The 60,075-nt window shown below is 36.0% G+C and overlaps 2 protein-coding genes across 6 annotated transcripts; both read right to left on the reverse strand.

Annotated features, from left to right (window-relative positions):
• Nucleotides 1-6,151: 6,151 nt before the first annotated feature.
• Nucleotides 6,152-43,425, reverse strand: snx19b (sorting nexin 19b). 4 transcript variants are annotated; one of them, XM_051129563.1, is made up of 13 exons: nucleotides 43,272-43,424; nucleotides 42,678-42,741; nucleotides 40,998-42,594; nucleotides 38,278-38,416; nucleotides 38,095-38,195; nucleotides 37,863-37,982; nucleotides 37,660-37,781; nucleotides 37,484-37,577; nucleotides 37,130-37,313; nucleotides 34,513-34,642; nucleotides 14,951-15,135; nucleotides 10,209-10,296; nucleotides 6,152-7,969 (listed from the first exon to the last, which is right to left on the reverse strand). In XM_051129563.1, the coding sequence occupies exons 3-13, from the start codon at nucleotides 42,573-42,575 to the stop codon at nucleotides 7,846-7,848; spliced, it is 2,865 nt and encodes a 954-aa protein (XP_050985520.1). In that variant the 5' UTR covers nucleotides 42,576-42,594; nucleotides 42,678-42,741; nucleotides 43,272-43,424; the 3' UTR covers nucleotides 6,152-7,845. The 4 variants fall into 4 exon arrangements, with proteins under 4 accessions (XP_050985520.1, XP_050985519.1, XP_050985518.1 ...); XM_051129562.1 differs by lacking the exon at nucleotides 42,678-42,741 and having other exon boundaries at nucleotides 43,272-43,425; XM_051129561.1 differs by having other exon boundaries at nucleotides 40,998-42,741.
• Nucleotides 43,426-47,792: 4,367 nt separating this feature from the next.
• Nucleotides 47,793-57,915, reverse strand: rps6kb1b (ribosomal protein S6 kinase b, polypeptide 1b). Of its 2 annotated transcripts, XM_051129872.1 has the most exons (15): nucleotides 57,741-57,915; nucleotides 57,007-57,050; nucleotides 56,727-56,847; nucleotides 54,613-54,681; nucleotides 54,383-54,530; nucleotides 54,017-54,074; nucleotides 53,691-53,791; nucleotides 53,503-53,593; nucleotides 53,263-53,353; nucleotides 51,967-52,074; nucleotides 51,794-51,856; nucleotides 49,146-49,223; nucleotides 48,946-49,053; nucleotides 48,761-48,873; nucleotides 47,793-48,682 (listed from the first exon to the last, which is right to left on the reverse strand). In XM_051129872.1, exons 1-15 carry the CDS (start codon nucleotides 57,807-57,809, stop codon nucleotides 48,436-48,438), a joined length of 1,509 nt encoding a protein of 502 aa, XP_050985829.1. In that variant the 5' UTR covers nucleotides 57,810-57,915; the 3' UTR covers nucleotides 47,793-48,435. The 2 variants fall into 2 exon arrangements, 1 of the variants encoding a protein (XP_050985829.1); XR_007829240.1 differs by lacking the exons at nucleotides 47,793-48,682; nucleotides 48,761-48,873; nucleotides 48,946-49,053; ... (2 more) ...; nucleotides 51,967-52,074; nucleotides 53,263-53,353 and having other exon boundaries at nucleotides 53,691-53,885.
• Between the last annotated feature and the right edge of the window lie 2,160 nt (nucleotides 57,916-60,075).

Consider the following 60,075-nt stretch of genomic DNA (forward strand, 5'->3'; position numbering starts at 1 on the left):
AAATCATTCATGATCCAGCTTCACTTACAGCAGAAGTGTGTATAAGCGATTTTTTATGAATCTTTGCAATCGCCTTTCCTTATAATGTGGTAGTTAGGAAGTTTAGCGGCTAAATGCGGCTAAAGTAAACAAGATCGTCTTTCCACAGAGAGAAGAGAGGGGTGGGGTGAGCAGAGCTTATCTGCATTTAAAGGAACAACCCCTTAGAATGAGATGATTTTTGCAGAGCTGATTTTGGCAAGGTAAAAAGGGTGTTGTTTTACAAAACCATTGAGAATTTTTAATCAAAGTATATTAGAGACTTTTCATTAAGACCCTAAAGAATCATATCAACTTGTGGAAAATGGGCGTCCGATGACCCCTTTAAATTGATTCACAATATTAAATTCACAATATTACAGTATTTTTGATCAAATAAAAGCAGCATTGATGAGCATTGTGCCAGCTTTGGTCACCACTGACTTTAATTGCATAAAAAAGAACAGCTTATTTAGTTTTGCACCTTGCTGGGCTTGAACCTACAATCATTTAGCTACCAAACTCAGATTTTTAAAGGGGTCATCGGATGCCCATTTTCCACAAGTTGATATGATTCTTTATGGTCTTAATGAAAAGTCTATAATGTACTTTTGTTAAAAATTTCCAGTGGTAGTGTAAAACAACATCCTTTTTACCTTGCCAAAATCAGCTCTGCAAAAATCTGGTTCGAGGCTGCTTTAAATGCAAATGAGCTCTCCTCGCCCCGCCCCTCTCTTCTCTCTGTTGAGTGAGCCTGTTTACTTTAGCCACATTTAGCCATGTTTAGCCACGTTTAGCCACTAAACTTGCTAACTAGCATATTTTTAGGAAAGGTGATAGCAAAGATTCTTAAAAAAAAACCTTATACTCACTTCTGCTGTAAGTGAAGCTGGATCACGAATGATTCACGTGAACATAGACAGATATATGTAGATCGGGAGGCGCATTCCCTTCACAAACAAGCGTAATCCACTGCATCTTCAGCGGCTCAGATGTCGGGAGTAAATGATGACCACTTTCACATTTATTATTACATCCAGCAACACAAAACCTCAGTCGCTCAATTCTTGTCTAACTTACATCCCTGCTCCAGCATCAAAACATGGAGGTTGGACTGTTACAGCTGATCTGAGGTAAGACGCTCATGTCAATCAACTGTCGTGGGAGTGGCCTCTGTGGGTGTGATGCCAGAACGACAGGCATCTGAGAATGGCTCGATTTGGAAAAGGGAATACTATTTTTACAGATTAATTAAAAACCACTGCATTTTTATCGTTATAGGGTAGATTTGTACATTGCCAACACACATTAATGTTCAAACAACATGTAAAAGTGAACTTAGCATCCGATGACCCCTTTAATGACTGGGCCACATTACTTTACTATAAATTCCATGAGAAATTAGTTCATAACTGCTTTATTTTTCAAACATGCTGTGGAGATTGGATATTGACAGTAGGCCTGCTTCTTCCACTGAGCAAGATGTCACAGATGACTAAGTCTGAAGTGAACAGTTCCAGGTCTGTAGCACCTCAGGAAACATTCCTGTGCTCTGCGGTTTAGCATCATGGTATTACTACTCTGCTGAGTGTTTCCCAATATTTGTAGAAAACGCTTGTGGGGATGTACTGGCATATAAACACATTTCACAGTGCACAAACCAAAAGAACATGGTTCAAGGCTTTTGTAAGCAAAATAATTAAGATACTATTGAAACTGTTAGTTTGTATTTACACGTCACATATGTTTACCATAAATACTTTAAATAAACACATCTAAAACTAATATAAAAACAGGCGCTTGACCTGCTCACTTGATATGCTCATATTCAAGCATTGGGAATTTTTTTTTTCTACTAGAAACATCACTAGTTCCTGAATAGAACACAGAAGGATTTTAAGGATCATTAATCTTTTAAAATTCCACTTTGTCTGAGATCAGATTTTATTTCTATTATTTCTAGCTAAGTGCCAATGTACCTCTAAGAGCACTTGACCTGTTTATATGTTAGTGAGCCAGTAGCACTCAGACAGTTAAAGACATTTTGGATACTTACGCAAATATAAGAGAGGGCTAGATAATGCATAATGATATTTGGTGCCTTTACACCAAATGATGTCATGCATGTTAACAGCTTAAAGAGATTCCTGCTGATCTCATGTAATAAAGTGGAAGTTTGCATTCAAAGACGTAACATACAACATATTTAAGAGTTACACGTTAATACACAGTTTAACACGTTAAAACAAATAAATAAAACTAGACAGTTTTCTGAAAAAAGTGTGGAGTGTTGTTACACTGTGAAGGGGCTGTGGGTGAACAACAGAATTATTTAGAACAGATAGATATTTAGAACGACAGACAGGGAGAGACTGTTAACATGGACTTGGATACCCTGTGCTTATTCTTTAAAAAAAAAAAAAAAAAAAAACCTTGTGTTGGAACATTTTGAGTTTTCTTCATCTTTTGAACCTTGAGTGTGACAGAACTAACCAACCACAAAATGGATTTTGCAGCACAGTTAACTGCTTTGGCCTGGAGTGCCCAGAGCTTTATTGACTACACACTGCAGTTTTTGGCTCACTATTGGATAACGAGATATTAAAATTGCTGTTTTGGATCAAGGCGAATGAGTGAGCAACCTATTAGGACAGCAACAACCATCACTTGTTGGACCATGGTTGGACACGGAGGACTGGTTAATTGATTGGGAAATTGAGGTAGACTTCTCTGCATCTGGATTCTTCTTGCACTTTGTCTTTGCTGCAGTCACTGATCTTACCCAGTTCAGATTCATCATCACTAGTCCCGTCTATCACTGAGTCTTCATGACCTCTTGTCCCAACCATCACTGTGAGTTTAGTGTCACCACCTGCCCTGTCTCTCACTAGGCCTGCTTCTTCACCTAGTTCTCCTGTCCTGCATGATCCACCAGAGGCCACCATTCCCTCAGCCCTGGAGAGACGACCTGTGGGCTCCACCTCGATCCAAGCCTGTCACTTCACCTTGGTTCGTGGACCAATCAGCTCCCCCTTGACTTCTCACCCCCTTAGCTCCACCTAGGATTATCTTCCATACAGCTCCTCTTGTCCTGCCGGCATTGCTTTGCCATCACCATGGACTTCTGGGCCTTCAGCTACGGCTCATCCCTCCGCCCCTCCTTTCTTTAGGCTCCGCCTCTGTCCTCACTCGCACTGTCATCACCAGTCCTTCAGCACCCAGACTCCACCTCTTCTGTTTATCACGGCGGGTCCACCTCATCCCTCCCTTGGCTCTACCTGGGACCATCATCCTTATGGCTCCTCCAGACTCTCTTGACCACCTTGGTCAGTCATTGCTCTGCCCTCACCATGTACTTCTGGGCCTTTGGCTGCACCTCATCCCTCCACCCATATGGCTTTGTTGGTTTCCTCCTTCCCTCTGGCTCTGCTTCTGTCCTCACTTGAACTGCTGTCCCCACAGTCCTCCACCACCCAGGCTCCACCTCTGCCGCTCGTCGCTGTGACTTCACCTCGATCTGTGGTCCAGTCAGCTCCGCTTTGGCTTCTACCCCTTCTGGGACTGTTGTCTTTACGGCTCCTCCAGACTCCATCGTCCTGCTGGCTCCACCTCAGTCAGTCGTCACTCTGCCATCACCATGGTCTTCCGGGCTTTTGGCTACACCTCATCCCTCCACTTCTACAGCTCTGTCAGTCTCCTCCTTCCCTGAGGCTTGGCTTCTCTCCACACTCGCACCACTGTCCCCGCAGTCCTCTAGCACCCAGGCTCCACCTCGGTCCTTGGACCAGTCAGCTCCGCTTTGGCTTCTCACCTCCTCTGCTCCATCTGTAAACATCATCTTTACGGTCCCTCCAGACCTGCCGACGCTCTGCCATCATCTTGTTCTTTTGGGCCATAGTCTGCGTCCCTCCACCTATGGCTTTGTCGGTCTCCTCCTTCCATCTGGCTCTGCTTCTGTCCTCACTCGCACCGCTGTCCCCGCAGTCCTCCAGCACCAAGGCTCCACCTCCGCTGCTCATTACTGTGGCTCCAACTCAGTCCGTGGACAAGTCAGCTCCACTTTGGCTTCTTGTCCCCTCAGCTCCACCTGGGACCATCATCTTTACAGCTCCCCCAGACTCCCTCATCCTACTGGCTCCACCTCAATCAGTCATCACCCTGCCATCACCATGGACTTCCGGGCCTTTGGCTACACCTTGTCCCTCCACCTCTATGTCAGTTTCCTTCTTCCCTGAGGCTTTGCTTCTCTTTTCACTTGCACCACTGTCCCCGCAGTCCTCTAGCACCCAGGCTCCACCTCAGTCTGTGGACCAGTCAGCTCTACTTTGACTTCTCACCCCCTCAGCTCCACCTGGGACCATCATCTTTACAGCTCCCCCAGACTCCCTCATCCTACTGGCTCCACCTCAATCAGTCATCACCCTGCCATCACCATGGACTTCCGGGCCTTTGGCTACACCTTGTCCCTCCACCTCTATGTCAGTTTCCTTCTTCCCTGAGGCTTTGCTTCTCTTTTCACTTGCACCACTGTCCCCGCAGTCCTCTAGCACCCAGGCTCCACCTCAGTCTGTGGACCAGTCAGCTCTACTTTGACTTCTCACCCCCTCGGCTCCACCTGCAACTGTCATCATTACAGTCCCTGCAGACTTCCTTGTCCTGCCCGCTCCACCTCAGTCAGTCATTGCTCCACCATAAACACAGACTTCCATCAACAAGGCTTTGGCTACGCCTTGTCTTTCCACCCCTACGGCTCTGTCAGGCCCCTCCTTCTCTCCAGCTCCGTCTCTGCAGCTCGTCACCGTGGCTCCACCTTGGTCTCCCTGGTTCTACAGCTCCACCTGAGTCTCCACCTCCTTCACCTCTGGGTCTACTCTACCTGGCCACTCCAACCATCACTCACTTTTTGTCCGTCGTTCATCTGCCTGCCTTTCTCACGGCACAAGACTGCATCTTTTTGGGGGGGTTTATGGTCATGGACTTTTAGTTTGTTTCTCATCACTTTCCTGTTTTCTTTGTTTTAGGTTCCCGCCACTCATCAGTTTCCATAGACACTCAGTCTTCACAGCTGTTTGTCATTTTGATTCAACATCTGTGTATTTAGGTTCCTCTTGGTTTCCTGTTCATTGGCGGTTGTTGTCTGTGTTTAGTGCACACTGTTACATGGACTTGCGTACCTTGTGCTTGTTCTTTTATTAAAAAATCTTCGTGATGGAAACTTCTTTATCTTTGGAAACCTTAAGAGTGTAGACAGATAGACTACAGATGTTTCTCTGTTCATCAGTGACTGGTGTAGTGATGAATCAGTAGGATTTATTGGGTCGTATTTTGTTGTGACAGGGATCAGTTATGTTTAAGGTACAGGGTCATGACTACTTGCTCTTAAGACTCGCCAACTTGCCAAACAATTTTGTCGATCTCCAAAATTAGTCCCAGATACTTGATCTGATTTCAATAATCCAATGTCTCTTTGTTAATCCATTTCTGTTGATTTTGGAGATAGACCTTTTTTTCCAAGGGCAAAAACTTTGAAGAAAGGTTTAGAGATGTTTTCCACCAAATTCTAGGAAATATGGATGTTTAGCTCCAAGATTTCTGTGCTTCTAATCTTATATGATGGAACACCAGTGCAGTATTATTTAGCATGAGGAGGACGTAACGTAAATTGTTTTGGCAAATGCTTTCCCTTGTTTTCAACTGACCATGTGAATTAACATAACACGCTGATGTTTTCACTTTATTAATGGAAAAAACATTAACTGGATAAAATAAAGCAAACTGAGGGGTACATTAAGGTAACAGCTGTTCAAAGCAGTAGGGTTTCCTTGTTAAGTGCTACCAAATTCTGTTCATTCAAAATGCTTCTATTATTTTTATGTAATTTTATTAAATCATTTTAATTGAGAAGTTCTGTTTCAAATTATAGTTCACTCAACTTCAGCTTTTTGACAAAACGTGGTAATCTTTATCATGAGGCATGCGAGGATGTAGCTCATATTGCTGAAAAACAATTTTGTAATCCAAATATTTGACCAAAGCTTAATTTCCTTAAACTAAACATGACTAAGAGAAGCAGAAACAGTTTCTGTTCACATTTTGGTAGATTTGTTTGCATCATTTAATATATATCTTGGTATGTTTTTTTTTTTTTTTTTTTTTTGGTACCAGCTTTTCCTGTTTTAAATGCAAACTGAATCACAATTAAGTTTGAATAAGTTAATACAAACAAGAGTAACATGCTAACCGAAAATAAGCAACAATTTAAAATGCATCTCTGAATTCAATGACAATATCAACTGTTTTATATAATGTTACTTCAGTACGTTGGAACAACATAAGGCGTACAACATATACGACCAGATCACTTACAAAATAGTGCAACATTCAGCGCTTTAAGCACAAGTACAGTGTAACAAAGCCATTAAGCCACTGTAATGCATACTGAGCAACAAGGCTCAAAGTGCAAAACCTGAATCTATATCTGCATGCATTGAGACAAGGCTCACACCATCACGTACAGAAAGGACAGGACCATTTTACATAACTAGTAAGTAGTTTGTGCAAGCGGAATGGTGACTAGATGACGTACTAATGCCATAAAACAAAAAAAATGTTTTATTATCTTAAGGAATGACAAGGCTGTTTTTTTTTTCAGACTTTTTAAGTCACATGTGCATCCATTTGATAGTTTTTTTTTTTTTTTTTTAATTGAATTATTTATGCACATTAAGGCAATTAAGACATCTCAGAAAATATGTAAACCACCAGAACCATGTACTCTATTATTTGTTGTTAGAACTCAGCTGCATTATAATGTACATCTAAAGCAATAAACTGAAACATATTTAAAGGAATAGTTCACCCAAAAACTGTCATTATTTACCATTATGTCATTCCAAACTTGCATGACTACATGAGTTTTGGTGACTCCAGACTTCTGTTAAAATAAAAAAAATACATATCTTAACATATCTTTATATTCCACAAAAAATAAGTAATACAGTACTGGAAGTGAGTAAATAATGACAGAAATGTAGTTTTTGTGCAAACCGTCTCTTTAAGTAAATAATAATGAGTACTTATGAGTAAATAAGACAAATGCTTAAAACTGGCCATTTTTGCTCAATCAACATGACCTTTTCTTTTTCTATAGAGACATGTAACTGCTTAATTAGAAGTTGTGAATAGAGACGTTACATTTAAAGGCTTCACAAGTTGGCTCAAAGTACACAAAGCACGTACAGCATTACCGTGACACCAGAAGCAGATGTGATGAATTTCATACTTAAACTGGAATCCTGTGGAAAAATAGGCTTACTTTCTTGGAGAGATAAGGCCGATACAGGCTCTTAAGCATCTCTGAAGCAAACTTATCAAATGCACATGTGCACAAGAAGGGAATGTGTATAAACTCAAGGAATATCAAGACTGAAAAGCCGGAAACATGTAATAGGATGGTGCAGAAGTGATCTACACAGTCCATCTGTAAGAGCTTTGCCCAAAGCTGAAGTGGGAACAAAATGGATAAAAGTCTGAGAACTTGCGACTAATTCGGATCCGGTATGTCAGCCTTTAGAGATTGGACTTGTGGTTTGATAAAACACAAAACAGGTGGCCATTCATCAATGCTTGCCCGGATGTACGCAGTATGTCCCAGCAACAAGGAAACCAAATTGGTGCCAGACACGGGCCGTCATGAATCCAAATCCACACTTTCTTTGATTACATGTTCTTTCCACCTAACACTTTAACTGATCACACGTTTGTATATGTGATATGCATGTATGTATGTATGTAGGTGTGTTCATTCTCCAGTCTGGCCCAGCACACCTATGGTGGCAGCTTCTCAGCGTTTTTGGACAGGCTGTGCAGAAGTGTTTTCTGAAAGTCTCCGTCAGACGCCTCAGGGACGAGAAACTCAATTAGCAGATCCCAGATGCAGTACACAAGATGCCTGCAAAAAATAAACAGTCAGAGGAGGTCACAAAGCTACATCCTGCACACAGATACTGATTTTCAATTCTATTATCAAGACCCATGGGAATTACTTGTAATTTCAACAATTCAAAGCACAGCTTTAAAGCAAATTTATATTTGTTTGCAGTGCCAAATTAAGCTCATTCCTCTCAGTATGACAGGAAAAACCACTGCAAACTGTTACAATAAAAGTTAATTCAGTTTCAAGTTTGCTTTCTAAGAAACATCAGAAATGACGTAATCTTTTGTAAATTGCACACTGAAGCCTACTGATTTCTATAGTAAATCAAATAAAATATATCAAATAAAAATACATTCATTAATAAATATATTTTAAAGTGTATTTATTGATAAATTAATTATAATAATAAATTAATTAATGGAATTTAATAAATAAATAATACATTAATTTAATTACATATGAAATGTAATTAAATCATTGCACGAATAAACAATTTTAATGTATTTTATATATACACATACATATACACACACACACATATATGATATTTATTAAATAATGATAATAATAATTCATAGAATTTAATTATTTAATAAATAAATAATACATACATTTAATTAAATAAGAAATGTAATTAAATAAATAAGAAATAAATACATTAATAAATGAATATATGAATAAATACATAATTTTGATTTTGATATACACACACACACACATATATATATATATATATATATATATATATATATATATATATATATATATATATATATTTGAAATTAATAATAATAATGATTAAATATATGGAATAAATAAATAATACAGGAATTTAATTAAATATGAAATTTCAAATGTATTCATAAATTAACACATAAATATATAATTTTTAATTAATGTATTAATTTAAAATATATATATATATATAAAAATACAGCATTATAAATATATTACAACATACCTAATAATGAATTAATAGTAAATATATATGACAATTTACATGCATCATACACACACAAATATATATATATACATACACACATACATACAATATAAAATACAGCATTATCAATATATTACAATTTAATTAATAATCAATTAATAGTCATTATTTATGACAATTATTTACAAATGAATAAAATTATTATTACTCTTATTATTAGTAGTAATAGTAGTAGCAGTATGTATCAATGTAATTATTTTTTCCATTTTTATTTGTATTATTAATAATAATGTTTTTTAATACATTTTTTTTATAGTCTTTAAAAATGAGCCCTAAGTCTGCCTCACTATCCAGACAGTAAAAATAGAAATTAGCTTTAAAAATAAGTAACCAAGCACATTTTTGGTAACTAAAATGTTTACTTAATGGTATAAATGGAGTCACAAGTAAAAATGGGAAAAAAATAATCAAACAAATAAATAAATTAATTAATTAAAGGACATTTCTGAATAAATGAACTCTTTTAAATCTCTAATTTAGATGCCATCTTTATTGTTTCCACCAAAAATACCAATTTTGGTATATCAATAGCAGCAGATGATGCATACGTGCTGCCTTCAAAAACCATCCAGATTAAGGTTTCTTAGTGGACAGGATGTTACGCAGACACTAGATTTGGACAATGCCTTGTTGCCTCCCCCGTCTATATAATGTCTGCTAAGGACACAGCTCATAAAGCAAAGGATACTGAGTCGATGTATAACTGAATGTAACAGCATCTGCTTCATCTGGACATTTACAGCAGACTACAGCATGTTCTAGTAAATCAAAGAGCAGCTCTCCTGAAAACCCAAGCTGGTTAGAATAAATCATGCATCCCACTGTGCTAACAGTCTACAAAGATGTCACGAGGCGCCCTGATAACAGAGCACAGCGATGTATCGATTGAAAGCACATTTTTGCTTTCTTTTATCAGCATTGCTTGCTTACTGTGCCATAACAAGATGATGTAAGTAAATTACAACCTGAAGACTTTTACCATTAAAGCAACATGTTGTCTAAGCCATGTCTGGTTACCTCATGCAATATTTATGCTCTTTCACAGGCACAAAACACTGATGATGAGATGTTATATTTTAGACTAGATTTCTAATATAAGTGCTGACATTTCCACAGAATTTACAATCAATATTAATAACCTCATAAATATATAAATCGGAATGTTGGAGTGCAACGTGTTGAACAATTGGCTGCAGTCTGATTTTTATTATTTTTTTTAAATCTTCGTCTGTGTTTAGTACTCAAACACACCTGTTTATAGTGGGGTCCTGAAAAGAATCCACAACCGTCTGCCAAGATATCTTGTACTTCTCAGAGCCCAGAATATCAGAGATCAGATCTGTAAAAACACAGAACCACACAATAAACTCAGTCAAGGATCAATGAGATCCGCTGGACTGCACCAAACTATTGATGAAGAACAGTCATTTTGTGTTCAGAGGTGGTTTCCCATGAACTTCCCTTGTTTAAGTTTTGATTCGTTGATTCATCTCCTGAGCAATGGTGTTGAGTTACTGAACAGCTGTTTGTCTGAATCACTTATTTGCAAGCTCTACTCTCCAGGGTAAGCTTGATTGCATCATTTGCAAGTTGGATTTTACAAGCTCTTATTTGACATATTCCATCCAAAATTAACAGCTAAAAAAATTTGAATTAAAAAAGGTTCACTCAGAAGTTCAAATTCAATCGATTCAAATGCATTGCGTTAACCGAAAATTGTCTGTCGGAATTGACAGAATTTTTTGATCAGTGACGGAAAAATCGGAAGGCCGTCCGTAACTTTGACAGATTACACAGAGGGTAAACGTAGCTGTAATTCCCACCCCTGTCCAGTTGGTGGCGAGTGTGCTTCAGTGTAGCAGCAGAGCACTGGATCCAGAACAAAAATGAAACTGTCACGAATCTTTTGCTATGCGTTTGATTACGTACAGGGGAATAGCCTACCCAAGTTTAGTTACAGCGATCTATCACGCCACATTAAAGAGCACCAAAACTGTAAAATTTCCAAAAGAAATGGACAGAATTTAAAATCTGAGACTTGACATTGTTTCATATCAAAAATAACAAAGCACAGAGTTCAGGCTGTTGCGATTTATTGGATGGGAGGCACACTCATTCATCAACTGAAAACAGCATGGACCAAAAGATCGATTAAAGGAGAAGTCCACTTCCAGAACAACAATTCACAAATAATTTACTCATCCCCTTGTCATCCAAGATGTTTATGTCTTTCTGTCTTCAGTCATGAAGAAATTTTGTTTTTTGAGAAAAGCATTTCAGGATTTTTCTCCATATAATGGACTTCATTGGTCCCCCGATTTTGAACTTCCAAAATGTAGTTTAAACGCAGCTTTAAAGGGCTCTACACGATTCCAGACATGGAAAAAGGGTCTTACCTAGCAAAACCATCTGTCATTTTTTTCGGAAATTTTTTTTTTTATACTTTTTAAGCACAAAAGCTCATGTAGCACAGACTGTTTACAAACAAAAAGGTACAACGATGTTGGACGATTCTGAAGTTGTAGGAGAAAATAACATGGAGTTTTGAGCTGAAGATTCGAGAAGACTCGAAACAGATGAACTAATTTCAGTACAGGACCTAATAGGATGTTGCGCACGTGCGACTTAACGAATCACTCCCCCGAGACGACTCGTTCTTCAAAATGAACGAATCGTTTAAGAACGACCCGTGGACGTGCATCCCAGAGCCTGTGCTACATGAGCTTTTGTGCTTAAAAAGTATACAAATTTTTATTTTTTGAAACAATGACAGATCGTTCGGCTAGATAAAACACTTCTTCCTCAGCTGGAATCGTTTAGAGCCCTTTGAAGCTGCATTTAAACTGCATACTGGAAGTTCAAATTCGGGGCACCAATGAAGTCCATTATATGGAGAAAAATCCTGATAATAATGCATTAATGCATTAACCCATTATGGGTTCTATTTGACCCTATGAATCACCTGTAGTTCAAGCCAGGGTTGCCAGGTCCACAGTTTTTTTTTTTTTCACAAAACATTATTTGAAATGTGCCTCCAAGCCAGTTATCACAAACAGCTTTGTTACCTCTGATAAGAAACAATAGCCCCTTTCACACAGTAATACCAGTAAATTGCTGTAAAATTACCGGAACCTTACCAGTAAATACAAAAATGCGCTGTTTGCACAGGCAATGACGTTCCGTCTCTTTACCGGTGAAACACCATTTACACATCTGTTTCAAAATACTGGTAAATTCTGTTTTCATTTTAGTGTCAAACATTAACATTCATGCAGCTGCTTTTGTCCCAGAGACATCGTATTAGACGACATCAAACCAAAGTACACAGCACAGAGTAAATGCGTCACTGAGTCTGAATGTTATGACTGGACCAAAGTAGACGTCTTACTTCAGCGCGTCCTGGGGCCGGTTGCATAAACTGCTAAGTCTAGTCTTATAAAGTTATCTAATTTATTTTCTTCAAGACTGGTCCTAACATTTTGAAATCAGTTACAAAAAGTCAGATTGGCCTAATTTGAGTCAGAAACGTAAGACTGATTACCTCTTGGTTAACTGCTAGTTTGTCAAACTATTTCATAAGACACAGTCTTAACATAGTGGCTATGTTTATGTAACTGGCCCCTGAATTTGTATGTGCTCATAATGGTAATCTCATTCTGCATTCACACAGAGCAGATTACTGGTAATTTACCAGTAACGTTACAACTTCTCATATCAGTTAATTGCTCGATTTTTTACCAGTATTTTCCAGGTCCTGTTCACACAGGACCTGATTTTTTAACAGTTGTTTACCAGCAAAGACTGTATGTGTGAAAGGGGCTATTGTCTCAGCCTTCAAATCCTGTACATTTTATTACAAAACTCAAACAATAAATGTTGTTTTGGCACTCTTAAATGTGTGACAGATTGCTGTAGCAGCACAAAGCGTGAGTCTCTTCTACTTTATTACAAGTTATAGCAAGAAATAAACAAGTGTTTCAACTGAAAGAAAGACATCAAATCAAACAGCTTGTAAACAATATGCCACTTAAAGGTGCAATAGGTGATTGTCTTTAGAAACATTTTTTATTATGTTGGTTGAATACACTGTGCAGACAGAATGAGAATGGCAGCCAAACATCAACAAACTGATCTTCCGTCCTGGTTTTGTAATAGTTTTGCTAACTGTACTATTAAGTGTTCTCACGGTTAATGACAAGTGATGTTGTAACGCTGCTAGAGCATTTACAGTAGTTTTGTAGCAGACTGACAACTGTGCATGTGCATAACACGTGTCTGTATGTTCTGGAAAGGTGAAGAGATGACTCGCTCTACCGACATCTGGCTCTCTTTATGTTATTTATTTCCTTTCTGTTTGTGACCTGAGTTGGATGCATGCTTGTGTACATTTTTTCCTCGCACGATCCCCATGTATGTGGACGAGTGTGATGATGCATGAAGCGTTTTATCAAACTCAGGGAAAATCCACCATCTTCTCATCTCCCGTGCATTATTAGCACCACACATTTTTCCTATTTGGGCTGTTGAACATTTCAACTCGGTGTTACAATGTATTGAAGTAATGCTGTCTCTGGTCATCTAGTCCAGGGGTGCTCAACCCTGTTCCTGGAGATCTACCTTCCTGAAAGTTCAGCTCCAACCCTGATCAAACACAACTGAACCAACTAATTACGATCTGAAGGAGCACTTGATAATTACAGACAGGTGTGTTTGATCAGGGTTGGAACTAAACTCTGCAGGAAGGTAGATCTCCAGGAACAGGGTTGGGCACACCTGGTCTAGTCTGTGTGCGTTCATGCATTCGGGAGGTGTGGCTTTGGGCGGCGATTTGCTGGGAGGGTGGGACGTTCGCTTTTAGTGCTATCAGGCTAAAGTTAGCATTTTCCAAGATCTCCAATTGCACCTTTAAGGTTGCATTTACTTCACGAAAGTTATCTAGTGTTCACAGCTTGTTATTTAGCTATATACATATTAGAGGGAGCTTATTTACTGGTAATTATATATGTACGTTTGAATAAATCTGTCATCAAGACAAGTTTTTAGTTGGTAGAGAATTTTTTTCCTTACGAAAACCAAACTATCGGTATCAGCATCAGCATCAGCAGATATCATTCTGAATAATCATTCTGAATAATCGATTATTCTAACTAGCGGATTATTGAACCAGATTATAATCAGATTACTCAATCGGTATCAGTTGAAGAATTTACTATCGGTGCATCTATAGTTTTTATTAACATTTTAAATGTTTTTTTTTTTCAGTAATTTTTTCCTGTTTTTTTTTTTGTTTGTTTTTCATTTTTAGTGGTTTTATACATGTCTATATAGTTATTATTGTTTTTTAGTTATTTTAGTACAGTACATCATTCAATTAAATTTAAATGAGAAATATTGCCTTGGCAATTAGATGAAATAAAGTTTTTTATATTTTATTTTATTTCAGTTAATACATGTAATTATTTTATTTCTTGTAACTTTTTTATGGTTTTGGTTTTAATTCAGTTTTAGTTAATTATAATAATATCGATAAAGATTTTTTGTTTTTGAAGTCTCTTATGTTCATCAAGGCTACATTTATTTCAGTAAAAATAGTGTAATAAATAAAAACAATAATATTGTGAAATATCATTACAATAAAAAAAAAACTTGTTCTATTTTACTATATTTAAAATATAATTTATTCCCCTGATTACAAGATGATTTTCAGCATCATTACTCCAGTCTTCAGTGTCACATGATCCTTCAGAAATCATTCTAATATGCTGATTTGCTGCTTTTTTAAATTATAATCAAGGTCGATTTTTTTCAGAATTCTTTGATGAATAAAAAGATCAAAAGAACAATGTTCGAAATAGAAATATTTTGTAAAATTCTAAATGTCTTTCCTGTCACTTCATATCAATTTAATGTATCCTTAATGAATTAAAGCATTTAAAAACAGACGTTTTTGAACAATAATGTTTACATGCATATTACTGTATGTGGGGTCTCACCTGGCAGTAGTTTCATAAGGCACTGCAGAGCCTGCTTTCTGCTCTCCTCTTTCTGCTGCTGGCTACGTTGGGGTCTGGGTTGAGCCGGCAGACTTCCTCCAGGCCAAATGGCCTCCTGCAGCACCCGCAGATAAATCACCCAATACTGCGTACAGGTCAAGTTAACCACACCCACCTCCAGCCACCTGCAGGCCAATCACAACAACACAAACTATTTAATATGATGCTATCAGAAACAATCCTGTGATCATCTGTTTTTCACAGAAGCTTCAGGACAAAATGTTGGCCAATTAGACTTTAAAGTGGTGACGTGCTGCACGCAAACAGCACCAACCATGTGTGATTGAGATATATTCAAAAAGTCATATGTTTGGACTCAATCTTTCACGGATGTCCTTCAGCCAGTCGCAGTTCACATGTGCCACTGTTATGTACTTTGTCTATTCCAGTTAAAATCCGTAACGGGCCGCATATGGATATAGTTTGTCCTAAAAAAAACAGCAGCTCATTTCACAGAATCAACTCTGCAAAATTACTTTTGGCCACCTTACGCTGAAGAAATTACGGATAACTGAGGAATTGCATAACATTACTGTGGATGAGACGGTTTAATCTTAATAATAATCACTACCATTTTGGCAGACGGCCGTCTTAACAAATGGAACTGAACAAAAATGTGGAAATTTTTTTTTATAAAACATTATTTTTATGAGAGAGGCTATTAGGATAGAAAAAGAAACAGAAAGCCAATAGGATCAAAAAGGATAATGTGTATTTTACTAGGATTTCCAGTTGATTATAAAAATCATTTCAGTGCTATTTTAGTATCACTGGTACACTATAATAGTATTTGTTAACTTTTGAAATTAGATTTAATAAAGTTTTAGCAACTTTGGCTGTTTTAGTTGTTTTCAACTTAATAAACAACTGCAGTCAAGAAAAGTTTTAACTGAACCAAGTGACGAAAAGTCAGGAAAGCCATAATGCTATAAATACATAACCCAATCAGGGCTCTAATAAGCAACTGGGAAACCACGTGCATTCACTCTCATGAATACTATGTGAAGTGGACCCAGGAATTTCATGTGTCACTGATTTCAATCCGTCCCATTCTTTGATTGCATAGCTGGTTTATTTTGGTCTTGACTCCTTAAAATGTCACAGATGCTACATGGTGACAGAGCCTGAGATCCAGAGAACCTCTTGTGGTCATGCTTACTCAGTTTCAAAAAGATCTGCTTAACAATACTTCTCTTTCTATTAAATACTGAGAATCTGAACGTACAGCTGTCCCCAGTTGGGGTTTCGGTCGAAAATGTATATGCGTTATGTTTTTGTCAGAGGGAAGCCAAAGTCTGCTCTACTTCATGGCTACTATGTGGCTCGCATAGCTCCCTTTAGACTCTCAAACAGAGTGATGGGTTTCCCCGCGGCCATTAAACTACAATTATGGTCAAATTTCAATGACCCAGTAATAACATGACAGAGTTTCATTTGCATTGCTTTTCTACTAATGCAGAGATTTCCTATACTTATACACTGATGAAAGTCTACGATAGTAGAAAAACATCAATATGCACAGGGCTGCTATTCTGTTCCATGACCAAATTTTATTTTTAGAGCCTGCAGTAGGTTTTAATAGTAGATTCTGCGTCAGTTTAGTAGCCTTTACAGATTTTTATTTCCTGGAATGACATTAAAAGTGCATTTCTATAAACGTGTCATTCAGAACTCTAGCTTGCTGGCCAAAGGGTACTAAGGTCTACCAGAGCTTCTGAAAAGACTTGCACCGGTCTGACTGAGGACATACGTAATTCTCGAGAAGCTCTGATGTAAGGTGATGGAACAAAAACTAGCTGTTCCAAAACAACAAGTGGAGCATTTTATTCCATTAATGGCATTTCTGCCATTATAAAGGCCAGTTAATGTGGATTGGCGCGGCCTTTGATGGAGACGTACGGCGGTAGAGGGGGAAGATGTTTCTTAAGCCAACAGGAGTGGAAAACAAGGGTGCCTGGAGCTCACTGGAGCCAATTAAGTTTCAACAACCCTTTTTGGATTTTAATGCGAGTCTTCATTTCTTCTGACACTCCAATGATATAAACATGATAAGTATATTCCATTCAGAGCCTTGCCTGATCTGCATCTCACATAAACTTGGAAAAACTGATGTGCTGGAAGATTAATTTCAGTAGGAACTGAATTACATGGAGCTTTAATTATGATCAGACATATCTGAAAACAGTGCAGAAAAGTACAATGACCTCAGGCTGTAAAAACTATTTGTGGACATACAGAGACAATAAATAAAGAAGTTTATTTGAAGTTTGACAGCACTTTCATGCAACTGAATGCAAGAAAGATGTCAAAGATCAAGGCCAGACCATATTGTAACCTTGACGACACCCAACAAATGTTAATAATAAATTATAATGGCTTGGCAAATCCTTGTCTTGTTTAAAAAGTTCAAAGACAGACAGAATGACAGAACAATAGAAAAACGGAACAAAAGTAATGACAGAACGATAGAACCATATAAAAAATGAAATAACTGACTAACTACAAATAAAATGATAAATAGATGGAACAATATATAGAACGACAGAAAGAATGATAGAATGACAGATGGAACAATATATAGAATGACAGAGAATGATAGACAGAACAATATACAGAATGATAGATAAAATGATGGACAGAATAACAGAAAGATTTAATGATGATATATAGAATTATAGAACGACAGAAAAAATGATAAGGCAGAGCGATAGACAAACAGAATGATAGACAATGATAGAAAGATAAAATGACAGGTAAAATAACGATAGATAGATAGATAGATAGATAGATAGATAGATAGATAAATAGATAGACAAAACAACAGATAGAACGACAGAACGATAGATAGAAAGAACAATAGATAGGATGATAGATAGATAGAATGATAGAATGATAGACAGAACAACAGAAGGATAGAATGATAGAAAGATAGAATGAAGGACAGAAAGATAAAATGATACAGACAATAAACAGACTGATAGAAAGATAGAATGATAGAACAATAGCACGATAGACAGATAGATAGATAGCTAGATAGATAGATAGCAAGATATAACAACAGAAGGATAGAATGAGAATGAGAATGATAGAAAGATAGAATGATTGAGAGAATGATAGAATATAGAATGATAGAACTATAGAAGGATACAGAGAGATAAAATGATAGATAGAACAACAGATAGAACGCTAGATTATTAATGCAACGCTAGACATTAACATTGTTTAGAAGACATTCCTCTAGCTTTGTCTTAATGTTTGCAGGCACTCTCATGATGGAAAACAAATCTCCACATTGCAGGTGTCCTGCAGACTCAATCACGTTTTCCTCCATGATTTCCCTGTTTATTTTACTCTCTCAATCAGATTAGGGTCTGCTGAAAAGAAGCATCCACACAGCTTGATGCCTCTGCCACCATCATGCTTCACAGCTGGAGCTCTGTCTTTCTGACGATGTTCGGCTTACACCAGACATGACATTTAGTCTGATGGCCAAAAAGATCAATTTTGGTTTCATCAGACCACAGAATCTTCATCCAGATGGGTTCTGAGTCTCCCACATGCATTCTTGTAACTGTAGCCGAGATGTTGTATTTTTATCAATGGGCTTCTCTTTGCCACTCTGTCACTCATTAATTAAACTGTGACTGGTGAAGCAGCAGCTATAAGCAGTTTCTATAATCCAAGTCACTATAGCCAGTAAATCTTCCAAGAGTTATCACTGGCCTCTTGGTGGCCTCCTTCAGTGGCCTCCTTCTTACACAGTCACTTTCCATTTCTTAACCACTGATTTAACCGCACTCCAAGGTATATTCAATCAGTGACTTGGAAATCACTTTGTATCCATGCTCTGTGCATTTCCAATTTTTTCATTGACTTGTTTGATTTATTTTTTCAGGTTTCAAGTTCTATCACAGCTCTGACTCACGAGGTGCTGGAGCTTCCAGATTTTTTTTACTACAATGAACAGAAACCCTGAACTACACACTGACCATTTTTATATTCACAGATATTTAAGATCACCTTGTAAAAATAATTTGGTTAGCAGATAACTGACAGTTTTACAGCTAATAGTTAATTGAGAGTTAGTTTAAAAAGTTAGTTAATGACAGCTATCAATTAAGTAATTAACTATTTAACTTCCAATTATCAATTTAGATAATAGTTGATTAGGTACTAGATAGTAAGTTGATATTTATGCAGTTAAGTGATAGATAGACATAAAATAACCAAGCTACAAAATAACCAAGGCACTTTTGGGAAAAAACACGGTGATTAAATTACAGAACAGCAATGACTGTAGCATGAAGAAGGATTCCAACAAAATTTTTGGAGGGTTACAGCTGTCATAAATTAGTAGTGTAGTGTAGAGGCCCTTGCTTTGAATGACTTCAGCACATCTGCGGCTGCAGGACATCACTAGTTTCTCAGACTGCACTGGTGCGATCTCCTTCCACTATTTTTCCAGTCTCTTATATACTTTAGTAAATGTAGTCGGTTTCTTAGCCATAACTTTGTCGCCAAGGACTTTCCAGAGATTTTCAATTGGGTTTAGATCAGGACTCCGTGTCGACCATTTCATTTCTTCACTGAACTTAGCCTCTAGGAACTGTGACGGGGCATTGTCTTGTATAAAACAAATTGCAGGCTGATTGGGAGATGCTTGCAGGAAAGAAACTGCATGTTGCTGAAGGAGGTTCTGATAAACATTTGCATTCACCCTGCTGAAAACATCCACCAAACCATGACACTTCCTTCTTCACCTTTCATTGACTTCTTTATGCACTTGTGCACTTGTGTCTTTCCTCAGTTTGACGCCGTACAAAATATTTCCCATCAGACCCAAATAAATTAAACTTTCACAAAAGTGAACTTTGGACCAGTTCTCCTCTTTCCACTCAGCATGCTCCTCAGCAAAGACAAGCTTAGCCTTTTATTTTGCTGCTGCTGATGAGAGTCTTGGTCACTGCAGAGTGCGCTTCTAGTCCAACTTCTCCAAAATATACAGAGACAGATTTTCACCCTGTTCAGCGCACTGAACTGACAAGCAATTCCAGCTGCAGTGTTGAACCCATTCCCTACTGAGAGTCTTCTGCATTATACTGTCTTCTCATGCATTTGTCCTACGTGGACAACCAGCCATTTGGGGGGACTTGAGTAAATTGGTGTCTTAGTCGACCAAAATTTTATTAGTCGATTAGTCGCAGAAAAAAAATCCCACAGGAAATCATGCAGTCCGAGACGGACAGATCGTTAACAGCTAGTCTATGTGGTAATACAGTACATCGGGCAGGACATCCAAACACTCTCCTATTATTCATCGACCACAAATATGGCTTTTCATCTAAAAGATGTATGTAGTAGCAACTTTACATGGTAGCTCAATCTAATGTTAACCTAGAAAAATGTGTGGAGTGTGGAAGCTGAACAGTAGCACTGCATGACAGATGGAGGCGTCGGTGCGGTCTCTTGCTCTTAAAATACTCTGTCATTTTTGTTCATACAGATTACAGTAATACAGCTTTCGAATCTGTAAAGACTCTACATTTATTTGTACGCACTCATAATAATGAAATGTTGTGCTTTTGTAAAATAATGAAAGAAAAAAGGATGTACTTTCTGCCATCTCGGTGTCTGTGAACTTGAGCACGAAACAGATTAAAAATATATCTATAGAGAGTGAAACGTCTACTTTTAAATGAACCAATTCAAATAGAATACAAATATTCTCAGATTATGTAATCTGTGTGAAACATGAATACAGGCGCATCCTCTACTGCGGAGATGACGAGTCAAGACTCATTATTATGATTTCATTATTTTGACTCCTCAGCACAGATGAACCTAATGTTTCGTGTATGTGTGGCTGTCAGTCACCGCACCCGTGTGGATACTGTACTCAGGAATCAAAAATTCTACATCTTGGAAGTATGATATTTCATTTAAGTTTTTTATATTGTGATTCACAATATATTTAAAGGGGTCATCACAAGCTGATATGATTTTTTAGGGTCTTAATGAGAAGTCTATAACATACTTTGGTTAAAATTTCTCAGTGGTAGTGTAAAAAACTCCCCAAATCAGCCCTTTTTAGAACGAGTCGTTTTGTTGCATGTTCCTTTAAATGCTAATGAGCTCTGCTCACCCCGCCTCTCTCTTCAGTGGGTTGACGAGCCGTTCTGTTTACTTTGGCTGCAAAATTTGCTAACTAGCACATCATTAAAAAAGACAATTTGCAAAGATGCATAAAAAACTCTTAAGGCTCCGATATACTTCAAACGAAATTGAAGAACGAACTGATATGACGTAATTTCGAACAAAATCAGGCCAAAATGAAGTTCGTTTTGAGTTCAGCTCACCCAAAGTGAACTTTTTGGGGGAGTTTGTTTTGGCTCCTAAACACCTTTGAGCTATTATTGGTCCACGGCCATTACGCAGTTGGTGTGTGTGTTATGAAACTCCACCTTCTCAGATTTTTTTTTTTGCGGTTTCATTTCTAATTCCGCGGAGGTCAGACAGGAGAACAACATTACCACCAAGTTAGCGAAGTTACTAGCAGTAGCAACATGACTTTAAAGATTCGGAGAAGGCATTTAAATCCAGCCTTTCCGAACTCCTTTTTGCCCCCAAATGAAGAACGAAAACGAACTTCGTTTGAAGTATATCGGGCCTTCGTACTCACTTCTGCTCTAGGTGAAGATGGATCACGAAAGATTTGCGTGAACATAGAAGAATTTATGTACATCGCCGGGCGCATTTCCTTCTAAATCGAAAGTAACGTTAATCCTCTGCAACTTAAGTGGCTCAGATGTTGAAAGTAAATGACAACTGCTATGTTCATTATTATATCCAACAACAGAACACCTCAATCGCTCAATCAGAGACATTCTTGTCTTCCCCGACACAATGGCGGTCAGACAGCTAACTCAGCTCATTTAGGGCAGGTCTAAGGTAAGACAGTCGTGTCAATCAACTATCGTGGGAGCGGACTTGGTCAGTGTGACGTCACACCGACAAGAAACTGAAAATGGCCTGATTTGAAATAGGGGATATTACTTATAAAGACTTGATTTTTAAAAGGAGATCTGCACTCTATAGAAGTCTGGGACCACGAAATGGCACACAGATACAGAAAGCGATTCTCGTGCAGGTGTCTGTGCAACAGGTGTCTGTGCAGACTAATTATTCAGAGACTCTTGTCCAAATAGAGGCAACAAGGAGACCAATTCAGCTCCTGCTTTCTTACCAAATGGAACATAATGACCTTTATGGGCAGCCAAGAGCTGAACTGCATCAATTTGTGCTGTGAAATAATCAAACGTTCTGGGTTGTGCGCCAGCTTTTTTTTAAACAAGCCATTACAAGTTAGCAGTCTGTTTCAGAACCCAGAGGAATGTTGGACCAAAACAAATTGTCTTCCCAAGTCCAAATTAACTGGTTTATCTCAGATTAATCCATCTCAATGCACAGCTATTGCAAAACAAGCACATACTTTCACCTCGAAAACCACATCCTAAGCCAGAAATAGTTTCTTGGCACGGAGAGCATCTTGTACGGGCACATTTGTTTTTAAGGAATCATCTCTGGTGCGATTTACCAAAGAAAAAAAAGAGAAACACAAACATTTTCCACAGGGAACGTGATAATGAGGCTGTGTGGTCTTTTGGGCTGCTGATAGGTTCATTGAGAATTTTCAGCTGAAATTTCTGTCATGACAATATTTATAATCTTTCATGCTCTGGATGACTGGCAGATCCTTCTATACCATGCCGTGTACGTCTAGTCATGATGGAGCATGATGAATGCTGGCTTTACAATCAACACAGCTCATCCTGTAAGAATGCAGGGGAAATGTTTCTTTCGGCACTGACTGAACTTGCTTATCTCCAATCAGATATTATCTGGTTTTGTGGTTGCATGTACACAGAGAGCACAATACTAACACTGTTTTCCTCATAACAGTGTTGTCATGCAAGACCCAGATTGAAAAATGTCCTTCTTTTCAAACACATTCTCACTTTGGCTATAAATAATTTTACAAATACATCACACAACGTTGTGATAAATGACGAAAACTGATTTGAATTTGAAACCATGGCAGTAATCGAATTTGTGCAATGTTTATATCTATAAATTGATGCTCTGTAGTGTATTCTTGGAAATAAATCACATCAAGGGATTTTTTTGTAAACTTGAACAGCTGTCTAAAAAAAAAACAAGATGGATTGACTGACTGTTTCTTTGTGCATGTACAGTCTTGGCTGTTTTCAAGCAGGGATGGACTCGCTGCTGCGATGTGGGTAGTCTAGAGATCAGTACTGTGCTGTACTACCAGCCAAAGTCTTCAGAATGATGGAAGAGAGGAAGACAAATGTTTTGCAGTGCAATAAACCATGCTTGGCAGGCCTTTCTTACCTCAAACCTTCCCAAACTTCCTGTTTATGAAGGAAATATTGGCAGGCACAGGAGAACAATCCATCACAGCATTTTAACACAAAACAAGAAAAGGATGCAACTTTTTCCTTGGAACGCAAAAGGACAATCTTAACACGCTGTGCCTATCTATCCAACAACATTGCATTGTACATAGTTCATTATATGGTTCATAGAGACCACAGCTGTTAAGCTCCAAAAAACATCACACTAAAAAGTCACATAAAAGTAGTCTATACACCAGAACAAGTCAAATCGGTTTAAAATGACAAAGGGGTGGGTAAATAATTTTCATTTTTTAATAAACTATTTATTTAAAAGCACACTATAAATGAAAGATTTAAAGGGACAGTTCACTTAAAAATGAAATGTCAGGATCTGAATTTTTTCTGCAGAACAAAGATATTCTAAAGGATGTTTTGTCTATATAATAAAAAAGCCCATAACAACACTATAACAAAAAAGAAAAGCAGAAGTCAGTCATTTAGGTTTGTATGGAAGCCCGTTTCCACCATTTTTTCGACACAGATGCCAAATCGATACTTTTAAAAAAGCCACAAAATGGTGGATGACACAAGAATATCTTTTTATTGGACAAAAAAGTTCTTTAAATTGAACAATGTAAATACAAAACACAACAACAACAAAACCTAAGCCACCTAACCAAACTACAATCATTTAACAGATTCAAATTTCAGCAGTTCTTTTGCAGAAATATGACCATATTTGCCTTCTCTGGCAAAATACGACACATTTCCTGATAATGCCAGCTGATGTCCGCAAACTGTCAAACACGGTGCATCCCTCTGTTTTCAAGTTTATTCCACGAACCCTTAAATGTTTCATTAGGTTTGACGTGTTTCCCCCTTTACATGCACACAACTGTTGTAAAACATTTGCTGCACGTCGCGGTGTCTGAATCATTTCTCATGAAATATAGGCACACTTTAGAATCAGTTTTTGCCATTTTAAGTTAGATGCATTTAATGTAGCTAGCTAAGCTAACGGCAAACCACCTGCAGTCAGAGTGTAACGATAGTTGCTGCTCACACGCTTCTCGGATCGTCTCATTTCCGGACGATTTGTGCTTTTAATTTGAAATGTGAAAATGAACAGTAACTACAAAGATGTCTTGGATTTGTATCATCAAAGCTTTCCGACGTTCATGTGAGTTTTCTTGTTCAGGAAATAATTTTCCTGATCATTCTGACACCCTATGAATGCAGTATTTAAATTTAACTAGCGATCATGCATGTTGATGAATCAATGCTTCTCACATCCGTGTCACAGCGCCAGAAGACAAATATTTCAGTCAACAGTTCAGGCATTTAAGTGGCACCGAAATTTGCGTTCTGATTCAGTACGGTACATACCGGTCATATGGGTACCGGCGCCGTATTGGCACGGGGTTTCAGTACCTAACCCTATTTATGACACAATTGCAAGTTACTAAATCAGAATTGTGAGATATAAAAATCACAATTCCCCTCAGAATTAAGACTTTTTAACTCCCAATAGTCAGAATTGTGAGTTTATATCCAGAAATTCTTAATTTATATCTCATAATTCTGACTTTATAACTTGCAATAGCATGTTTACATCATGCAATTCTCAGAAAAAAGTCAGAATTGCAAGTTTATATCTCACACGTCTGATTTTAACTCCAAATTGTAAATTTATGTCACGCAATTTTGAGAAAATTGCAATTCTGATTCTTATATTTTGCAGTTCTGACTAACACGCAATTGCATGTTTATATCATGCAATTCTGATTAAAAAAAGTCAGAATTACAAGTTTATATCATGCAATTCTGATAAAAAAAAAAGTCAGAATTGCGAGTTTATATCATTAAATTCTGAGAAAAAGAGTCAAAATTGCGAGTTTATATCACATCTCGCAGTTTACATCTCGCAATTCTGATTTTAGAACTTGCAACTGCAAGTTTATACCTCACAATTCTAATAAAAACAGTCAATTGCTAAACTGAAATTGCAAGAAAAAGACAGAATTGTGAGATAAAAAGTCACAATTACTTTTTTTTATTCAGTAGCGAAAATGGACTATTCATTGGTGTCTGCCAATATTGAGCGGTACATTAAAAGTTTAAATTGGTTGGAGTAACATATCTGAAAGCTTTTGAAAGAGTGCTCACTAATGCTGCATTTATTTGATCAAGAATCCAGTGAAAACAACAGTACAGTCAAATATTACCACAATTTAAAAATAAAAATAAAATAAATGGAATTTGCTCTTGTGATCTCAAAGTCGCCTGTGAAGATCTACCTTCATGCAGGGTTCAGATCCAACTCTAATCAAACACACCTGAGCCAGATAATTAAGGTCTTTAAGTCCGCTCGAAAATTACAGGCAGGTGTGTTAGTGCTGCAGCAAGAATCAGTCCCACACGTTATATAAGAACAGGCGATTCACGTGTTTGTCTCAGGAGTTACTTTAAGTCAAAGGTTTCACAGTCATTTCCGAGCAGTGGGCTAAAGTTAGGGATCAATATGGTGGTAAATATTCTCGATCATAGTTAACATTCCACCATTATCAAGGGCACAGTCATACGTTTAAAAATAATAGTCATCAGGCGACAGAGTAATGTAACCGTAACTATCTTTATGTCTCGTGGCTATATAAGAATAAGTCTGAAGTGAGGATTGATCTATTGCTAAATTTCATCTAGGTCCTTTTGATTTCATTCTGGGCCACTTTGTAAAAAGGCACGCCTGAGGATTGTGTAGCAGAATGTGTAAATTTCCATTTGGAAATGTCTTTTCCTTCTGGATAATTAGGCAAACAAAGATATCCGGTCCAGTGCTAGAAGAACCGCAGACATCGGATAAGTAAACTAATTCTTTCCCTCAGATGATGTCCGATGTGTCTGTTTGCACCGAGGCATGAGCAGCAGCTGGCTCATGTTTCTGTCTCGCTTGCTTCCACACAATCACACGCTGCCATTTCAACAGGACCTGTCAGCCATGTTTCTATTTGGAGTGCCATTACACACATTCTGTCATCTAATGTGTGAGCCAGTTCATATGTGGCAGGTGTAATGTCTTAATAGACCGATTTTAAGCAAAGTTATCACTGAAAGACTGTGCTGTATGTGAATGTTTTGTGGAAGTCCAAACATATCTTTCAGGTCATTAAAAATGTCATAAGGAGGTGCTTAACCTTCAAAAAAAAAAAAAACAATGGTTGCTAAATCATTTAGCTAAATTAATAACTTAACAGGCTTCAAAACATACCAAAGCCAGAACTATAAAAGATTATAACAAAATGTATCAAATGCTGATAAAACCAAACAAAACAATCTTTTTACCCTGGTGACTTTGACAGATTATAAAATCTTTCTAGCAAAGAAACAATATGAATGTTTAATTCTGCTTAATTGTGCCAAAACTTCTGCGGGTCATTAACAAAAAACCAATATTACGTAAACCAGTGTTAGCAAAATTCTAATTGCTCCTCTACAATGGCTAAACCCACATGTGCCATGAATTTGTACAGTGTATGAATGAACAGAAACATGTTGTGTACATTCTTCTAAGTAAAAAATAATAATAATAATAATAGGGAACTGCCCAAGAATTTTTGTTTTTGAAAGTGTTTAACAAGAAAGGCCTGTAAACACAATACAGATGGGCACAATTTTTACCACAAAAATTGGCAGCAGTATTAATCTTACCAAATACAAAACAAAATCTTTATGTAAATATGCCTTCATAAGCTCTACAAAGTGACTGTGATTACATACTAAAGGTCAACGCACTTATGTGTCTTTACTTTGTTAGTAACAATACATTCTTGAAATACCAAACCCTTTCAGATGCCAGCGAAAGTGTTCAAGTGAATTAGCAGCGATTTTCTGAGCAACTATGTAAACTGCAGATCTTATGACAGAGATGTCATTTCTCAAACAGTTATTTTAAAAAATTAGGGCTGTCCAATCGATTAATTGTGATTAATCGCATCTGAAATAAAAGTTTGTGTTTACACAATATATGTGTGTGTGTGTGTATATATATATATATATATATATATATATATAGTATATAGTACACACATACATATAAATATACCCAGTATACACTAATATATTATGTAAACACAAACTTTTATTTTGAAAGTGATTATTCATGATTAATCGATTAATCATGATTAACTGCATCCCCCAAATAAAACTTTGTGTTTATTCATATACATATAAATATACCCAGTACACACACATATATTATGTAAACACAATCTTTTATTTTGAAAGCATTTAATCGTGATTACTCGATTAATTGTGATTAATTGATTAAATGCAATTAATTGCATCTCAAATAAAAGTCTGTTTATTTATATATACACATATAAATAAACAGTACACACACATACATATATTATGTAAACACAATTTTTCATTTTGACAGCGATTATTCATGATTTATCACATCCCAAATAAAAAGTTTGTTATATATATATATATATATATATATATATATATATATATATATATATATATGTAAACAAACTTTTATTTTGGAAGCAATTAATCATGATTAATCAATTAATCGTGAATAATTGCATCCCAAATAAAAGTTTGTTTATTTATATATAGTACACATACATATGCTAACACAAACCTTTATTTTGGGTGCGAATAATCGTGATAATCAATTAATTGCGATTAATCGCATTAAAAAATTTAATTTGTGTTTACATAATATATGTGCATATTATGCATATTTATATATACGTACAAATATACAGTATACTAGACCTGCGACGATAAATCAATGCAGAATCGATTCGTGAATCAATTCTGAGATTTTCCGAATGATGAAATTTTCTGTATGCTAATTCAATGCTGAATCATTTCTCGATTTGCGATGCATCGATCTTTTTCCCCAGCCCTACTGTACACACACACACACACACACATATTATATAAACAAACAGCTAGTTTGGATGCGATTGACCGTGCTTAATCGATCTGACAGCCCTAAAATAATATTTTTATTTGAAATAATCTAACTTCCAGCTGAACTTAATCTAAGTTATGGTCAAAACCAAAAAAAAAACAAACAAACAAAAACTATCACAGTCATATCAAATCTACTTGCACCTGATGAGTCAATTTATTAGGATAAATGCTTTGTTCAGACATCACTTCTAGAAAATGAGCTCTGCAAAGTGAAATGTCCCATTAGAAAAGGTCATCCTGTGCATATGAATTGATACTGACTAAACCTCCACTGCACTTAACTGATCATAACAAGAAGGAGCTTTGTTTCATCCAAAGAACCTCTCCACAAAACTGAAGATGATAACAGCTTCAATATCAGCACAATCCAAACAGTATAAATAATGAGAAGATAAATGTTCTTTGGGTTATAGTTCCAAGACAGCACAAGGAGTAAGATTAAGCAGCACGCTTTTCCATCTAGAGACAAAAACCATACCCGGATACCATCGCTGTGTGGTTTGAAACACTGTGGGAGACATTCTGAGATGCTCTCCTTCAAAGACATCAAGATAACTCAACAATGCAATGCAAAACAAAACGTTTGTTCAATCAAAATGCCCCACTCAGTCGAAGTGGTTTAATGTCTATTTTGAGCTCAATAATTACACTGTCAATCTAAAGCCCTAGCGACTAAACAAAAGCAAATGTGAGGGAATGATGCCAAGATGATGTGGTGACTCCTAGGGGTTTCTGCGCTGGTACTGCATGATCTCAAACTAATTTTCTGTGAACAAAATAAAAATATATTTAGGGAAAAACACAACTTTCAGTCAAAGTTAGTCAATTCAGAACTTTTGCGTGATGTTTTCCCCCAAATCTTTTAAGCACAAATCCCAACCCGCAGCTAATTTCACTGGTCAACTTAAACAAGCAGTCACCTGTCCAGAAAAGTTCAGACTTCATGGATTTAGTTCAGAGGTCAGAAAAATTATGGTTTGATCTGTTTGCAACAAACAGCAATAGAGGTTGACCGATGTATCAGTTTTGCCAAAAATCCATGCCGATCGTTTTTCCAGGTTGGGTCCGTTGCTGGAGCGGCTGAGAAGGTCGTCATTATACAGCAAAGTCCCTATCCACAAGTTTCTGGGGGACGCTACTGTAAAAAGGAATGTGGGTACGACTTCCGGTGAGGCAGCGGACGTAGTATACCAATGGTATTTTGTGTGCTAATTAGCAAGAGGCGTTTTTTGACCATTGTTTACTTTGTAAAGATGCACACCTTTATGAGAGATGTCATTACGTTCTAATGAACATTATATGCTTTTGAATTTAGACACGTGACATTGTGCGCTGCACAGATCGGGACACTTCAAAGGCGGATTTAAAACATCAACAACAAAACGGTGTGGACAGTATACTGTAGTGCATGTTTTCATGTCATTACTAAGTGATGATTTTTTTTGACTAGATGCTGCATTAGTGGAGAAAGGACAGCAGTATACTTTTGCCCATTTGGTGACCAAATAAAGTCTTGTAGACCACCGCCTGAGTTGAACACGACGCGTCAAGTGTGTGATACCGGATAGCTGCGAGTTCTTCTAGACGCGCTGCACTTTTGCCCATTGTGTGACTAACATATTTTTATATTTTGATTAAATAACCACAAATGTTCTAGAATAGAAGCAGTTAAATTGTGAAAGTACAAATATCCATATGTATGCAATTTCAATACTGTGGCCTTTGTGTAGATATTTAAAGATGGCCATCTTTAGCTTGATAATTAAGGTAATAGTAGCACTTTACAATATGAGTCAATTTGTAACATTAAGACTGATAAAAGCTGTAGAATAGAAGTATTGTTCCTTGTTAGAGTGTGTTAATTTCAGCATTTACTGATATTTTAAACATTTTAGTTGCTTTTGTTGCCATTATTGAACAATGAACTAACTGTAATGATCAATATATAATTAATATTAATATTTTTATTCATTTACAAAGTATGGTTCAGTAGGCTACTTTTTTTTTAAATTGTACACAATTTATTTTCCGTTCAGTATCCATTTTAAAAACTATCTGTCGATTAATCGGTATTGGTCAGTGTGGTCCAACCTAGTTATCGGTATCTGTAAAATCCAATATCGGTCAACCTCTAAAGAGCAATGCTATCTATCTTATTTTGCAATGCAGATTATTGGAAAGTGGAAGCATTTAGGAACAGCAGCAACTTAGCCATGAAGTGGAAGACCACATAAGGTCACAGAGTCACCAAAAAAGTTAGCTGAAGAGTTTCAAACTTCCACTGGCATTAAAATCAGCACAAAAACTCTGTGGCAGGAGCTTCATGGAATGAATTTCAATGGCCAGGTAGCTGCATGTAAACCTCAAATCACCAAATACAATGCCAAGCATTTAAAAGGGTGGAGTAAACTACATTGTAGGGGTAGGCGATACACAGACAGACAGATTAACCAGTAGAAATTTGTCAACTCGTAGAGATTTTGGACTATCATCTCTATCGCGGTTACACGTGACGTTGCTGTTACGTGGTCACGAAAACTAATTTGCATGCGTTTTTAAGCACTGCAGCTTAAAAACAAGTGATGTTAAACCGTTGAAATGCAATCAGCAGCGAAAGCAAACTCATTTCGCTATATGCACGCTGTCTGACAGACTCACACACATGAAAACCAGATTCATAGAGCACAGAAATGTCAAACTGAATAATTTTTGCCATTTTATAGATTTTGAACAGTTAATACACACACTTGCATGTGTCAAACTACCCCTCTTTGCAAGCATCCTTATAAACACAGTAATTTAGGCCTTAAGTGAAAGCAAAGAGCTGAGAAAGAAAACACATGTGTAACGGTTTATAGGATCTGGGCAGTTCTTAAATTGACAGCAGTTTAATATTCCTGCTGTCTGTCATTCATGTTAATCAAACAACAAAAGTGAGAAAATGTCTCACTGCTCTTGACTAAATAACTTTTGTAACTTTAATAAGAAGAAACAAACATTTATTTTACACAATGAAGAACATGCAGTGTTTTTTATACATTTGATTACTTTATAGAATGTATGTAGCATTTCTTATTTGTTCTACTGTAGTTTGTTGTCATATTACTTGTAATTAGTTTTGTATTATTAATTAATCGCGGTTTACTTTTTTTAATTTCAGCTAGTATTACTGACACTGGTGACAAGAATTATGAAACTTCAATAGTATCAAAAGTTTTGATATCATAAAGACCTTATTTAAAGCAAAGATAACTATAATACGATATATACCATTACCGCCAAATAAAATCTAGCACTGTTAAACAATTAATCGCATCCAAAAAAGTTTGTTTACATAATATATGTGTGTGTACTATGTATATTTATGTATATATAATTACACACACGTGCATGACTATATTTAAGAAACATGTTATGTTTACATATTAAATATATTTATATATAATATAAATTACGTGAATATAAGTATATCCATGTAAAAACATGTAAATATATTTTTTAATTATATTCTGTATGTGTGTGTCTTTATATACACAGTACACTCACATATATTATGTAAACAATAACTTTTATTTTGAATCTGATTAATCACGATTAATTGCGAAAAAGTACTCATATGGTGACATAAGATTTTGGTCATATCACCCACCCCTAGGACACTGTTATCCCCTGTGATCAACCACAATGTCCTTGTCTTGAAAAAGGTCGAAGACCCCTGGTTTAATTGTGCTCTACAGCCTGCAATATAGTGGATAAGGGAAAAAGCACCATTGTGAATGTTTATTTCAAACAGAGAACAAATAACTATTGTACTGATCTACTTGAACCCACAAATGACACACCTATGAGACACTGGGTCTGTCCAAAGGCCTCACTACAGCTTTTCCGTCCGATGGCTGTTAGCCATCAGCTAAACATGGCAGGAAGCCGGTCAGCTAGCAGGTGTTTAATACACCGCCTCACAAACGAGTCATTTGAAATGGCTAGACATCACAACGCGAGGATCTGTAAAACAGATGCGCACGGAGCTGAGGGCTTGCGTGTGCTATTTAATGTGAGGCTTGACCTTTCAGCTTGAGTCCTCAAGGACGCATGGGATGGTTTCAAAGAAACCAAGAAAAAAAAACTCTCCTTTATAGCAACATGGTTTCGGTAACCTCTCTGCGTTAGAAAGGCATTACTGTGCCACGGGATAAATATGCACTCCACTGACATGCGGTCATCTCTAAACAGAGTAGCAAAAGCAGCAAGCACTTTAATTAAAGCAGAGCAGAAAGCTTCAACAACATGCTGAAACTGAAGGTGGCTCAGCGGGACGTCCCATGACTGTTATTAACTCCAAGAGAAGTGGAGCAGAGGATGAGGAAAAGCCTCCTGTTGACAGCTTTAAAACACACAGTTCTCACTTCCTACATCAAGTTGTCATCGGTCTCCACTGCAGAACTTGTTTAATAAAGTATTTATATTCACGGGTAAAAATAAGAATGATCGTGCAATTGTACAGCAGTTTGAGGAGGGAATGAGTGATGCCTTCAGTGACACCTCATTGAGGCAATCCATCTGTCGGCCGTGTCTGTCTTTAGCCCCTGTTGAGCCTCGGTGGATTATTTATACTCTACTATTAAAAAAATTTGAGGTCGGTAAGATTTCTCAGTGCTTTTGCAGAAAAAGTCTTAACAATGCTGCATTTGTATGATTTAAATAATACAGCCAATAAATAAATAAGTAAGTGTGTGTTTAGTATAAGTAAGTAGTATTGTGAAATAATTTTACAATGTAAAATAACTTCTTTTTGAATATATGGTAAAATTTTGGAAAGCTGAATTCAGTGCAGCGTTGCCAAGTCCATGGTTTTCCTGTGGAATTTAGATACTTTACCACTGTTGCACGGGTTGTTTTCCATGTCCGCAGGTTTAAGCGACCACAACAACATCATATTTAGGCGAGTTTACCAGGAGAACACTGACAAAAAACATGTATTTTACACCCTGGAACGCAACTGGGCTAGTTTGGGGCTAGTTTTAAGAAGCAATTGGGTGGGTTTTGTTGTGAAAACCTGACAACCCTGCTTCAGTGTCACACAGTCCTTCAGAAATCTCTCTAATATGTATTTTCCGCTTAAGAAACATTTATTATTAGTGCTGATTGATATATTTTGGGGAAAACATGATTCATCAGGATTCTGTGATGAATAGAACGTTTAAAAAAACGCATTATAAATTATTATTTTATAAATTGTAATTTAATTACTAAAAAATAATCATTATAACTACTGTAATCATAAAACTATCATAACCTTTGGTTAAATTAATGCATCCCTGCTGAATAAAAAAAAAAAAAATGTATCCTACTAATCCCAAACTTTTGAACACTAGTCACACTAGTCTTACTAGTCTAGTATATGCAAAAATATTTTTAGACAATGCAACAAATGCTCTACTGCAACTTTTTTAAAAACATAAATCAACATATTACAAATGATCTATAGAGTGAAAGACCTAGTGAAGAGCTCCCCTTATTATCAATTATCACGGCCTAAAGTGCTGTAAATCCTGTTTCAGTCAGGATACAAATGATGTAGTAGTCAAAAACCGTAAAGTAGACATGATTTCGGCCAATAAATCTTCACTAGACGTTCTCCACAAACAAAGCTTCAAGAAATGTCCTACTTTTTATTTCATGCAATTATGTATTTCAAATTTATAGATGTGGTGCAGACTTATGGCATTTACTAAGTTGAAAACACCACTTCTTTCCACATCGGAGATGAGAGATGTGTTGGGCAACGTCTTTAAAATCTCTCAGCCACTGATTAAAGAAAGCAGAAACAGCAGAAAAATGAATGCATTTTAAGCTTTTGCTCGGCAGGGATGAACTGCCTGTGCTCTAATACCGCTAAAACATATTTGATCTATTCTCCGTAGTTAAAGAAACATCAACAGCGTAATTTAAAATGCGTTGCAGAAATGCCAAACAGTTGGTTCAGCTTTGAGATCTAATCCAAATACAGCAAAACTAGGCATGTGAATCTGGACTGAATTCAAGAAGCTACTAAAGATTAATTACACCAGGAACCTATCATTGTAGTGGACGCACCTTTCTATAAGGGTCCCAAACAGCAGTCTGACAGTCCTCTGGATGTTCTCTGTGCAGAGCCAGCTCCAGTGATCCTTCATGAGCACACACAGGATATTCAGGGCCTGGTCAGATAGAGCCATCTCACTAGCTGTGTACAAACACACAATATAAAGACATCATACTCAGCTGGAAAAGACTATAAAAAACACTGGTCATAGTCTTTGAAAATGTGTTTGTGAAATGACTTCCAGAATGACTGAATAATGACTGAACACCATGTTCCATGTCCACGAGTACAACTAAAATACAAAATATGAACACTGGCATGTTTTTATAATATGGAACATGAAATGGCTTTGTTGATTTTTTCTTGCACAGAACTATGAGAGCTGTTTTTTGTCAATGCAAAGGGGGACTCTGCAACATTATGAAAGTACAATGCTGCCCTCTAGAGTTAACTTACGTAATATTACATATAAATCCTACTTGAAATTAAAGGAGAAGTTCACTTCTAGAAGAAAAATGTACAGATAATTAACTCACCCCTTTGTCATCCACAATGTTCATGCCTTTCTTCAGTCGTAAAGAAATGATGTTCTATGGACTTCTATGGTACCCGTGAGTGAACTTCCGAAATGCAGTATAAATGCAGCTTCAAAGGGCTCTAAATTATCCCAGCCGAGGAAGAAGGATCTTATCTAGCGAAACGATTGGTTATTTTTAAAAAAATAAATGTGCAATTTATATGCTTTTTAACCTTAAACGCTCACCTTGTCTAGCTCTGTGATGCGCATGCGTACTCTGTGTAATCCGGGTCAATACAGTTAGGGTATATCGAAAAACTCCCGTCTCATTTTCTCATCATCTCAAAATCGTCCTAGGATGATTTTGAAGCTGGAGGAGAAAATGAGAAGGGAGTTTTCGACCTACCCTAACTGTATTGACCTGGATTACACATGTAAGCATGCACATTGCAGAGCTAGACAACATGAGCATTTGAGGTTAAAAAGTATATAAATTCTAGAATTCTTTTAGAAAATAACTGATTGTTTCGCTAGATAAGACCCTTCTTCCTCGGATGGCATTGTTTAGAGCCCTTTGAAGCTGCATTTAAACTGCATTTTGGAAGTTCAAATTTGGGGGCACCTCAGAAGTCCATTACATGGATAGAAATCCTGAAATGTTTTCTTCAAAAAACATTTACTTTACAACTGAAGAAAGACAGACATGAGCATCTTGGATGACAAGGGGCTGAGTAAATTATCTGTACATTTTTGTTCCGGAATTTTTGTTATGGTTCCATGAAAAGCTGTTAATATCCTTTAACATTCCATTGCACACAAGGTTCTTTATAGTGGAAAAAGGTTCTTCTTCAGATTATTAAAATGTTCTTTACACTAAGAAAAAAAGTGTTTTTTTAAGGTTATTTTGCCTGCAGAGTTCAGTACCAACCCTAATCCAACACACCTTTCTTAATGAGCTGGTTAAAGGGATAGTGTCAGGGTTCTGCCACTTCTGTCTAGTTTATTTGTGGGTTTTGTGGCAGAGCCCTGACGCTTCCTGCTTGTATTGTTTCCTTGTGAGCCTGCATTGCTTCATGTTGGACAGTAGTAGTGTTCGAATCCCTGCACTCATGTCTTGTTCAAGTTTCTGTTTGGTGACAGGGTTCAGACACTCACGCTCCATGTTCTGTCTTGCTGTGGGAGCATGCGGTCTCGAGTTCGCTCGGGCCATGCGCTCCTCTGTCTACGTGTTTTGTTTTGTTGGACACAGCCACTTGCCAGCTGTCTGTTTCCCCTACGGGTAGTTTTTGTTTATTTTTTGTTAATAAAGAGCCCTATCCTAACTGCATTTTGAATCCTCGCTTTATCTCTGCAACCCACACCCTTGACAGATAGTTCGCCCAAAAATAAAAATTTAATTACATTAATTAATCCCCCTTGTGTCATGCCAAACCTGTAAGACTTTTGTTCATCTTCAGAAAACAAATTAAAGTATTTTTGATGAGATGCGAGAGCTTTCTGACCCTGCATAGACAGCAACGCAACTGACACGTTCAAGACCCAGAAAGGTAGAAAGGACATTGATAAGACAGTCCATGTGACATCAGTGGTTCAACCTTATTTTATGCTAAGAAGACTGACACAGAAGTGAAGAAATAGTTGAATAAAGTCTTGTTTGGTTTTCTTTGTGTACAAAAAGTATTCTCGTAACTTCATTACATTAAAGTTGCACCACTGAAGTCACATGGACGGTTTTACTGATGTTCTTACTGCTTTTCCAGGCCTGGAATGTGATCCGGATTGGAGCTGAACTTTGCAGAAAAGGTAGATCTCCAGGAACGGGTTTTGGCATCCCTGTTGTATTTCTGGAATCAGTTCATTACCTACCCTGACTAAGTTCATGCTTTTTCATGCTAAAATGGTAACCAGAGCTTCAAAAACTAAGCAAAAGCCTCACATAATGTAAGTGGTTTAATATGACTACTCTAAATTCAAAAACCTTGTCTGAGAAACCTTCTTCTCCATTGAGCTATAATCATAAGAACAGCTGTGATTGGATAATTACGTCATTGAGTTGAACTCATGTATTAATATAATACTTGTAATTATTTCTCTTACGCAACAGTCATTACCAGAATCGCTGAAGGCGGGTGCATTCTGTAGCTGTGCTCTGGCACATGGGCATGTTTTCATATCCCATTTAGGTCCTGGGCCTGCACTTCTCTCTGCATCAGCATCAAACCCTGCTTTAGCCTCTAAACGCTCCTTCTCTGAGATGAAGCTCTCCAGCTCATTCAATGAGAAGCCATTGAAAACCTTCAAAAACAACAACAAATCAATGCAGATTCCCTGCTTGGCTGATTTTGCAGACTAAGTGGAAACTGCAGATCAAAGCTGAAATTAACAAAAACAATTTTCCATTTCTCATTTGCTTTCTTCTTATAAGTGCATTGGAAAAAACTTGATTACTGATAACTGCTACTTACAAAGCTGCTTTCATCAAAGCTGTAAAGCACTTTGGGTTTCATGTCAGACACGTTGAGAGCAGGGGCAATTTTACTAGAGAACCTCATTCTAGACCTAGAAACGAAGCAGAGATAATGAATTAGTCATACAGGAAATTATTCGGAAAAACCGTAAACAAGCAGCTCTCCTGCCATACTTGGATTTCTTGTCAGAAGACAGTTTCCCATCAGGCTCTGCGTCAATTTCATCAGTAGGACTCTGTGGTTCTGAGCGAGGGAAGGCCGTCTTCAGGGTGTCCACTATAGCGTTCACTACAATCTGCAAAGTCACATATTATGTTATAACTGAATTATGTGAAGTGTTTCAGTCAAAACATGCAATGTGCATTTTACAAAGTACCTTGTCTATGCGTGAAACAATGAAGGGTTTCTTCACAAAGGCAATTCTTGCATCAGTGTTCAGAGCAAGAAATTCTTGCATTTCTTCACTGTTGGCCGTTTCAGGAATGGCACAAAGTTGCTGTAATAAAGTAAAACATAAATAAACATTTAAAAGAAGTTGTGTGGACTGGAATACTAACATTAAATATAGGTTTATGTAATATATAAAAAAGGACATTCAAAGAACGCACTCTAAGGAATGTTTCCAAAAGACCTTTCCTGGCCTCGACTTTGTCACTGTCCATGTTTCCAAATGGAAGCTCAGGAAAAATTTTCTTTGGTCCTTTCACGTCTACAGTTAACAGAACAAGACAGCCAATAAAACAGTGTTTTGGAAAGCCTTGAAACTGACAGTACCAATATGCTCTGCTCACTTTTAAGAATCTTGCGTAATTCTGGTTTCTCCTCCAAACGGGTCTGAAGGTTGAGGAATTCGCTGTAGCGGCGGTTGACGGTGTGATAGGCCACGGGCTGCAAAGATTCAGGATTCTCAGAGTCCATGGCTGTCTCATACTGCAAGACAAACATCAATCAAGTGACCATATAATAATGACCTTTTCCTAAGCCTAAGCTCAGCTCCCTTGGTTACTATCATTAGCTAAAGCTTTACAGAGCATCCTATAAGAATGAACTGGAAATGTGCATGGATAGTGGTATTTTTCCCTACAATGTGCTTATGAAGGACTAAAAATTATTAAGTGTGACTCTTGTGTGGGCTAAAATAAAAAGCGACATTGCAAAGCGTTTGTAACTACTGTTTTTCTTTATAATAATTATAATATAATTAATATAATAATTATTTTTATGCCTAACAACTTAAAAATGTTCAGTATTACGATTCTATACAATATTGTCTAAACTCATTTAAAAAAACACTGAAATTAAGCCTAAAATATATATTTTTTTAAATTAATTGTTATAGCCAACATACAATAAATGTACGCTACTAAGTCTATACAGTATTGTGTAAATGAATAATAACAAAAAAACATACTACAAACTAAAATCAATTGCTTTAAATATTACACATGAATTTAGGTAGCGAAACATTATAATGTACAGTATGAAAAATGGAAATTCTGAATATATTAATATATTAATTCATATTCTGATATCAATATGAAAAAAAAAAAATATATAATAATTTTAAAAGTTTGAATCAGTGCACTCCAGAGATGGACCAGTATTAAAATTCTGTCAAATATAATCATTATTTTTATGTCTGACAACTGAAAAATGTTCAATATTAAAATTCTATACAATTCTGTCTATACTCATAAAAAATAAAACACTGAAATTTAAACTAAAATCAACTGTTTTTTTATTAAAACAATTTTTAAAGGGGTCATCGGATGCCCATTTTCCACAAGTTGATATGATTCTTTAGGGTCTTAATGAAAAGTCTATAATATACTTAGGTTAAAAATTATCAATGGTTGTGTAAAACAACACCCTTTTTACCTTGTCAAAATGAGCTCTGCAAAAATCATTCCATTCTGAGGGATTGTTCCTTTAAAAGCAAATGAGCTCTGCTCACCCTGCCCCTCTCTTCTCTTTGTGGAGTGACAAGCCTGTTTACTTTAGCCACATTTAGCGCATTTAGCCACGAAACTTGCTAACTAGCACATTATTAGAAAAGGTGAAAAGGTGAAAAACCTTTATACTCACTTCTGCTGTAGGTGAAGTTAGATCACGAATGATTTGCGCAAACATAGACGGATATATGTAGATCGGGAGGCGCATTCCCTTCACAAACAAATGTAATGCACTGCATCTTCAGCGGCTCAGATGTCGGGAGTAAATGACGACCACTATGTTCATTATTACATTCAGCAACACAACACCTCAATCGCTCAATCTGAGATATTCTTGTCTAACTTACATCCCTGCTCCAGCATTGAAACAGTGGAGGTCGGACTGTTAGAGCTGATCTGAAGTAAGACGCTCATGTCAATCAACTATCGTGGGAGCGGCCTCTGTGTGATGCAACACCGACAGGCATCTGAGAATGGCTCGATTTGAAAAAAGGGATATTATTTTTTACAAATTATTTAAAAACCACTGCATGAATTTTTATCATTAAACGGTAGATTTGTACATACACTGCCAACACACATTAATGTTCAAACAGCATGTAAAAGTGAGGTTTGCATCCGATGACCCCTTTAAAACTATTAAGTAACATTATTATTATTATTATTATTTATTAAAAACTATACTTATTAAAAAATAATTTTGTTATAGCCGATATACAAAACACTAATAACAAAATTATCTGTACACTAATAAAATTCTATACAAATTGTGTAAATTAATTAAAAAAAAAATTATACAAACTAAAATCAATTGTTTTAAATGTTTTAAAACATTATAAATGTACAGTATGAAAACTAAATTTACTAAATATATTGATATAACTAATAATATACTAATATCGATATGAAACAATGAATATAATCATTTTAAAATTTGAATCGATCCAATGCAGAGATGGACTAGTATTAAAATTCTGTCAAATATAATCATTTTTATGTCTGACAACTAAAAAAACACTCAAAATGAAAATATTATACACTACTGTCTAAACTCATAAAAATAAAAACACTGAAATTAAAACTAAAAATCAACAGTTTTTTTATTAAAACAATATTTACTACTATTAATTAAAATTATTGAAAATTATTAAAAATGAACCATGTTATAGGCGACCTATAATAAATGTACACAATTAAAATCCTATACAGTATTGTGTAAATGAATAAAAAATAAATCCTACAAACTAAAATCAATTATTTTACATGTTTCACATCAATTTAAGCAGTGAAACATTACAATGTACAGAATGAAAAATAGAAATTCTGAATACATTATTATAACTAATAATACACTGATATGAATATGAAAAAAAATTATAATATTAAAATTTGCCATAGATTACATTAATAGTGAAACTATTCATGTTTTGAAGATTCTGAGTGTGCGTTAGGTGATGGCAAAGGGAAACTATGTAATTGTAAAACTATGAGAAATGAACGTGAGCTATTGTGAATATGTGTAAACATATAAAATATATTTAAAGTTAGCACCAACTTACCTTAACAGTATAGAGAGTGTAGGGATGTGAGCCAGTGCCTCGGTGCTCCTTAGCAGTGATGGTGCCAGTGATGCGGAGGTTCTGGATAATGACCGGACCCTCTGGGCTGCTGAGGGGCTCGAAGTTAAAAGGTGTCAGGGACGCTATCCCAGCTGGTGAAGAAGCCTGGATGGGTGCAGTCAAAGCCAGCTCACTGGGATTTACCAGGCCTGGCTGGTCTGCACTCGAGTTACTCTTCTCTAACGGCTGGAGAGTGCAAAAACTCGACGACTCTTCCTCGGACACACCGGCGGAATGTACCGTTAGCTCCTTCTCAGTCGTATTGGTATAAGTTGGAAGTTCATCTTCGAGATCTAACACAGCGTCAACTGGAGTGGTGCATTCGGTAAGTCTTCCCAAAAGGGTCTCCTCGGACCCAATCAGAACCAGCGATTCTAGAGAGCTCCGCTTGAAGTCCGTCAGAGGAGATTCCAAATCAGAGTCGGTTTCTTGATAGAACGGATTGGGCTTGCCGAGTCTCAGATAATCCCTGGGACTAAAACCCAACGGAAACGGTTTGGCCGACCGTGGTTCGTCTTCCTCCAGGTTGTGTGGAGAATAAAGTTCAGTGGAGTCAATCACATCATAAGCTGCAAGCTCAGGCGTTGGGGCCTCTGTTGCTGTGGGGGTCTCTGGAGTGACTTTTAGGGTCAGAACGCAAGGAATTTCAAGCTCTTGCGGTGTGTTTTCTTGAGGAGATACAACTTGTGGTGGAGCTTGAACTTCTACTGGTTCTGGCTCTGGAGCTGGTCCGCTGGATTGACTGAAGATGCTTACAATCAACATGTTTAGCCAGTCTGGATCAGAAAGCTTTGCAATTAAAGGCAGGAGAACGTTGCACATTATGAGTTCGCCCACCACAAATCGACCTGTTCGGGTTTCTAAATGTGGAGGAGGTACAAGAACATGGAGAAGCAGATCTACAATGGCCCGAACGTAATTCACCTCAGCAGCAGAGCTCTGAAGAGCAGGATGAGGAGGGTAGAGTTTGCTGTACGTATCCCAGAGATCTCCATCTTTGTCCACCTCTTGATGTTTAACAGCCTCCAAATAACACTGAAGATGGCATCCAGATAAATCTAAAATTCTGCGAGATAAAGCTTTCCTGTCAACTCTTGCCGCTCGACGCTTCAGCTCCATCGCCATCGAGATCATAGCATTGTGAACCTCATCCTCAAACTCTTTTTCTCCAGAAATGGTGCTGTACCACGAGGTGACAAAGTCACGTATGATCTTGCCGACCGTCTTCTGGATCTCATCTTCCAGTTGTTTCTCGCTCTCTGCACTATGCGGGATCTCCTCCAGCCTAACAAAGCGCTCCAGGTGAACAACGCTGTCTGAGTCCAGGACAGCTTGGGAACCAAGCCAACCACCTAAGACCACTAAGAGGCTTGTGAAGACACAGAGGAGCCAAACGTTGACCAGCAGGTGGAACAAGACCATCCAGGCCAGCAGCGCCCCAAAACCAAGCAGCTTCCTCTGGACCAAAAACTCAGACAAGCCCCAGGGGCTCATGTTGAGATGCTCAGGCTGAGACATCGCAGAGGTTTACGTGCACCTGTGATAGAAAATGGAGAGAGAGACCAACCAAATAATTGCGATTCCCACTGACTTCCATTTTATGGACATTTCTCAAAATACCTTCTTCCATTTTCCACAGAAGAAGTCATTTGGTTTCGGTAGGACATGAGGAATGACCACTGATCTAAAATAGAGATAACAGATTATTCATTTTTGGGTGAACTGTCTCTTTAAGAATCGGTTCATGAAAAACCAAATAGATGAACTGGCGTTTAAACATTGTTTCTATACTGCAATAAAACTGTGGTAACTTACAGTCATCAAAATAAGATGTTAAATGTTAAATACAATATTTTGCTATAATATTGAATTAACATGGTTTTACACAAGCAATAATAACTAGTAACTATACCTTTAGAGGAAATTATGGTTATCATGATAATTGTTTATAAGGGGCGTCTAATTATCAGTATGCTGACATCGACTTGATATCAAATTTACTTGAACACTGTAAACGCGTAACATTAATATAAAATATTAATATTAATATTAATATAAAAGACTAACGTTAATTTCACTAATCTAGACATCACGACTTCATCTGTATATAATGACGTTGCTGTATGTTTTGGTGGGTATCAAGCTGTCGTTTCGTAATTATTTAAAAAAAATGTCCTGTCACCGTGAAAGATTATTGAATTAAAATGAACTTACCTTAACATCATAGGTAATGAATGTAAGGTGCAAATTTGAAGCATAACCAATTCATGTTTAGATGCCGACTCAAACGGCCTCGCAGTGTTTTGACATCTTCTTCCTCGTCATCTCCGCCTCAGATGATGAACCGCAGTCAGCGTTTTGCCGCCCTCTAGAGGTCTTCCGTACTACAACACAGCGTGACGGGTCAGCGCCTGACATCATCAGATGACGTGCACTTTCACTGTATTTTTTCACACAGTGAAAGTTTTTTTTAGTTTAGTGACTGTTGTTTATGCATATACATACAGTTGAAGTCAAAAGTTTACATACACCTCGCAGAATCTGCAAAATGTTAATTATTTTACCAAAATAAAAGGGATCATGCAAAATACGTTTTTTTAGTACTAACCTGAATAAGATATATCACATAAAAGACCTACATATAGTCCACAAGAGAAAATAATAGTTGAATTGATAAAAATGACCCTGTTCAAAAGTTTACATACCCTTGATCCTTAATACTGTTGTTACCTGAATGACCCTTCAGGTCCCACAAATTCTTTGTTTTTTCAGCATTTTTGTCTAGCTGAACCCTTTCCAACAATGACTGTATGATTTTGAGATCCATCTTTTCACACTGAAGACAACTAAAGGATTCATAAGCAACTATTACAAAAGGTTCAAACGCTCACTGATGCTCAAGAAAGAAAAATTATGCATTAAGAGCCGGGGGGGGTGAAAACTTTGAATTTGAAGATCAGGGTAAATTGAACTTATTTTGTCTTCTGGGAAACATGTAAGTATCTTCTGTAGCAGTACTGCATGAAAAAATGTGATACTTAGGCAAAATAAGAAAAATGTACATATATTCAATCTGTTCAAAAGTTTACACCCCATCTCTTAATGCATGTTTTTTCTTCTGGAGCATCAGTGAGCGTTTGTACCTTCTGTAATAGTTGCAAATGAGTCAATCAGTTGTCCTCAGTGTGAAAAGATGGACCTGAAATTCATACAGTCATTGTTGGAAAGGGTTCAAATACACAAAAATGCTGAATTTGTGTGGCCTGAAGGATTTTTCTGAAGAGCAGCAAGCAGTTTAACTGTTTAGGAAAAACAAGAGACTCATGAACAACTATCACTTGACAAAAAAAATAAATAAATAAATAAAAAACAGTATTAGGAATCAAGTGTACGTAAACTTTTGAATGGGGTCATTTTTATAAATTCAACTATTATTTGTCTTGTGGACTAAATGTGCCCACTCTTACTTTGGTAAAATAATTAACATTTTGCAGATTCCGCAAGGTGTATGTAAACTTTTGACTTCAACTGTGTATATGTGTGTGTGTGTACTTGTTTTTGCTACATTGTGGGGACCAAATGTACCCACAAGGATAGTAAAACCTGAAATTTTTGACATTGTGGGGACTGGCTTGAGGTCCCCATGGGTACAAAAGCTTATAAATCATACAGAATGAGTTTTTTTGAGAAAGTAAAAATGCAGAAAGTTTTCTGTTAGGGTTAGGTTTAGGGTAAGGGGATAGAAAATACAGTGTGGAGAGTATAAAAACTATTGCACCTATGGAGAGTCCCCACAAGGATAATAAACCAGACTCTGTGTGTCTGTGTCTGTGTCTGTGTCTGTGTGTATATGTGTATGTATATATATATTATAAATATATATATATATATATATATATATACACACACATACATACATACACACACACACACACACTATACACACTACCAGTCAAAAGTCTGAGCAGTACTGTTTGAACAGTAAGATTTGTTTTTTTATTCACTTTTTTTTTTTTTTTTTTTTTTTATCTAATCTACTTTAATCTACTCTACGCAGAAGAGACTTCATTAAAAACATTAAAAATCTTACTGTTCAAAAACTTTTGACTGGTAGTGTGTGTGTGTATATGAAGAGTTCAGATGCAAAACCAGCTAAAAGCCATCGTGGTCAAAAATGAGATAATGATACTGAGTGAATGCTCCCAACACATACTATAGGTCCATCAAATACTTTTACTTTAAAATTTGCTAAAATACCAGCCTCAGCCCAATCAGAAGTACCACTACTTACATAGAAACCTATACAAAGTAGCCAGAAAGAAATGCTAATTTTAAAGAAATACATCAGATGGACTAAGACTGAACTCTTCATATATATATATATATTTATTTATTTATCCATTTATTGTTTTGTTTTTTTACAAAATTGTTTTAGTGCTTATTAAAAATTATTTTATGTTCCAAAGTAAAGTAATGTGTTGCAAAAAAAAGTTCCACCAACTCAAAAATTTGTTGCAACCAAAAAATAAACACATAAAAAATATATAGTAATTAAAAAATATAGTCAAATAAAAATAAATTAAAAAAAAAATTAAATTCTAAAATAAAAACTACATCCAGTTGTTAGACCTGCTGCTGTACCACATCACAAGTTTAAAAGCAAAAGGAGTCCCAGCTGCCTGTTTTTAACATGGATAAATCATCCAGTACTGTTAAAACTGTCAGTCCTGCTACAACTGATGTTCAACATCTGTTTCCTCAGAGACAGACAGTTATTTCCGTTATGCTGTAAATTTTAGGGAATCCCCTGGAAAAAACAGATGAGACAACCATATTGTTTGTCATATGCAAATACCATTAATGTTCTCCCCAGATTGAACTTCCTCTAACAGACAGTGCAAACAAGGTACAAAGATTTAAATACCCATTTGTATACAACCAAGAATTCCCCATCAGCCATCACATGACTGCAGAAGAAAGCATTCAAAGCAACACAGCTGTTGCTGAAAATGCATAAATATTATTAGACTTGACGTGGCCAGACAAACAGGGTGAATTCAGGTAAACTGGGTCGTTTTTCTTTCGGAACTCATTGATCCAGCCAGTCAATGTCATTTCGACTCACTCCAGCTGGACAGTGACCTACACTGCTAATAATTCTGACTGGCTCAGACAACCTGCTCTTGCTAGCAAGAGCACAGAAGTGATGTAGTATGTGGCCATTCCTCAACTCATCTGTATAAACACACAAAAACAGCTATTAGAGACAAATGTTACCACCAGGTAAAACGCAGACGATTTTGAAGTGTGACTGAACACAAAAGAGGTTTTTCCAAGCATTATATTGCACCATAAACCAGTATTTGAGTTTTCCCTTATGGACAACTAGAAGACATATTGCACAAGAGCTGCATCCTGAGGGAAAAATGTTTAAATGCATCTCCATCTGCATGCACGTTTATATCCAAATTATTTACAAAAGCTAAATATCTTTAAGATTAGACCTTATTCACCTGTGTTTGTAAAGACTGAACCCAGTTGTAGGCATTTAGAGTGTTGCAGGGAGGATCATCTTGCAGAGGCCTCAAGATGACTTAAAATAAGACAAAACAGACATTAAAATAAGTCAAACAAGCCAAACAACCAAATATTACAGAGATACAATATCTCTAGTGTTTTTAATTCACCCCTTTAACAACAGTTTCCCCCTCTATTCTTTGAAAAAACAAAATTCCCACAAACTGGCCTTGGAAAATCTGGATATATGAGGTAGCCTGATTTTAAAAGTGTGATTTATAGGCCTGGAAAAGTCACAAATTAATCAACTCATGGGCACTTTGTGTTGAAAACACATTTTTCTAGTTATGCCAAGCCTTAAAGTATTTTATCAGGTGGAAATTGTCAGTAAAAAATATTTTGAAAATCCATATCCTTAAACCATATCCAATAAATCATGAAAAAAGGACAATGGAGGTCTAACCTTGGAATTAGGGGGCGGAAAAATAAATTGAACTTTTTATGTAACACTTTACATAACCTTCATATTAGTTCATATCAAAGCTCGTATTAGTCAAAGCATTAGGCATCATGAACTAAAAAAAATCTTGCAGATATACTATTGTTCATAACGTGTTTGTCTAGTTCAAATAATATTAATTTATACAACTTTAAGATTTTAATAAATAGGTAGATATTAACCTTGGTTAAAGTACTTGTCATTGTTAATCTGTAATGCATTTTCTGTTTTTTTCCCCCCAAATAACTTCCTATTTCTTAAATATTATATGATATTATAAAGAAAACCATTTTCTTATGTACACCACCAATCAAAAATGTGTAATCTGTATGATTTATGCAAGTATGCATTAAATTGACCAAAAGTGACAGTAAAGAAAATTAAAAATTTCACAAAAATTAACCACTCCTCAACAAAATACTAAGCACAACTGTTCTCAACATTGATAATAAACCAGCATATTAGAATGATTTCTGAAAGATCATGTGACACTGAAGACTATTCAGCTTTGCTGTCACAGCAATAAATTAATTTTAAAATATATTAATTTAGAAAACCATAATAATATTCCACAAAATGTTTTTTTAAAGTATTTTTGATCAGATAAATGCAGCTTTGATGAGCATAAGAAATGTTTTGTATGAATCCATGATCTTCTAATGCACATCTTTTTGTGAAATTACAAACTCTCCAACTTAATTTGACACCCCAGCACATAATAAAGTTTCAAAAGTTGACGTATTTGTTTTTATTGAGGCTTGTGTATTTATCCATCATCTATACAGCACTGTGGGATACACTCATTTAAAAACGTAAGACTTAAGTCAGGTTGCGAACCTCCGCTGGGCGAAATCCCACAAACGCATGTCATTCTGCAATCCACAATGATTTGTACAATTGCTTAACAGCTGGAAAGCGATTCAGCTTCCCTTTGGAAATACTGTAAAAACTCAAAACATCCCATTGGAAGCAATTCCTCAACATCACTTGATCATCCTGCAGGGAGCATCTACTCATCTGCACATTTGCAAATAGTGTCACTTTTTTTTTTTCTTTTTTTTTTGTTGTTGTTTCATGTTCCTTTTATGGTAAAATCATGTAAAAAAGTTGATAATCCAAAAAAGGCCCAATCCTGATAATCCATATGATATGTAATGACAGGAATCATCTAAGAATGCGCTCTGAGGTTTTGGGATGTGAGGAACTGTAGCAGTTTCTCAAACTCAGTGAAAGACACATGCTCATCAGATGTGAAGGACAGTATATAGCAGATGGTAGTGACGGCAGGGACCTTTCTTCTCCCCGAGTGTCCGTATAAAAGAAATAGAGAAAGCAAAGGAAAACTCTAAGTTGGACTAATGGTCATAGGTTCATACGTAGATGCTCTGGCCTTTTGGAGATCACGGGGTAGGCCTGCTGCTTAAACTGGCCCACGGTGGAGCCAGCGGGTTGCCTGATGGGAAGAGGAGCGGTGGCTTCGGAACTAGGCTGGACTTCCATCTGGTCCATGGTGGACACTTCCATAGCGAGCTCTGTGGGGGACTGGAGGATGGAGGATCCGGGTAAAGTTGGACCTCGTGGCCAACAATCTCCTGAGAACTTAATCGGGCTGAAAGACGGGAGACAAATTGTTTTTAATTCGATCTGTCAAAATCTATGACATTTATAACCCAAAAACCGCAACTACCTGACAGGCGTTCGAGGGCTTCCCAAAAAGCGACGAGGTGAACGAATTTTTGGCTCAAATGAGAACTTCTCCTTTATATTTTCCAACACAGATGGAGCTACATAGGTAAAACCCTGCAAAAATTAAAAGGTTAAGATGAGAAAAGCACCAAAGCAAATATGCAGGACAGTAAAATCATGACTTACCAAAAAGACCTGATTTGCACTTTCGCTTAGTGTGGAGTCATCAGGACTGTCAACGGGAGTCTGGCTGGTGAACTTTGAATCAAACTGGCTCACGTCGTCAGCAGATTGCTGTCGAAATTATTCATCAGATCACGTAATTCATCTATGCTCAATTAAGCCATAAAATTGAGGAAGACACCACAAAACGTGACTGTAATTACCAAGAAAGGCTTGAATGGTGGTTCTACTTTACGTGCAAGGAGGTCGTCCCAATTAACGTGTCGGAAGAAGGGATGAGTCTAGAAGACAAATTCGAGCAAATTAATTCACAAACTAAAGCCCAGCAATTTTTTGAACTCTGATGCCTGATTAGACATTAAAACCACCAGAAAATCAATAGTGAAATCAATCTTCACGCTGTAAAGCCTGTTTATCATGTGACCCTGGACCACAAAACCAGTCTTAAGTAGCACAAGTATATCTGTAGCAATAGCCAACAATACACTGTACGAATCAAAATTATGATTTTTTTCCTTTTATGCCAAAAATCATTAGTATATTGACTAACAATCATGTTCCATGAAGATATTTAGCAAATTTCCTACAGTAAATACATCAAAGCTTCATTTTTGATTAGTAATATGCTTTGCTAAAAACTTCATTTGGAACTTTAAAGGTGATTTTCTCAAGGTTTTATCCACCCTCAGATTCCAGATTTTTAAATAGTTCTTCTTTCCATTGTGGAAAGATTTATTCAGCTTTTAGAGGATGTATAAATGTCAATTTCAAAAAACTGACCTTTATGACTGTTTTTGTAGTCCGGGGTCACATATTTGATACATTTCTAAGGCCTCAAAATTATCAACAAGATCAAAACTTGCTGAAAAACCTGTTGTGCGCAATCTACTACATGCCTTCCGTCTACTGATCGATAGTTTATGCTATCTTAACATGTACAAGGTCTTCCAGTATAACTTTAAAAACATTCCCCTTCAAGTCTAGGGACACATGTTAGCGTTGTGACGATGAGGAAATTTCCCCACCGGTTAATCGACATGTGACAACACCGGTAATACCGGTATCACCGTGGGGGTGGGGGTTTCCTCTTTTCCTCTTTTTTTCTGCTTTTAAATAACTTATAAATGCGTGCGTATTATACTTTCACTTTCAGTTTTGCGGGAATTGGCAATTCGGCGTCAATTGTTTGAATGGACGACAACGAAAGTAAAAAAAAAAAAAAAAAAAAAAAAAATCACTGATATTAAACAGAACTTTTTATTAACATAACGAAAAAAAACAAAAAAACAACGCCATTCTCTTTCTGTAAATTCAACTCCTCGCGTGATAAATGAAATATGACGCATTGTAGCCATGTTCAGTTTTAAAATTATAGTGCATGCTCTCGTCTTAAGTAAATTATTTAGAATTATATTTTCCATTTAATTCAAATAAATATTTAATAAAAAAACGAATACTTAAAAAAACAAAAAAAAACAACAAAAAAACAGAAACAAATGTGGAGACGGTGGAAAAGTGATGTCACCGGTGTTGCGTCTTATAACCGGTAACATCGTCAACACCGTCTATCGTGGCAAGCCTAACACGTCTTTATGCTTTAAAGTTTTTACTGATTTTTATACAGTAAAAGAAAGAATAATTGTATATTCTTAGTAATGCTTTAAGAAGAACACTTATCTGACTGAAACAACTTAGGCTTACTTGATTATCCATACATCATTTTTAGAAAGATGATGTTAAAAAAAAAAAAATCATGTATCAAATATGATTCATTATTCATTTCGATCATTGCATTATGTGTTTTGGCCCCAACAATAAAAACTACATAGCTTTGATCATAAAACTGAGCATTTAAATATTTCCATAAGACATATTATTGGAAAATATAATGTTAAATTATATATTTTTTGTGTTTCATGCAAGTAGTCACTGACTTGCATTACAAGTAACAGCAACTATTGCAAAAAGCAAATTGCAATCTGACTCAGCTTTGGCCTCTGACAGGTTCGTACACATTTTTACCAATACATTTTCATGACTTCTGAGACAATATTCATGACATAATGCTCCAGTATTTTACAATTACAATAAAAATCAGTTTGAATATATCATAGCATATGTTAACTAAAATAAATGACCACTGATGCTGCTGAATAAATAAGCTTTCCACTGATGTATGGTTTGTTAGAACAGGACGACATTTGGCCGAGATATCACTACTTGAAAATCTGGAGGGTGCAAAAAAATAATACGCTGACATGATGTTTTGAGAAAGTGAAAAATAAAAGACGTGGTACAGCTTAATCAGTCATGTGGTTTTCAAGTGACTGATATAATCTGATAGTCTGTGTGGATTTATTTACTCATCTAATCTACATGCTATATTGAACAAATGCATATAGGAATTTCCCTCATTTTCAACTCAAAAGCTGTGGAAATGGGCAAAACTACGCAAACTATGCGATATATGCGCAATCCCTCACTGATCTGATAAAAGATTTGTGAAATACATGTCCATGTCTTTTGCAAAACTTTCTGCGTTCATTTTTTCCAAAACCTGGGAAGGCCTGGAAACTGCCGTTTTAAAATTCCATGACTATCCCAGGTTTTTCATGACCGTACAAACCCTGCTCTGAATATAACTGATGTTTATATCATACTATATGAGCCATAAAAGCCTAATGTATCACAAATGACACTCCAAAAACTTTATAGATTCCAAAAATTTTGATTATTTATATAAATAATCAAAAGATTTGATTTTTCTCACTATTATTTCATGTCAGGCTTTGCAGGGTTAAGATGCTGACTTTACCATTGATGTTAATCAACATATGACCTATATACAGACCTGTACTTCTGTTGCATCTCCAGGTCCAGCCCCAAGTCGAGATGAGGCACTTCTTTTCAGCAGCTGAACACAATAAAATTGCCATTACAAAATGACTTATTAGAAAGCTACAAAAATCAAATACGCAACATAATAACTGTACTACTGAGAAAAATAAAATACTGTTCACCTACCCTTTTGAGAAGGTCCCTGGCTTCTTGTGTGAGGTAGGGTGGGAGGTTCAGTTTGCATTTAAGAATTTTGTCAATGGTTTTTTTCCGGTTCTCTCCTGTAAAGGGGGGCTAGAAAGGCAAAAAAAAAAAAAAAAAAAAAAAAAAAAAAAACATAGTAGGGATGTTCAAAAACTACAAACTTTTTAATGCCAGGAACCACAAACACAATGATCCCTTTATGAGGGACCTCGCTGACAAATATAAAGCTAACTTTTGTTATTGATAAAAGTATATTTATACTATATGACAGCGTTTCCCAACTCCAGTCCTCTTAAAGGGGTCATCAGATGCACATTTCCCACAAGTTGATATGATTCTTTAGGGTCTTAATGAAAAGTCTATAATATACTTTGGTTAAAAAAAATCCTTGATGGTAGTGTAAAAAACACCTTTTTTTACCTGCCAAAATCAGCTCTGCAAAAATCATCCTGTTCTGGTTGAGGTTGCTTTAAATGTTAATGAGCTCTGCTCGCCCTGCCCCTCTCTTCTTTCTGTGGAGTGACGAGCCTGTTTACTTTAGCCGCATTTAGCCGTTAAACTTGCTAACTAACAGGTTATTAGGCAAGGCAATCGCAAAGATTCATAAAAAACCCTTATACTCACTTCAGCTGTAAGTGAATCTGGATCACAAATGATTTGTGCAAACATAGACGCATTTATGTAGATCAAGAGGTGCATTCTTTTCACAAACAAACGTAATCCACTGCATCTTCAGCGGCTCAGGTGTCGGGAGTAAATGATGAACACTGTGTTCATTATTACATCCAGCAACACAGCACTTCAATTGGAGATATTTTTGTCTAACTTACATCCCTGCTCTGGCATCGACACAATGGAGGTCAGACTGTTACAGCTGATTTCGGGCAGGTCTGAGGTAAGACGATCATGTGATCGACATCTGAGGGTGTGACGCCTGAGAATGGCTCGATTTGAAAAAGGGGATGTTATTTTTACAGATTAATTAAAAACCACTGCATGGATTTTTAATCATTATAGGGTAGATTTGTACATACACTGCCAACACACATTAATGTTCAAACAACATGTAAAAGTGAACTTTGCATCTGATGACCCCTTTAAGGAATCAGTAACTTCTAATAAAAAAATATATATATATAAAATAAAATAATTAGTTAAACTCAGCAATTGGTTGTTGAAATTAATTCTGCAACATGTGTTATACATTCCAGAATGTAATGCAAAAACCAAACTGAAGTATTGCAGGCACAAAGACATTCACAAGACGTTTCTACTCACTGCTCCAGTTAACATGTCATACATCAAAGCCCCCAAACTCCACCAGTCAACAGCCCGATTGTGTCCGCTTCTCATGAGAATCTCTGGAGCCCTGAAATAAAGGAACTTCTCACACTACTGTAGAATTCATCTAAATGCATGTCACACGGGCACGTCAGGCAATGAAAAGAGACATTTGCAAAACAGGAAATGAGCTACTTAGACATCACAAGGATTTAAAGGTTTCTTTAAACGTCTCACATGTATTCAATAGTGCCGCAGAAAGTGTGTGTCACTGTGCCGTCATGAATCGACTCCTTACACAGCCCGAAATCGGTCAGTTTTACATGCCCTGTAATAAGACAGAAAATAGATTATTATAATTAAAGGTTTCTCAGTTCATCTGCAGATTTACTCCAGATCTAAACTACTAAATAAAGCAGCCAAACCTTGGTTATTGAGCATGATGTTTTCAGGTTTGAGATCTCGGTAGATGATGCCTTTCTGATGCAGGTGCCCGAGAGCCATAGAGATTTCAGCCAAGTAAAAGCTGCGTGTAAAAACCCTGAGCATCATTCTGATTATCTTCATTCATCTCATCATGCTGAATGTCTATTGTATGCATGTGTCGGTGTTCATGTGTCCTTGAAAATTGTTTAAACAGTTGTCACTTCAATAAAACGCTACATGTTTAAAGCGCTAAGCATGAATCAATTATAAAGAATCAAGTTTATGCTTTAAAAGCCAAAAAAATGATCAAATCGCCCTTTCTTACCAGGCTGTGTCCTCCATGAAAATACCCTCTCGCTCAAGCTGCATGAAAAGCTCCCCACCTGCAAAAGAAAAGCCGATTTTACCACAAACATCACAGATTGACTGAGAGTAAAGCTTCATACTGCAAATTTACCATTTCAGCACACAAATTAAAAAATGCAACCTTTTTTAAGAATATATATATATATAGGTTTTTTTGTGTAAAACGTTTAAATAAATTCCCTCTATGCAAAAAAGACAAAATTCACTGAAGGAATGCCTCCAAGGGCAGAGTGTATTCCTTAGCAACTCTGCAGCAACAGGAAGATGGCAGAAAGAATGAGCAGTTATCTATCTCTAAGACAAAGGCTGTTCTTGATTCACGAACCACTTAGGTATTCAAGGATGAGGTAAAGCTTGCCGCCCGTCTGAAAGGCATAGATTAGATCAACGATGAAAGGATGCTTGACTTCCTCTAAAATATTCCTTTCCGCTTTAGTATGCGCTGTGTCCTTGGCGTTGCGTACAATCATGGCCTACAAACAGCAGAATAGAGTGACATTGAGACATCGGCACAAATGTAAATGACTGCATTCAAATGTAAGGAATTTGCTTAACCTTTTTTAAGACTTTCATTGCAAATATTTTTCCTGATCCTGCACCGGATACTTTCCGAACCTGGAAAACCTACAAAAAAGCCAAAGAAAAAGTTACATTTAAGCCCAGACAGGTTCAAAAGGAATACCGCTTCACAGAGTTCTTGGGATCAGTAAAACTTGTAATGTTTTTGAAAGAAGTCTCTTACACTCAATAAGGCTGCATTCATTTGATCAGAAATACAGATAAAATAGTCATATTTTTAATAATGTTATTGCAATATAAAATAATCGTTTCTATTTTACTATACTTTAAAATATAATTTATTCCTGTGATGCAAAGCTGAATTTTCATCAGCCATTACTCCAGTCTTTAGTGTTACATGATCCTTCAGAATTCATTCTAATATACTGATTTCCTATTAGAATTATCAATGTTGGTAACAGTGCTGCCAAATATCTTTTTGGAACCTGTGATACTTTTTTCAAGATTCTTTGATGAATAAAAAGTTAAAAAGAACATTTTTTATTTAAAATCCTAAGTCTTTACTATCACTTTTTATCAGTTTTACACATCTTTGCTGTATTAATTTCTTTTAAAAAAAAAAAGGTAAGTAAAATTTACTGACCCCAGACTTTTAAACGTTATTGTGTATTGTTAGAATATTGTTTTAAATAAATGCTGTTATTTTGAACTTTTATTCACCAAAAAAAAAGAAAAAAAAAGTATCACAGGTTCCAAAAAACTGTTGGCACAACTGTTGCCAACACTGATAATAAATCTGCATACTACAATGATTTATGAACGATCATGTGACACTGAAGACTGGAGTAAAGCTGAAAAATGCTTTGATCACAGGAATATATTAGATTTTAATGTATATCAAAATAGAGAAAAGTTATTTTACGTCACAATAATATTTCACAATATTACATTAATTTCAGTATTTTTGATCGAATAAACAAAGCTTTGATGAAAATAATAAACTTCTTTAAAAACATTCAAAATCTTACTGATCCCAAACTTTTGAATGGCAGTGTATAAAGTTTTCATTAATCTTTTATATTAGCTTTTATTTTTTTTATTAATCTTTTATATTTTAGCTTTTATTTTATTTTTTTTAAACCTAAATAGTAACAGTATTTTAAATAATTTTATAATTACAGTAATTTCAATGCTTCAGCTTGATATGTATAGCTTTACATTTTTTATACCTGGTAATATAGTTTATTTCTATCAACAAACATATCACTAATAGCTTTCGTTTATAATATTAACAACGCTGACGCATATATTTGATATTACAGTACTGATATTTGATTATGATATAGAGGGTTTGCACTTACATCACGGCCATACTGGCGATACTCAGATGTAAACAACAGCATTGATTGCATGGTTAATGTACTCCAGAATATGTTGTTCTGCTAATTTATGCTGTCTAATGCACAGAAAAATGTGTGTAAGCTGCTAAGTCATATAGAGAAGGACTTAGTAAGCAGGAAAGTGCACAACATTGAGACTAACTAAAGTGAATAAATGGTAAAGATACGTACGAGCAGTATTAATTAAGATATCAGCCTAATATTTCACCTACCTGACTGGAAATTATAAGAACAAACATGAATGTTGTCAAGATTTTTGCCCTGGAAATCCTGGTTGAGTTTAGCCAACCACAAACGCCTTTTGTCACTCAGACAGTTTTTTTACACTCTTCTCCTTGATTTCATAAGTTTTGGCAGTCTATAGTACTCCAAAAGTTTTTCCCCAAAACATGACAATAACTGATCATTTTCAGCAGCAATAATCAGCAAAATATGCAAGTTTCATTTGGTTCAGTGGCATTGTTTACGTATTTGCGGCCAATACGGCCGATTGATGATGCGTTGTAAAAACACTTTATTATAAATACCCACTGATTAAAAAAAAAAAAAAAAACTCCAACATTATTTAAAGTCATATGTGCTCATTAGCCTTTAAACATTTTAAGACAGGTTTGTTTTTTAAATGTATTGTAAATTTAAATGTTTTTACTTTTGTAATGCCACTTTCGGGCTATGGTAAAATTGTGAAAAGTTCTTTAAAAATATATAAATTTAAACAATATGTAATACATCAATAAAAAAAATAAATACCTTTCCATAACCTCCTTTTCCCAACACACGGAGAAGCTCAAAGCACTCTGGACGGATGTTCTCAGTGCCTTGGTTCACATTGTCCTCGGATATCTCGATCTTCTCACAGTCGTCCATGTTACTTAAAGAATAAATCAGAAAAAAGTGATCATGTGCATTATTCATCTCATCTGCATCTGTATTTGAGAATCTATGAAACTTTATTATTTTAATAATTGAAGTTAAAATACTAAACAATAAAAATTCAGAATGTTTAATTGCAACCACTGCATATACTTACAACTCAAAGCCACTGCACTGATCCATGAGGTCATTGATCTGAGCCTGCAGAAGAGAAGTGTGAAATGCATGATCAATAAAGGCTCAATTCACTGCAATAGTGAACAGCGTTATGCTGGATCAGTGCACGAGCAGATAACGTTACGAAGCAACAGTTGGCAGCACTTCTAGTCTGAACATGAAAACGTAAGGGGTCGGATTTCGCAATACTATTCCCAGAGATCCCATAAGGTGACATGTACATCTATGGACTTGCAACTCCAAATTCACTGATCCTCGTAAATATAAAACGCATATGAACGAAGTCAATAAATACTTTTAAGCAATATGCATGCGAAAATGTATACATCTAAAGTATGCTGCATTGCAAGTTTCGATGTGAAAGAAAACACAAACATGCAGCCCTTTAAATTGCCATAACTGAACTGTACTGTACTGTACTGTACTGCCAAGTAGTAAGCTCACATACAACCCTATTATCTCCAGCTCGTATCTTTTGACTACTGCATATAAAACATATTTCAGCTCGTAAAGCGCAAATACGTCTAACACATGTGATGACAGACAGAACAGCAGTTATTGAGTACACAACACACACTGTAGGGTGCTCGCGTTAGCCTGTTAGCATAACATAAAGCAGCCCGACGCTTGTTCCTCGGGCCTCAGGCCTGCACTCCTCTCGGGGTGGAACACTCCCGCGTGCCGTTTACTTCAAGAAAACCGACTGTCCGTTACCTCCTCCAGTTCATCATCGGAGACATTTTCCTCTGGCTGGTCCAGATCGATGTCGAAAACGCCAGCCATCGTTGATTTCGCTGTCTGGAATCACTTCAAAACCGCGTGAGGAGCTCGGGCTTCCCGCCTCATGGACATGAACGCACCGTCGCCATGACCGGCATGGACGCGAACTGACACCCCCGCGCGGAAGAATGCTGGAAAATACTCGCGCTGAACTTCAAACTGTTTTTGTGTATGTAACTGTCAAAAAATTGTATCAGAATACAAAACCGATAAATAAATGTATAAATAATATTATGATACTATTTATATAGTAGGAAAAATATTATGTATTATATACTGTTTATTTTACATATATATATATATATATATATATATATATATTTTTTTTTTTTTTTTCTTTTCTTTTTTTTTTTTTTTTCAATGTGTATGTGTGTGTGTGTATTTATATATACATAATAAATATACACAGTACACACACATATATTATGTGAACAAAAAGTTTTATTTTGGATGCAATTAATTGTGATTAATCGTTTGACAGCATACGATTACATATATATATATATATATATATATATATATATATATATATATATATATATATATATAATATATTAAAATAATACCAGAATACAAAACAAACAAATAATAAATTCTTAAATTCTGATGAACCAAAGAACCTGAAAATGAATCATTTAATAATAAATAAATAATATTAATTCTATGAAAACATTGCACGGTTTGTTAAATAATCACAATTGAGTTTGCCTAATTTATGTGTGTGTACTGTGTGTGATTATTATGTATATATAAATACAAACACATTCATGTATATATTTAAGAAATATTTACAAGTATATGTATTTATTATAATTTTTATATAATTTATATTATCTATAAATAAAAATATTTTGTACATAAAAACATATTTCTCTTAAATATATACATTAATTTGTGTGTATTTATATAAACATAATAATTACACACAGCACACACACATATATTAGACAATGCTGGAAGAATGTTGGAAAATACTCGCGCTGGACTTCAAACTGTTTTTGTGCATGTAACTGTCAAAAAATTGTATCAGAATACAAAACCGATAAATAAATGTATAAATAATATTATGATACTATTTATATAGTAGGAAAAATATTATGTATTATATACTGTTTATTATATATATATATATATATATATCTTTTTTTTCCAATGTGTATGTGTGTGTGTGTATTTATATTTACATAATAAATATACACAGTACACACATATATGTTATGTGAACAAAAAGTTTTATTTTGGATGCAATTAAATGTGATTAATCATTTGACAGCACTATATATATTAAAATAATATATTAAAATAATACCAGAATACAAAACAAACAAATAATAAATTATTAAATTCTGATGAACCAAAGAACCTGAAAATGAATCATTTAAAAATAAATAAATAATATTAATTTTATCAAAACATTGCACGGTTTGTTAAATAAACACAATGAACAGAATACACTTTCTTTGTGCGCGTAAAGGAAATGTTTGCAATGTTATCATATTCAGTTGATTTATATTCTATCTATCTTTTTTTTTTTTCCACATATTTCTTCAAATTTAAATATAGTAATTAAAATAAATATGAAATAAACAATGCAACACTGGGGAAAAAACAATGACTTATTTAAATTCTAAAATATTTCTACATCAAAAATATTTCTACAGAAAAATCTACAATCTAATCTGAAATAACAAGAATCTAAAGAGTCTTCAGGAAAATGTGCTTACTGGGCATGAAAATGATAGGGCTGTCAAACAATTAATCACGATTAATCGCATACAAAATAAAAGTTTGCCTAATTTATGTGTGTGTACTGTGTGTAATTATTATGTATATATAAATACAAACACATTCATGTATATATTTAAGAAATATTTACAAGTATAAATATTTATTATAATTTTTATATAATTTATATTATCTATAAATAAAATATTTTGTACATAAAACATATTTCTCTTAAATACATACATTAATTTGTGTGTATTTATATAAACATAATAATTACACACAGCACACACATACATATATTAGACAAACTCACACTTTTATTTTGTATGCGATTAATCGCGATTAATAGTTTGACAGCCCTAGTAAAAATATAAATAAATGTTATGCTTCATGCAAAACAATTATTATATTATTATATAATAATTTCTTTAATTGGGATGAAATAAGAACATTTTATTTAACACATACATACAACAGAGATATTGTTTAAAAGAACAACGTGTGACTTGGGTTGACACAAAGCAATAAAGTATAAACACAC

This window comes from Labeo rohita, chromosome 15 (genome assembly GCF_022985175.1).
Source record: "Labeo rohita strain BAU-BD-2019 chromosome 15, IGBB_LRoh.1.0, whole genome shotgun sequence".
In the NCBI taxonomy this organism is placed as follows: Eukaryota; Metazoa; Chordata; class Actinopteri; order Cypriniformes; family Cyprinidae; genus Labeo; species Labeo rohita.

What these genes read in the sequence shown, in the direction of transcription:
- snx19b (XM_051129562.1), bottom strand. Translation starts at nt 42,575, where the DNA reads ATGTCTCAGCCTGAGCATCTCAACATGAGCCCCTGGGGCTTGTCTGAG. An exon ending in TTGTTTCACGCATAGACAAG is followed by an intron (nt 37,782 to 37,862) that starts GTACTTTGTAAA and finishes GTGACTTTGCAG; the next exon opens with ATTGTAGTGAACGCTATAGT. An exon ending in CAGGACCCCACTATAAACAG is followed by an intron (nt 7,970 to 10,208) that starts GTGTGTTTGAGT and finishes TATTTTTTGCAG; the next exon opens with GCATCTTGTGTACTGCATCT.
- rps6kb1b (XM_051129872.1), bottom strand. Translation starts at nt 57,809, where the DNA reads ATGGCTGGCGTTTTCGACATCGATCTGGACCAGCCAGAGGAAAATGTC. An exon ending in TTCATGGAGGACACAGCCTG is followed by an intron (nt 53,792 to 54,016) that starts GTAAGAAAGGGC and finishes TTTTACACGCAG; the next exon opens with CTTTTACTTGGCTGAAATCT. An exon ending in CACCATTCAAGCCTTTCTTG is followed by an intron (nt 49,054 to 49,145) that starts GTAATTACAGTC and finishes TAATTTCGACAG; the next exon opens with CAATCTGCTGACGACGTGAG.